The sequence below is a fragment of the Corvus cornix genome, chromosome 1 (assembly GCF_000738735.6).
Source record: "Corvus cornix cornix isolate S_Up_H32 chromosome 1, ASM73873v5, whole genome shotgun sequence".
In the NCBI taxonomy this organism is placed as follows: domain Eukaryota; kingdom Metazoa; phylum Chordata; class Aves; order Passeriformes; family Corvidae; genus Corvus; species Corvus cornix.
The window spans coordinates 71,533,830-71,605,918 of record NC_046332.1 but is presented as its reverse complement, the minus strand read 5'-3'; the positions used below and the strand labels follow the sequence as shown (position 1 = coordinate 71,605,918).

At 35.8% G+C, this 72,089-nt stretch overlaps 1 long non-coding RNA gene across 1 annotated transcript; it reads left to right on the top strand.

Moving 5' to 3' along the window:
- The first annotated feature begins 18,353 nt into the window (after nt 1–18,353).
- LOC109143913 lies at nt 18,354–60,820 on the top strand. The gene is made up of 3 exons (XR_002044324.3): nt 18,354–18,487; nt 57,754–57,884; nt 58,965–60,820. It is a non-coding gene; the product is annotated as an uncharacterized LOC109143913 (long non-coding RNA).
- The last annotated feature ends 11,269 nt before the right edge of the window (nt 60,821–72,089 follow it).

Below are 72,089 nucleotides of genomic sequence, written 5' to 3'. Positions count from 1 at the left end.
TCGATTATTTGTGTAGCAATACCCTCCAAAAGACCCTAGAGGGAAATCTTTCCTAGCTTGGAAAGCAACAGTGACTCCTAGGTCTAGTGACTGTGAGAAGATGGCCTAGTTGATCTCGATTAAGTCAGCAATAACCATTTTCATATTCAGTTCAGATTTTTGAGTTTCTTCAAGCCAGGAAAAAAGAAGCAGCACTGTCCAACTAAAATTTCTCCTACCTTAACAGAGGAAACATTTGATTTCCCTTCAAAGCAGACACTATAATCACAGTGATTTTGTAGATGTGAATTACAGCATGTATGATCATCGATAGAAGGCAAGCTTGAAAATGAAAACACTCCTCCTAAAATAAAGACACTTCCCTAGAAGTCACTTTGTTTTATGAGTAGAGTTTTATAGAAAGGACATTTTTAAAGTCTTAAAATTAATAAATCATTATAATTGAGGAGAATTTTAATGCTGGAAGCAAAACACGAACTATGTTCCTCGTTTCCTGAAAATTGCTTATTTCTTTAAAAATTAAAAAAAAAAAAATTAAAAATAACTTACTAAAGAGATTTATAGTTACCAAATAGATATTTTTATGTATGAGAGTTAAAGCAAGTTAAAATGTGTGTGTGTGGGGGGGTTATTTGTTTTAGATAACAAAAGCTGTTTCTATTTGAGGGTTTTTGGGTTTTTCCTCCCTATTATTTTTATGACAACTTAATTTGTGGTAGAATTAGTGAGAGGATTGGATTCTTCACTGCCATGATTTTTGTTGTGTAGTGAAAGGCAAAAAATCAGTATACACAAATGGCAACCCAGCCTTCCCCTTTTACACTTACTATCTCTTGGGTAAAATACAGTGCAAGTTGTCTTTCCTCAGCTTCGTTGCTGTGAATGACTTCACTATTTCCCTTAGAGATAATCTTTTTTCCTAACAGCTGTTTTAAAGCATTAATTGATTTTTTTGATTCTGAATACTGTGCTATTGATAGTTTTTGGAGTCTGACAGGTGAAATGGAGATTAAAAATAAAGTTGGTTGGACAGGTCACAAGCTCATTACTTTCCTATAAGAGCATCCAATTCCAGAAAAATTGAGGTATGCTGCTCAACCAGGGTTTGCTTTATTTTTTTTTTTTTTTGCTTTTGATCTCAAGAAAAGCGAACCAAAAAAACCAATTGACTGAAAAATACCTCAGCTCAGATCTCACAAATTAAACAGTCCTGGTAAAGTATTAAAAAAAAAAAATAAAAACACCTCTTCAAATTCTCAGGTTGCCATGCTTTTGTAAAACATTTTACTAAACAATACATTAGAAATTTGTTAAAGTCATTGGGGAAAAAGTAATAAAAACAAATCAAGTCCTAATATTTTTTTTTAACAAAAGATATTTGTTCTTCCCATCTATCTACCAGAGGCAAGCATGGTCTAGCATTTGAAAATTTTAATGTTGCCATAATTATTCCACTGCTGGCAGCTTCATTTCTTATGTTATATATGTAACATATATTCCAGACCAGTTATTTCTCCTCCCACTCTCTCTCTATAAAATCTGTTCTGCATACTAGAAAACAGATGAATAAAACATAAGATGCCGTTTTTTAATTTTTTTTTTTTTTTTTTTTTACAAAATGAGGACTTATTTCTTTAAAATTAACATATTAGAAACCACATATATTTCAACCTAGTTGAATTTAAGGAAAAGCCATAATGTAACAATTCAGTGACTTGGAAAACATTGCCTTTGTTTTAAAAAAGCAAGAACCTGATGTGCTTAATGTGGCATGACTTTTTTTCTTAAGGGTTCAAGTATTTTTTTGGATTAACATCTTATCTCTGTATTTTTTTTTGAGTATCCCAGTTCTTATCACAATGAATTAGATGGGCAGCATCTTGTCTAGTAAGTAATTTTTTAAAAATTCTATACCCTCCTATGCCTCTGCAGCCATAAGATATTACTTGAGAAAAGAGAAAGACTCATGAAACTCCCAAAAATTTTGGTGAAAAACAAATGTAGCAAAAACACTTTCTAAGCAGGTTCCTCTGATTTAGCTCTCTTATTTCTACAAGAGTTTTCTTCACCATCTTTCAAGGAAATGAATTTATTTCAATGGGTGTCACTTTCTGCTCCTATTTCTTATAATAAGCAAATTTCTTCCAAACTGCCTGGGAATTTTAATATAGTCAATGTTACCTGAGAGTGCTATCAATACATTTTTGTAAGCTAACTTGAGATAACTTGAAGGTGACTGACTCAGGTCTTAGTGTCTTATAGACACTGCCTTCACAACATTGCTCTAAGTATGGCAATCTCTCTTCCAACAAGGTAAAATAATAAAATTTGGGCATATAATTACTTAACTCCAAAGTATAATCAGTTATTTTTTCATAGGGCTTTTTTTTTCTTGTGATTTTGACTTTTTTAATATAGTATTTATAAGAATTGCCAGTTTACATGCAGATAAGGACAGTAAGACTGTTGAAGTAAAGCATAGATTAAAAAAAACTTGTACACTTTGGTAAAATAATCTGCTGTCCTGGTTCTGGCCAGGACAGGGTTAATTTTTGCAGTAGCCAGGAGTGGCTGTGGCTAGGAAATGGAGGTTGTTCTGTACCACCTCTTGTCATTACGGGGTGAGAAGAAGGGAGTCTGTACTGGGGAGAAGGGCTCCTTCTGGTCAGGTAAATATAGACAAAGCAGTCGTGTATTGTCTGTTGTCAGGGGGTTTCCTGTGTGGATCTCTTGTACCCTCTGTTTCCAGTAAATTGTTCTTCTCTCAACCTGTGATCTTTGCCTTTTGTGCCTCCAATTCTCCTCTCCCTCCTGCAGCAAGGAGGAGGGAGAGAGGAAAGTGGGGGAATGCCCAAGGGATGCATGGTTTGGAGATTCAGTGGGAGCACTAAACTGGGGAGTACCATTGCTAAGCCACGACATCTGGATACATATATATGGATATTACGGAAAGGAGAGAAAGCTGCACATACAAAAGTATGTTGGGCTTAAGGATTTTAGAAATTACTATTCAGTAATTAGAATGAAACTAAGTTCCAAAAGTCATATAGCAGGAAATTAATTAATGTTTAATTTTTGAAAATTATTTATTTTGCTCTCAGCAAATCTCTGAACAGACTTCTAAAGCAAGTTTCATCTCACCCAAGTTAAGGTACCTGCAGGGAAAATGGCAGTGTCTGAGCTTATCACCTTAAAAATCCTTTGTAATCAATAGGGGAAAAAACCAAAACAGAACAACTTTTTAGATTTCGTTCATTTGCCTGTGAAGCTACTTGCTTTAGAATAAGTTCAACCATATTCTAATGAAGATCGATTATTTCCCCTCTATAAAGGAAAATTAAAATGATGAGCTTGCATTAGTTGTATGTTGCACAAATACTTACTTTTGATCATATGAATCATGTTATATCATGTTACAATCACTGTGACATGGTTTTGCTCACAGTCCTGTCTACATCTCTAATGTATTAAAATAATTTTAAAGAATCTGTCTATTCTTAATTTTATTGTGTTCCTTTTGAATTTTTGATACTTACAAGAATGTCTCTAGATATATTTGGTAGAAGAAAATTGCAAAAGACAATCCCATGCTTAGGACACAGGCATCCCACTAATTTTTTGAAGACAAAGAGAATGATCCCATGTGAATATGGTAGTGCATAATTATCTATCATGTGGAATTTATATTTTTCTGCCAGGCATCTGTTGATAGCTGCAGGGAAATGACAAGGCCAAATAAAAATGACACTTGAACACGAGCCAGGACACTCCAGTTCTACATTTAATATCTCACTATTGTAATTTTTGCTACCTGCTGCACATTTAACCTCTCTGGCCCTAATTTCTTTTCTTGTTTTTCTTTTTTTTTTGCAGTTCTTCACAGTTTACAGCAGAAAAGAGCTCTGCTTTAGGGTTAGGTCTTTATGCACCCCAGAAATAATAACTGTATGTAATACATTGTATTAAAAACTTTTTGATAGAATATCTAGTTTATGGGATTGCCCTCTAAGATGAGTCCTCTAGCAGCTGCAACATTAGAAACATAAGCCCCAGGTGCAGAAAATGTGTTGTGCTAAATGAGACAGTGGTCTAATCAAAAGGAACTCTGGATCTATTAAAGGGAAGATCCGTTAATGACAAGTCCCTGGTGTAAATGAAGTCACTTCGCCAGCCTTTCACAGTATAAAGTAGAAATCAATTTCATTTTAGGAGTAATAGGAACCTCGTTCTTTCATTAAAATGTACTCTTAGAGATTTTTTTCTTACATTTTCTTTAAAGGTAAACTCTCACAGCAGCTGTGCATAAAAATGAAGTGCTGGAGATATTTCTAATATTTATAACATTTTAAAATTGATACCATTTATGTACAACTCATTGTTAAGACCATGTGCAAAACAAAGGTATTTCTGAACGGGAGCAGTTCAGAATAGGGAGTTTAGTTCAATTTCTCATTTCCTTTTTGTATTCATGACTTTAAATATTGCAGGGCTGTTCTTGCTGGTTCTCATTCTGCTGAATCAGCTCTTACAGAAGCATCATTGTTCTTGGAGACTGACACAGGTTACAGACTGCTTAAGAAATGTGAATTAGGTGCACTGGTGCATAGGAATGAGCAGAGGAACTTGAAAGCTTTTTTTTACTATTTTGTTCAATCAACTCTGCCTGTCTCTGTAGTGCCTATATCCAGATTAGCCCCAAGCTTCAAAGAGGTTTTAACAAAGCTTCAAAGCAGGCAATTTATGCATCATTATTACCCTATTTTGAAGGTAAACCTCTTACTTCAGGGTGCAAATATTCTTTAAACAGGGATTGAAATCCAAAACAAAATTCAAAGAAATTGAATTAAATGGTGAAAAAAATAGATAACCTCTAGTCACTTTTTTTTTTCTTTATGGCATTGGCACAGCATGCTTTGCATTTCTTTTCATGGTCATTTTGTCATATTACGTAAAGTACAGTGAGGTTTCATATTCCACATAGGCCTGCAGATGAGTTCAAGAGGTCACTGTACAGTTTCAAGTGTTCATTTCCATGCAGAAAAAATGAGACCAATTAAGATGAAAGAAGCTGACATGATACAGTTTGTACCTCTGCAGGACAAGTATTCTGCTGTGTAGATTAAGTCGGCCAATACATGATATTTCTGTGAGATTAAAAATTACTGCAGGGAAGACAGACTTGTGACACTGCTCCTCTCCTTATGGTTACATATCAGTGAAAATCAGCATTTATCCTGCATTCCCAGGACTCCTTCTTAAATGTCCATGTTTCTTCTGATACAGAAGCAAGTCGTATGAATATCCATGCTGCGTCTGCATTTCAACAGACTGAGACATGATTAATGGCTGATGTTAGACACTTTTATTCTCATGGTGCTGTTCAGTGGAATTCAGCATTCAGGTGGCAAAGAACATTTTTCTGTAATGATTAACGTCTGTGTGGTTCCAAATACACCAGTGTTTCCAAATCATAATGTGTCTGTTGCAGATGGACTCTTAGTCAAATAACTTGGCATCTGCACCAGTACAGCATAACTGTCTGAATGAGGATGTATCAATTGAGATTTTTCATCAAGTGACCAGACTGGTACAATACTGATATAACCCTTTATTGTCCACTGAGGATAGAGAGTGAGTATTAGAGGTATCTTAATGTTCTGACTAGAGAGAGCTGCAATTTTCTGAACATATGTTTATTTATTTAGATGTGATTTACCAAAATGTTGAGCACATATTTGAAATTTAAATGTAAACATATAAAAATGGAGCATGCCTACATTTTGAGAAAATAGTAGTATTTCAATTGACTGTAAGGAAATTGAATTACAGAAAATCAACTTAAGACCCTTTAAATGGTAAATGAGAGTACCCATGGAGGAGTTTGATGCAATAAAACTAGCTGATTTTAAATTTATTTCTATAAAAAATTCAGATTAATTTGACTGATGGTCCTTCATGAATCAAATACATTTTTGCATGAAAGATACAATTATAAAATGGTGTAAGAGTCTAGATTGGAAATGACCTCTAGATACTCTCTGTGGAAAGCAGGGCCTTAGTCTAGGCTAACTGTGGCCTTGTCAAACTGTCTTCAGTGCTTCCAGCAAGGGAAAGGTCTGAGCACCCTGTCTGTTGTTTAACTGTCCTCAGGAATTTTTTTTTCCTTACATCTAAATGGAATTCCCCCTGAAATGATTCATGCCTATTATCTCTTCTCTGTTCACTTTGCAGCCTTTTGAAAAGAATACCTCCATCTCCTCTATAACTACCATTCAGGTGACGGAAATCTGTGATTAGATCCCTCCTGAATCTTTTCTTCCCTTAGCTCTTCCCTCCCAGTTCCTTTAATTTTTCTTCATACATCAAATTCTCCAGTGCTTCCATCATCTTGTGGCTCCTCCTCTGATCCCTCTCTGTTCTGTCTGTGTTTTACTCAGGGGGGTTACCAAAACTGGGCACAATATTCCTCATGTGGCCTAAAAAGTGCTGTGTGGAGTGAAACAATCACATTCCTTGTGATGCAGTTGCTGGTGCCATCACTGAAATGGTTTGTCATTGCTGCAAAGGCATGCTGCTGGCTTGGGTCCAGCTCACTGTCCATCAGCAGCCCCAAATCTTTTCTATCAGAGTTCCCAACCAGTCAGTCCCCAGTCAGTACTACTGACTGAGTTATTCCATCTTGGCTGCAGGATTTCACATTTTACTTTGTTAAACCTTATGCAATTTCTTTTGGCCTGATTTTCTCAACTGTTGAGGATTCTGCATTTTACCTCTTCCATCCAGTGTTATCTACCTCCTTTCCCAATGTGGTATCAGTTGCAAAGCTGATGACAGTGTAGTCAGTGCCATCACCCAGGGTGTTCTTAAAGACCCTGAGGAATCCACTCATGACCAACTGACAGTTTGAAATATTGATGACTTTTTTGAGTTCAGCACTTAAGACACTTTTCCATCCATCTTCAGACTGATTTGTCCAGCTGTCTAATCAGCTTCAACAAGTATGTGAGAGATCATGTCAGACATCCTGCAGAAGTCAATGTAAATGGATATCCAATGCTCTCCTCAATTCACCAAGGAAGCCATTTCATCACAGATGGCAGTAAGACCGGCTCCGCACAATTTAATCTTTGTAAACCTGTGTTGGCTCTTCCTAATCTTTTTGTCTGTCATTTGTATGGACAAATTTTCCACATGGATTAGTTCTATTATTTTCCCAGGAATGACTACCTGGTCAGTATTTTTTCCTAGATTTTTTTTTTTGTTGTTGTTGCTGTTGTTGACGGACATATTTGACTATTTTTTTATCTGTGATCTTCTTCAATTTCCATTACCTTCTAAAATTGACAGAGGAGGTTTGCACTAGTATCTTCTGATGTCTTCAGATTCATCCCATCAGGTCCTAAAAACCTCTTCCAGTACAATTGCTACAGATGGTCCCTAGCTCAATCCTCCCTTGCTGTCGGTGACTCACCATTTGCTTTTCCATTTCATCTTGGAATAGAGACTTGAGAGCTGACACCAACCTTAAAGATCGAGGTGAAAACACGACTGAGTACTTCTTTTCTGTGTCATTTCTAACTAAGTTGCCAGCTCCATTCGGCAGCAGTCTGTGTCTTCCTTGTGCTTTCACTCAGTACTAACCAATCTATAGAAGTCTCTCTTTCTAGTCTGAGCTACAGCTGAAATTTCCCCTTCCTAACTTCATATCTGCAAGCTCAAATAATACATTTTTTATTCCACTTTAGGCATGTGCCCACTTTCCCATCTATCACATCTCTTTTTTGTATTTGAGCTCTCTGTTTGCTATCTACTTATCAAGAAGTCTGGTTTATTTCAATTCCACTTCTTCCCTACATTAGGGAGATGGATGGCTTTGTCTTTTTCAGGAAAGGTGCTGGAAATTTTCAGACAGCCTGCTCAGACTCCCACAGGAGTCCTTATAAGAGTTCCCTGAACAAAAACTCTCCTAGGAGCTGAAATCTGTACTCCTGAAATCTAAGGTGTTTATTTTTGCTACTCTAATTTTGAGTGAAAACTTTAAAGTGAGGAGTAGAAGGAAGATTGTATCTTGGTATTCATGTGTGTTTGTGTCTATTTGTGAGATTTAAAGTAATTTTGTTATTTGTGGTATTAATTGCACACACACTACACATACTACTCACAAGTGTTTACCATTACTTCTGAACTCAAGTGCATCAAGTGTTTATTATAAAGGAAAACTCTCTTCTCAAACTAACTGACAAGTTTCTTTGCTTCATCTGCTCAATATATATAATTTTGACTGGTTTTACATTTAGAACATAATAGATCAAAACACTTTCCTTTTAGTAACAATATCTAATTAAAGAAAAAGTAAAGAACACGTTCATGGTAAAAGCAACAAAGAAAGTTTCAACATGGAATTTTCAAAACAGTCTTTTAACATAACAGTAAAAGCTTGAGTAGTACAATGTAAATTTGAATGATTCATGGAGAAATTCAGCTCACAAAGGGACAAGTGACTGTAAATGACATCCATTCCATCTCACTCGACTCATTTTCAAGTTGGGCACGTAGTCCAAGTCAGATGTTTATACTCTCCATTTAATCAATGATAAGAAGGGAGTGAGACATCCAGAGAGTGAATTTTTAAACAGGTATCTATTAGAACCATGACAAATATATCTATGGAGACGTTTCTCTCTTTAATGTCTGTGGAGGAAATTTAGATGAATAGCAGACATGTCTAATTTTAAGGTATTTAAAATGAGGTGAAATGAATCTCATTACCCCTGTGAGCTCTTCATGCATAAATATGTTGTATGAGAGCCTTATAAACTGTTTACTAATATACCTGAGCAGTATCAATCGGCACAATGAAGGAATCCATGCAGACAACAATATGATGTCGATTCCTAGCAGATCTTTTTTTTTTTGTTCCAGAGAAAGACTGGCCATTTTCTTTAGTTGAATTAGATTGAACTGCTAAATATTTTAAATTTAGATTGTCAGAATTAGTAATCAAGACGTTCTATGCATGCACACTCCCCCAATTATTTTCAAATTCATTCCAGATTAGAAATCCTTTTTTATATCTAAATTATGTTATTCAGATCAGTATCTTATCTTTGCTTTTGATTGCTGTAATCACTCACTTGACCTTGGAATTTTCACCATGAACAATAGGAAAAAAAAAAAAAGCAGCTATTGCAACAATCACCTGTATTCACTGGCCTGTTTACATGATCCACCTTTTCATTCACTACACCAGTTCTAACCCATTTTTTTGTGCAAATACTTTTAGTCTTACAGTCCAGCATCTTTAGAATTTGATCTCTTTTCTGCCATCTCACTAAATACCCTTGCTTATCATTCACTAATTATGTTGTCATACTCCACACTCCTATGTCCCTATTTGCCAAGTTGCTGCCCTTAAGCTAATTTCCCAATTGCATAGTGACATTTTCAGAAAAAAAAAAAAAAAATAATTGCAATGCACAAAATTTAATGAAGGGGTTAATTGCTCTGGTAAAAGGAACAGATAATTTGTTTACTTCTAAAACCACTAGATGTTAGAGCTCTATATCTTCTACAAAACTATTTATGTATTTCTGTGTTTGTAATTAAAATATGCAAATAAAGTCCTAAGTAGAGCACTCGGTTACTTGTCAGTGTCCAATCAAGCAGCAGGAAGCTGTCGGAGAAAGTAGATATCTACAAAAATAAGTTCAAACACTTTCATCTGAAACAATAAATATATGTTATGAAAATCAAAAGGAGTTTTGGCTAATGCTCTTCCTAGCTGGGCTTATGTGTATTTTCAGAAAATATGTGATTTGGAACCACTCAAAGAGAGAAATAAAAATAAACAAACAAAAACTTCTTAAGTTTCATGAAAGAAAAGTGCAACATATCTAGAAATCAGATAATATCTATTAAAAAAACAAGGATCTGCTCTTGTGTTCCCTATTAAATATTGAAGGCAGAACACAAGTATTCTGCTGTATATTTGGAACTGAACAGTGGACACAATGACCTGAAATAATCTTCAAGAGATTTTTTTTCAAGCAAATGGTCGGAAAAGGATTTTCAAAAGTATACTTTAACCTCAAAAGTACACAATGTCAGAAAAGGTGTGAATCCATCAGTAAAGGCAAAAGAAAAAAAAAATGTTGCTGATGCTCAGTTTTCAAGGTTTTTCTTCTAAGAATCAGTTCAAGAAATATAACTAAAGAATCAGATTACTATTAATTTATATGGACAATTTCAGAAAGCCACACTTCTTTCTTGGGGTGACTTTATGATGCTGTATCCCCTATCGCCTGCTCTATGCCCAGACATGAAGCCTGTGCCTTCCTGTGTCTTTAAACTGGGTCCAGGAGAGGGCGGGGGAGAAGCCAGGTGAATTCTTCAGAGTGTTTTCTGCTCAAGGACACACAGGAACTTTCCTGCTTTTCCCCAGCTTTCGGCTCTCTTTTCTCAGGGGAGAGAGACGGAGAGTTAATTTTTTTTGCTTTTTAGCTAGCCTGCTAGCTGAGGCAAGAAGGTTTTTTCCCTGGGACTTTGGCTTCTTCTTCTTTTTTTCTGGACTGTTCAGCAACACCAGAACATCACCGGGAGGTCCCACACCACAGCCCGGGGGGAGCCCAAGCCGCACCCCAGCTCTGGAGAGAGCAAAGCCACACCTACAGAAAGGACTCAGGTTTTCTCCACAGCTAGAGGTTTTATTATTTAATATTATTCATTCTTTTTTTGGTGCCTGGGTGCACCCTTCTTGTAAAATAAATAGTTTTTTCGCTTTCCTCTGAGAAAATTTCTTTCCAAACCTGGTGGGGGAAGGGCTGCTGAAGTCTGTCTTCCAACAGAGGATGTTCATCTCGGACGTTTTTCTCCAATTTGTCTCAGAACGGGACAATTTCCTAATCCAAATTGCAGATCATAATAACCTTTGATTTATCTTCTTTAAAAAAATGTCAATAGAGACAGACTCTGCAAAAATCTATTTTTAGACATTAGTGACACCTTCTCATTGCCTATGAATGGTCTCAGACAGCTGAAATTTACAGTCAGATTTAATGAATTCCATTTAATGCATCACATTTTTTAACAGAAACACAGTTGCTATGCATGAAATACATTCATATTGTTCAAAGTAAATCAGGTAAATCTTTATCAGGTAATTCTTTAAGCCAAATAAAATGCAGTAACAATGGGAAAAAATCCTTCTGTCTCTTGCAAAGCAAGCAAGAGAGATGTTTATCATGTAACATTTGCTAGATTACTGAAATCTATTCTGTACAGATCTGCTACCTTGACAAAAGACAATAGTTTTTTCAGGGGTGTTAACTTTTGTAAACTTTCTTTACACCAGTTCATGTAAGTTCATGTAAGTAGTTTTTAGTACTTCCCACTTCAGTAACCCATGGATACAAGGCATACCGTTTATTTCAGATATAACCTTGGGAAATCAGGAAACATGGTGCAAAATTCCATGTCTCATTCTGGTATAAGGTACTTCTGTTCTCTCTACAGTTTGACAGGTATGACAAGTTCTGTACTTTTTTACTACCTGACCTTTTCTACAAAGTTTTGGCTGGAATCTTAACTGTCATAAATTTGTGTTCTCCAAATGATCTTAATTTGAGGGTAGCTGGTACAGCTGACATTTTAATCATTGGTGTATCCATTGATTTCTATTAACCATTAGCTTAGATGTGAATTGTTCTGCTGAGCACTTTAATTTTGTTTTTCATGTGGCTGTAGTACTGGATGGTGTGCCATATAAGGCACTGATGGATAATGGGCCATGTACCAAGGCCCTTACAGCCAGAGTTAAATGAACTAGCTTGCTATTCTTAACCTGTTGCATTTCTAACTATGAAATTCAGAAAGTGTTTTGCAGTCAACATTCATTGTCTTTATTCCTGCCCCCCCCCTCCGCCCCCCCCCCCCCCCAAATAATTTGAAATAAAAAGGAATGCCGAAGTATTGTTCAGACAAAAAGCCCTGATGGTTTCTGCTTTGGTAAAAGGGTTTTTCTGATTTCTGTTTCAGTTTTGCCTGTATTGGTTGGTTTCCAAGGCAATATTACTCTATTTTCAAACTCTGTTCACATAAATGTTCAGACAACAATAGAATTTTGACACGTGGGTGATGTTGAAAAGTATTTGATCTCACATGTCATCATCATTGCTCTCATAATTCTCGTTACCCTGTGCCTTACAACTGCATAGCTGTCTTAAAAATTAGTACATGTCACAGCTTACAGCAAAAGATACTGCTTTTGCGTGCTATTTCTTTTATCAGGATTATCATAATGTGCTCATTTATAACAGCAGATAGCATCCATTCCATTCCCTCTGCTGTTATTTAACACTCCCATTAGGGCAGCAGCTGTGGTCATTCTTGTACACAACTGTGAAGAGCACAGCCAAGCAAAAGCACATGCCCTCAAGCACTATGACTGGGAGTGTCACAATATGCAAGGACTCCTAAGGTATTAATCTTTGGATCACTGGTTACCCATTTTTCCTTGTCATGGGTTCAAATATTCATTTAGCTATCAATTTCATAAGATTCTGAAGTAAAAATATTACATCATTTACAACTGACAACTTGATCTGTTGTCTTCATTAACTTTCTTCTTTTCCCCCCTCATTATCAGCAGTTTGCCAATCAATTAATTTTCATTTAAACATGTTGGATAGTCATTCAAAGATCTTTCTAGGCTGAACATTATCACGCAAAGGGAATCAATATTGTCTTGCTTGTACAGAAGTCATTAGTGAATTATTTACTAAAAGTCACAAATAAATCCTGCATTCAGTTTTCGCTTACCAGAATAAACACCTAATGTACAAAACCATGCTGTTTTACCAGGAAAGATATAATTTCATGTTATAAAGAGTAATATCACTGCAGGTTTTGTACTTTAGTACAAAGAGAATTATGTTTTCTTTATATTGTAAAATAGCTCAAATGCCTACATCCAAGGCAGCAACAAATGGAAAATAAATTTATATATATATATATATATGAAACTTTATTTAAAAAAAAATTAAGCTTAAGTGTTACTTATTAAAACAAAACAAAACAAAACAAAAACAAACCTCCTCTAAACGAAGCTCTGATTATAACAAAAACTGCCTTAACATCTGTGCATGAATTCATTCAAAGGGATAAAAATATTTTATCCAGACTATCTATTTCAAATGAGTCCCTCAGTGTGAGATATAAACACATAGTTTATCCACAGAAATCTTGAACAGCCTCTGTAGGCTAAATCAACTGCTTGTGAATATTTTACCATATTTTAAAATTAAAGTGGTATTGCTAGTGTTATATTTGCATTAGATTAATGAAGATGGCCATTTTTCAATGGTAACAAAGTGAAAGAGTGATAGAAATAGGAGGATGTCAAGTAATTCGTGTTAAGAATATCCTGAGGAGCTGATACCTTATCAAATAAATAACGTCAAATTACATTCTGCTACTTTCTAATCTTAGAACAGTTTCAGTGTTTGACCTTGTCTCTTCTTGAAAGATGCTCTCTAGATACCTGCCTCTAGTATTCAGAATCCAGACATGTCTTCTTACAGACCATTGATGTTACCTTTCTTCCGTTCTGTTTTTACGACAACTCCAGCCAGCAGTTGCCTGATTTTAATTGATTTCTTTAGACTTAGTATCGGATTCTCTCTGAATAGTCATTCTGAAATGGCTATTTAGGGTTTAATGAATGAGCCAGTAAGCAATATAGATCATCATCAACAAATACACTGTGTAAAGAAAAACACTGTATAATACAGTACTTACAAAATGTAATAGACTCCCTCTTACCCTGCAGCCTTCATGTGTCTGAACAGCATGAGGGACTGCCTTCAAAGTCTGTGGCAGACAGCTCTGCATCTCAAACCCTTGTAGTGATAGTTCACTTTCTAGCTTATGTGGCTCAACAGCAAGACAGTCACATTTTGGATAGAGCTGTTAGTCTGCTGGGAGAACTAGGACATTTGCTAAGTTTCCCACAGCCCCAGTTTCTGGCAGCGTGGTTAAATAAATATCCCGGATAAAGAATGCCTTGGAGTCATCCAGCGACCTGAAATTACACGCTCGTCACACCAGATAAGGGTAAAACTAAAAGGTAAACTGAAACCCTTATTGATAACCTCGAAAATGGTCTTAAGAGCAGTTGTGTAAGAAATAGGTAAAGAAATAAAAACTTTGTCCTTCTGCTTACATGGTGACTGTATCAGAAAAGTCTGCCATTCTCTCATGCTTAGGCTTTCCTATCCTGACAAGAAAAGTTCTCAGGTTTTGGTTATACCTTCTCCCAGTGCTTGGGAGAACACGAGCCTTTGCAGACAGCTCCTCTTCTGAGATATTTGTGAGTATCAAGGATAGTTTCAAAACAGCTGCTGGTGAACTGCATCTAATGAATAGAAAAATAACCCTTCTGGGTTTCTTTTTTAAGAAGATGAAGAACTGTACAGAGACACATCAGTATTTAGGAGGACCATAGGGATGGACAAAGGAGTGAAAGGCAAATCCCCAAAGTATCTTTTACCAAAAAAAGAATGATGTTAGGTTTTCTGGTACACTTTATGGATTTTTTTAACATTTAATTAACTTTTTGAAAGAGGTATTTCTCACTTCAATTATTTTTTTTTTACAGTAAATAGATATAAAAGTCATAATTGATCCCAAACAAATCTCTTCTTTGGGAGGACATTAACGCTCACAAATTGGAAAGAAAGAAAGAAAGAAAGAAAGAAAGAAAGAAAGAAAGAAAGAAAGAAAGAAAGAAAGAAAGAAAGAAAAGAAAGAAAGAAGTCAGTCCTGAGCAAGTGAAAAAGAGCTCAGTTACAAAATATGTGAGCATTCTCTGAGCTGCTGGAGTTTCCTATCTCTCATTGAACATACAGATTCATATGAGAATTGAACAAAAAGGCACAAAAGAAGAATGAGGAAGAAGAACATTTTATTAAAAATAAAGTAGAAATTCAATTTTCAACTTTTCCCCTATCTTTTTTTTTTTTTTTTTTATCTTCCACAGCAGAAGGAGGTATGCATAAACCCTATTAAATTATTCACATCTACATCTTTAAATTCAAAATTAATGACTCATAATTGTGCTACAGTAATCCACTTTAGGACATGATTGACACTTAAAAGCTGTATCCTGATTAGTTATTTGGTGCTTTGGATTATATTATAGCTATTCACCAACTTTCAGCAATGTGTCTTTGTAACATAATCGTTAATAACTCCATGGCATTCCTAAAGCTGTGATGAATAAAGTAAATGGACACAGTAAGTAATAATTGCTTCTTCTGTTTGTGTCCTTGCCATCTCAGTATTTAGCTTCTAGATAAATCTTTTCAACTTCGGTTTCATTTTTTCACTTTTCTTCTCTATCCCTTGAACATTTAACTTCCCATGATCCATGCCTGGTAAAAATTAAGTTCTGTATGAATCAACAGAGTCTGACTACATAAAAATGGCATTTTTTTTCTCACATAGGCAGAGCTAAAAAAAAAAAAAATTGGAAAAGTTCTGAATGCTTGAGCTTGGAAAGAACCTTCACAGTTCATCTTGTCCAAACCCCCTACTCAAGCAAGGCCACCTAGAGCCAGAGGCCTCAGACTACATCCAGGCAGCTTTTGAAAATCTCCAAGGATGGAGACTGCACAACCTCTCCGAGCAATCTGGGCCAGTGCTCGGTGCTGAAACTCACACCAAGTCATGTGAACCTCTGATATTCTGCATACATTCCACTGCTCAAGGGTGCTACAAGGACACAGTGCTTCCCACAAGCATAGCTATTATCAGGAGTCTTATATGTTTAGCAGTACTACAGATATGAAAAATAACATGGAATCCATTTCCTATAAATGATGCAGGATGTATTAGACTAGGCTCCTGCCCTCTGAGAAGGGCATAGGATTTGTGACCTGAATGTCAGATGGTTGTAGGAACATGAGGGATAGAACTGCTTTTTATAATTGAAGAAGCGATGATTTTTAATGCCAAATTATTATACAGGTTATAAATTCTGTATATTTACAGGTGGCAATGTAAACTTTTTTTAGACTTACAGGGAACTTTTAATATGAAAAAAACAGTTCTGGTTAGACTAAGGGTTAACCAAATGAGAACTGTAAATTAAGGGAAAATGATTGGAAAAAAAATTCATTGAATTATACAATGCAGATACCTTTCTTGCTGACAATTTAGGTGGATAAGGAAATTTACTCTTGTGTTTCCCAGTGGAAATGAGGGGGACAAGCTCTTTAAATATACAAAATGTCACACCAAAGAGAGGTCATTTACTTTTTTTTTTTTTTTTTAATAAGGAGAGTGTGTGTGAATATAGAGAGGTAGAGGGCATTCAGAGCTAAATAAGTTGCTTTGAACCTCAAGTCTCCAAATCTAACACTAGCAATACAACTAAGGGAAATTATGTAGAGCAAAGAGCACTGTCTGGAAGTGAAATTTTAAGTTGAATGATTATTTGTAATTTGTCATGCTTTATTTGTAATTTTTATTTCTTAAATTTGTGACTCAGCAGGATTAATTTTCTCTTCCTCTAAATGCTTATTATGCAGTTTATCTATGACCTAGTATTTCTGACATCACTTTATAAAGTGAAAAAACATGGGGAAAAATTTAATTCATTCTACTGTAATAGTCTAAATTAGGTCAGAGGAATTCTTCACTAGAAATGTCTGTTTCTCCGGAGAATAGCAACCAGGGTAATTTTAGACTTCTACACTGCTGTCATGGTTTAGCCCCAGCCAGCAACTCATCCCCACACAGCTGCTTGCTCACTCTCCCTCCAGTGGGATGGGGAAGAGAAAGAGAAAGAGAGGGTTAAAAGTGAGAAAATTCATGGGTTGATGAGATAAAGGCAGTTCAACAGGTAAAGCAATAGTTGCATGCTCAAGGAAAGAAAAACCAGGATTTATTCACAAATTCCCACGGGCAGGCAGGTGTTCAGCCATCTCTAGGAAAGCAGGGCTCCATCACACTCAATGGGTACTTGAGAAGAAAAATGCCATCATTTCAAATGTACTCCTTTGCTTTCTCCTTCCCCCAGATTTATCTGAACATGGTGCCATATGGTACAGAATATCCATTTGGTCAGCTGGGGTCGGCTGCCCTGACTGTCTCCCTTCCCATCTTCTTTTGCACACCCAGCCTACTCTCTGCTGAGGTGGGGTGTGAAGCAGAATACCCCTTGGCTCTGGGTAAGCACTGCTCAGCTATAACAAGAATATCTCTGTATTGTCAACAGGTTTCACTGGAAAACCAAAACAACCCCATACAAGCTACTATAATGAAAACTGACTCTATCTGAACCAAATCCAGGACAATTGCTGATATCAAAATTTATGTGAGATGGATGCCACACCAAATAAAGCTTCTTTTCTGTTTCTCTATTACAAGTGTGTAGTGCCAGTAGTCAACAAAAAGGATGTCCTAAGAGACCTGATCTCATTTACGTAATTCAGAGCTGGAGTATACCTCCTGCCTGCCTGTAGTGTGCAGTCATGTTAAATCTTTCAAGATCCCACTCCATCTAAACCACAGCTTTTTTGCAAAGCTTTGAAGACAGCAGATATACTACAGAGACACTTTTGAAAAATGCTGCTATAGTATTTCATATGTAATACGGTTAGATTTCTTAACTGGTGATGTAAAATAACAGTGCAGGATCACTATTTGTCAAATCCTATAATGTTAGGAGTTACAATATAAGGAAAGGTAGACCATAATCAAAGTCATTTTATTATGTATAGATTAAAAAAAAAAACCAACCAAACAACCTGACAGAAGGTACTGATTAGTCTATGGTTTTTAGGGTTAAAACTTTCAGGTTCATTGTCATAATGTGATGTACCAATGACTGAAGCATAAACTGCCTCAGTAATTTCTTGTAGAAGCAAAAATCTTGCTAGATGAAACTTGACAAAAGTTCTCAATGATTTAATTCTTCTCTTCCTTTGATGATGCTAAATAGCCAGCTGTTCCTAACTGAAGAAGAATAGAGTGAATACAGAAAATTTCTGAAACATAGGTTTTCCTTTTCAAGTATGCTTTAGACCTTCTTTGAATTGCTTACTAGTCTGATAGCAAGAAAGAGCTGATAATCTTTAATTAATTTCTGTTTTGTCTAGTCAATGTAGAGTTATAATATCCTGGTTAATATTTTATAGTGTATATTGAAATATAATATTTTTCTGTGATTCTTATGTCTAATTATTGAAACTGTCTTGCTTTTTTGTTAATTATTCCAGTGCATTCATCCCTGAAGGCATACATCGTTGACAAACATTTTTTTTAAAACTTTGTTGTTGTTGTTAAATTACAAGCAAGCAAATATTAATCTGAAACCTAGCTCAAGCAAACATACAACGCTTCAGACCACAGCAGCTGCAAGAAGACAGCAGAAGCCAGAATCAACAAATCATACAACATTCTGCTTGCATTTCTCTTTCTTGTGGCTGTAAGTGACAATTCTGCATCATTCAGCTGGGTGGGAGGGAGAGCAGATTTGGGATGAAAAAAAGAGCTTTGTTCAGATCAGGAAATCTGTTATGGTAACTACTGTAAAATCATCACAGCAAAAAGAATCATCAGAAAACAAATTTGTTTTGTATAAAGGCCCTGTGAAGCATATGTGATGGGTTGGGTTTTGCTGTGGTTTTTCGTTGTGTTTGGTTGGGGATTTTTTTAGCATTAGATGTAATTCTCAGAGGAAATAAAAATAAAATAATTAATCTTGCCTCATCTGAAAACATGAAGTACAATCTCTAAGACACTCTAAGCTAAAGTGTGTGGTTGTACTCCACAACTTAAGTAATATTTCACATAAAGACACAGAAAAATTCTTGTCGATACTTTTAGAAATCAGGAATTTCTTGCATGCTTGACTTAAGTTAAAAGAACGTCTCAAAAAGTAAATAGTCAACAGATTCTGAATATTCATAATTTTTTTTTAAAGTGTTAACCAGTTTAGTCTCTGTAAAGGATTTTTGATCTTTAGACATTTTGATCACTTTGTCTGTATGCCTCTTGCAACTGATTCATTTCTATGGATTAATTCTTTTAGATGAGTGTCATGGTTTAACTGCAGGCATCAGCCATGGAGTTGTGTGCATTTTCACATTTTTGTAGAAATATTATGAACTGTTCTTTCATTTACCATGTCCTCATTTTCAGGGCATGGTTCCTACTCTTCTCCACTGACATATTAAATTGCTTCACTCAGGGGCAAGAAAACCAAAAGAAAAGAAACCTATGCCTACCTAAATATGATAGCACAGTATTAGTCATATAAATGAAATCATTAAACATAAAAGCCCTGAGAAAAGATAAATTATTTTCTAGTCTTGAAGCCCATGAAGGAATTTAGTAGTCTTGAAGTCTCTTCCTGTCATACACAGCATGAAATTTAAAAATACAACCAAGTCAAAGCGACAGTTCCTGCATTTTGTCAGGAATAGAGGATATGTGGAACTTTCTTATGCTGGTTAATTGTTAGATGTGCATCTTCATTTTAATGTGCTTATATATATTTGATTCTGACAAATAGCCTCGTGAGAGTAAAACAGGAGCCAATTGTTGGATGTTCTGACATAAGGAGATATGAAAAATATTCCTACATAATATACATTATTTTATGCATTAGTATCATCTTGTTTCTCAATCTTCCAAAATTACTGTTTTATTTTGTGTGAAGGAGAATTTTTCACATCAAACAAATGAAATCTAGGGGGGATTCATTCTGGAAAGAAGAAGTTGAGGAAATAAAATCAGTTCAATGGCAATAATTTTCCAGTCAAGTCAGCAATCAAAATTCAGTTATTCACATATTCCTATCTGGTTGTTCATGTCTAGCTGCTCTACTGCTGGAAGCAGGAATGATTATCTGCAGTTGCTACTAAAACTGCAAGCCTAGTACAAAGTGTTCCTTATTTTACTTTAAAACTCTATTGCCAACCTGAGTTTCAAGCACTGGGAGAAGTAAACAGCTATTTCTTTTCCAGCTTTAATTTTGTACTATTGCCCATCAGAGATGGAAGCATAAATTAAAAGAAGAATTACTGTATTTTTTATTGTTGGTTTTATCTTCAAGGGTTCAAAGACCAAACTGTTGTTTATGTATGCACTTCATCCTGCTCTTGAAAACTCATGATTCTTCTGTGAGACAATCCAAGTAAAGAAATAGGGAAGAAATATGGTGGATCACCTCTGGCATATGAAAACATGAAGTGGTTGTGTTCAGCAAAATGAATAAAGGTCTCAGAATTATTAATTGTGCCACAGATGCTACTGCTTCAGAAAGAGAATAACAAAATGGTGCATTAAGAAGAAGCGTAAGAGACTTTTTTTTTGAGATATATTTCTGAATGCAAAAGGCTGTGTATGAAAAAAAGCTCAGAAAGTGCTTGAAGAAAAACGGATTTAGGATTACAGAGGCCATTGGAAATATGGTTTTAGGGATGCATGTAATATAAGTTTAAGACAAATAATTTGAGTCAGGAAAAAAAACTATTAGGAGGAGGAAAAGTTATGAATAGAATACCTAAATGTACTTTTGTGCAAGGAGAGGGGTAGTAAGAAACCCCTGCTCGAAATATCACTACCTCATCTCAGTTAAAGGATGTTAAAAACATTGGAAATTGTTACCCAGGAAGGCTGTGTGGAATTTCCGCCCTGGTGATGTTCAAAATCAAGCCAGTGAAGACTGAACAACCCACTCTAACTTTGAAGTCAGCCTGCTTTGAGCATAAGATTGGACCAGATGACCTACAGGAGCTGTTTCCAATCTAAATTATTCTATTATACTGTGATTCAGCTTGTCACAGATTGTTCTGAAAAACTTGGCAGGATAAAAGTTTTAAGAAATTAACATAGTGTTCCCTGAGATAAATTTTTAAGAGTATTTAAGTATATAGGGAACACATGACAGTTGAATAAAGATTTCAGTTCTGTAAGAAATTTTACATTTTTTATGCTCCTCCAACCCCATACAGAAGTAAAAAGCCAAAAGAACACTTCTTTTACTATTCCAAAAAGCAAAATTCTGAAAATAGTAGCAACAAGATTGTTTATAGAGATCAAAAAGTTTCACTCTGCAGAACTTTTTTTCACAATACTGTAATGTTTTATTAAAATGTAATCCTTAATTCCTTCTTTCAAAAAACCTCTAAATACAATATTCTCATTGTAGCAGAGAATTTCTTTAAATTACATTCCATGCTTAAGTGAGGGCTATCTTAGAGAAGTCTGCGTCCTAATTTGACTGAATATCTTAGTTGTTCAGTCATCATCAGTCATGATTACTTTTCTGTTTGTTTGGCAATATGAAGTAAAATACTAAAATGTCTGTGCTAGAAAATCTGATACCCCTGTATGAATGCACAGCAGGGCATTTAGTATAAAAGTGCCAAAACTGTTACAAGTTATTGTTATACCTACTTAAAAGTTTAAATGTGTGTGTGTATATATATAATGAAACAATGCATCACAGTAGAAAATTGCTTGAATAGCTGCCTGAGACCTAGGGAAATTCAGAGTTTTAGGATCCTTGCACTGTCGGAAATGAGAGCTGAAAATCTTTATTCACATCCCCTCTCAAAGACATACCTAGAAATTTATAATTTAAGATATTACAAGACTTTTGTTTAACTTAAATGATAACTTGGAAATCACATTCAGCATAATAGATTTTATGCATTTCACCATAGTAGACTTCAGATAATTGGTATTTATTTCTCTTCCATGAGTTTTAGGCATGTGCAACTAATATACTTGTAAATTTGCAAAACTAAGTTGAAATTATATGCCTGGAAAGCACAATGGTGGACACAGGATTTTACAAAACTGTATGTATGGCTGCATGAAACTACTATTAAATAATCACAACATCAACAGCAAAACAATTCCACTTTGTGGCAATGATACTTACCATTGAATAATACAGTCTTCAGTGAAAAAGTTGGTAAATTTAAAGTGAGTACCAGCAGATCGACATACATGTAATGAATGCTTCAAACAAGCATGAAAAGTGCAATTTAATATAGGACTAATATGCTGAATTTTATTACACTGCATTATTTAGAAGATTAATAATATAATAGTTTTTTCGCTATGGTTGTAGCCTAAAAATACCAAAAAGCTAAGTGCAGGAAAACAGATATTCTCTCCTTCACTATTGACTGCTTTGTGATACAATATTTCATAATATAAACTGTCAGAGGTTAATGGCGTGTCCCTTTTTTTGAAGAAGAAAAGATGAAATTTTGCTGCTTGTAAAGTTACTTAAACAGCAAAAAAAAAAAAAAAAAAAAGGAAAAAAATCAGTTTTGTAAGAAATTACTGTGACGAATAAATTCTGCATTATATGTTCCAATCAGGGTGGAAAAATATATTCTTAGGAAAAAACTCACTGGTAGTCACAATGTGTTCTGAGTTATATATTGTGTAGAAATTGGTCTGTCTCTAGCTTGTTATTAAAAGAAAAAAAAAAAGAGAGGAAGTAAGTAAAAAGCATTTTTCAAGTGCTAGCAGCTGCAAAAACTGTGTATTATCTCAAAGAATTTTAGGCTGAAGCAAAATTTCAGCCTTTCAGGGTGTTACATTGTCAGTCTGCTTTATGTAATGATAATCTGAAATGATTAAAACCTGAAAGGCATGCATGTTAACTTTTAGATATAAGATCTCCATTAATTTACCTTGAATCTTTCCAGACAAAACTAAAGAGCAGAATAGCATAAAAGAGATATTTACCCTTAGATAGCAGCCACTTACTATCATTGAAATCTCAGTGACTGAAATCTAGGCTTATTTTTTTGTATTTGGATAACTTTTTGATATTTACAATGTGTGAGGAGTAGACATTACCCTGTGTTTTGTGTACTGTCTATGGCTGCTTCATCTAGTGCCCAGTTGTGATTCCAGCTACAAGCTGTTATGCTGGTCTAGGCCAGAGCAACATCTTCTTGAGGATAAAGTACAAACATCCAGGTTCACCAATTTTTCTGTACTCAATTTAGACAGTAGGAGGTAATGCACTCTCTTCTGTTATTCCATTCATCTTCTCTTTTTTGCAAGGCAAGATACATTAGACTTACTGTTCAATAACAGTATTCCCAAGCCAGACAAGATTATGTCTTTTAAGTTCAGTTTCTATCTACTGTTAAGTTTCCTGTTCATGTGCTCAGCTTGTGTCACTAGCAAGAACTTCATCATCTATTAACATTGATAGCTCCATCTGAATTTATCCAGAGTATTAAATTTTTAAATTAGGCCTTTGATTCCACTGTTCCCATAACTTTTACTGTAGTGAAAATGATTCATGTTTTTAGACTTCATTGTGAAAAATCTGCATATATACCTTGTGGTCTTTCTTCCTCAGTGGTTCCTTGTGTGCAAAATCATTAAGCAGATTCTTAAAATGAGTAGTAGTGTAGACAGATAATTTTTGCTTTTCTTTCCCGATGTGTATGAAGACAATGTGAGTCTGGTAGGGCTGGGACATTCATAACAACCACAGTTCCCAGTTGTTTGTTCCTGTAGGAAGGATAAGGCATTGGAACCATTGAGGAGTAGATAAGATATCTCAGTTATCTCAGGAGACAAAAACTGTGCTTTACACTCTTCTTTTTTCTCAAAGTGAAGCTGTCTGTTTTAAGAAAAAATTGAGTGAAGACAATTGGTGAAGCATGTCACCATCAAATTCTAACAAGAGAGTGAAAAAGCAGTTATCTACAAAATAAACTGAACTGCTGTTCAAAGTAGAGAACTGAGATGAGTGATAGTGATGATTTCAAAACTAGAAGGGAGGAGCTGAGGCAAATTTGAATCAGGCAGTGTAGCAATTATTTTGAATGTGGCAAGGATAAATTAGAAACATATTGCTGAGAAAGAAGCATATTGCTGAGGGAAAAGGCTGTAGTTGAGATCATCCCAGTAGTGTTTCAGGCAGACTGATATTTAAAGTCTGGGGAGGTACTTCAAGCCAAGTACTTCAAATACTGTGCAGTCAACAGTTTATTTTACCAACCAAGCCAGATGCTCTTTGATAGAAATGTTAGAGCCTGGCAAACTTGCTTGAATGTGTCCTGCAGCTGCTGGAATTTTTAAAGGGATGAACAGGCTGTAGTCAACTCAAAGACAGCTAATTTTGACCCAAAGGTGCAGTGACAGCTTAATGTGCCAGCCATGTCAATGTAGGTTTTGTAGTAAAATAAACTATTTGCTTTGAATTTTTAAAATTTGAATGGATTCAAAATGAAGATAAACTCTGGTATCTTTTTGGTTAATAGTGCCATCAAAAAACCCCAAAAAACATCCCATGGGGACACCTTTATCTACTTAATATTTCATATACATCTCAAAAATAACAATTTTTGTTGAGGGAAGTTTATAATTCCTCATATCTGATTTTTACTAGAAAGGTCAGACCACTTTTCTGAGTAAAAAGAGCCTACAGCATCAGTAGGTAATGTAAAAAGCTCTGAGCCAAGACACTGCTAAGGCAGCAAATGGTACAGGAGAACATGCCAAGGAACATGAACTTTGTAACAAAGTGCAGCCATCTTTTAAGTGATTCTGAATGTGTTAGAGTTGGCAATTCACATTACATACTACTATCCAAACTTACTTTTACCCTCGTGCCTTTCATTCAGATCAAATGCCCTGTTCTGAATGCAGTGGTGGTCTGCTACACAAGAAATGACAGACATTGTGACAAACTCAAGAAGAATTTGTACAGAAATGTTTCAAAAAGAATCTGTTAAAAGGGCAAGGTGGTATTAATTAACTGTTTAAGGAAATAAAAGAGCAAATGAAATGAAAGAATTAATGAAACTTAAATTAAGGACCAAGAAGGAACTCTATCAAATTTGGGGGAAGTTAACAATACATGAAAAATGCTCAAATGAGGATCAATACAAGCTACATGGAAAAAGAAACCAAAAATTCAGAATGACTAGAGGTAGAATTTCAGACAGCTTTCACTGGAAAAATACGGTAGCTACAGAAATGAGAGGAAAAAAATTCAGCTACTTTCTAGGATCTTATACACGATTTGTGTGCATGGGGGAACATAAGAGAAGAAGCAGAGATGAAAAAAATCAGTGGTTCTACCTTGTTGTTAACTGAATTATGACCAAGATTCATCTGATGATATCCATTAGATGTTGTTGCTTGGCACTCGCCCATTTTACTTTTAAGAAGAACTCAACTTTTCTGGTTCTCATAGTCACTTATCAGTTTATCCCATCTTCCTGTTGGCTAGAGAATAGGAAGAAAATTACAATATGTGTCTTGAATCCTTATTCTTATATGTGTCTATATTGTAAAGAATCTAACCCTGATTTTGACTATGTCCATACCTATACTGGTCTTTTTTGTTTGTTTCACTCTAATCTTTCTGTACAAGGATGAGTTCATACTCTGTTGTTATTGTTTTGTTGATTTTTTCAAAAAGGAATCCAACAATTCTCTTCTACATCATTGAAGTATTTACATCATTGATATTTTAAGGAGGTGATGTCCAGGACTTGCCTTACTGCAGAAAAGGAAAAACAGAAAAATAAGGGAAGATTTTCAGTTTACCAGTGGGAATTTGAAAAAGTTGAAAGATGAAGAAAAAGATGAAGAAAAACATTCAGAGAGATAATATATATATATTTATACACACATTAATTTTCTTAGAAAATTCTACATAAGGGTCTTTGATTAGATGGGAACAATATGTCAAAGCGGTGAGTTTTTTTTCTTCCTTTAGCTCAGTCTGTTATATATCTTTTATTTCAGATTTTTTTTTTGGATAAAAAAGGCCCACCATTTAGTACCCAACAGAACATTATGGTGATATTCTGAAATAATCTGAAATACTTAAAAGTCATGAAGATTTTAAACTTAGAATGAGATATTTTATTATCATAATTTTAAAATTAACTGAAACAAGAATAAAGAACATTTCTTTAACAGTTAATTCTATCAGTATAAAAATATTTCTTGGATTAGTGCCTTAATCACAAATTTATTCTCTCCTTTTTTATAAACTTCTTTCATCTTGATTCTGATCACATTACATTTTAGTGTTGCTGTAGACAAAGCTGAGCTTTCAAAACTGTACTCGGAAAAATAAAAATGCCATTTTCATCAAGAGTGTCAATTCTCTCCTTTTAGCAGTTTTCAGTTTAAGAGAATAGTTATTCATTATTTTCTCTTTTCTAAAAAGAGAAAACTCACAAATTGCTTCCTTGAGGCATGTTAATCATGCTTTCAATTATTGTGTTCTTGAAGTTCTTGTACTGACCTTTCACAAGTGAATTAATCTTATTTTCAGGTACATCACTCTTTTTAAGATCAGAGAGGCTCCCAAGGTTTTTAAATGCTCCTTTGAATCATATGTATTTTTAACTGTTCGTTTCTTGGTGATATTTGTGGATCATTTAGTCCTTTGACATAAAACTTAAGTATTTTGTTAAGATTTCAGCAGCTCTCTCATAGGTTGTTCAGTAGAAAATAGAAATAAGAATAAAGCGTACTACAAAAAAAAAACAAAACAAAAAAAAAAAAAAAAAAAAAAAACAAAAAAACCCAAGCAAGACAAATTGGCAAAAGGGACAAAGGAAGTAGCAAAAAAAAAAAAAAAAAAGGTGAAAGAATGATTTATTGCAATAGATCCTCTAAGTCATCAAAGCATATAAAAGCAGGAATCCCTCCCACCCCCCTAAAGGTAAAGGATACTTCAAAATTAAAAAAAAGGAGTTGGAGAAGCTTACAATTGTGTTTAGGTCCTCAGGAAGCATAAAGTATTATTGCACCATTTTACTTTTTGCAACAAAGCCTTCTAAATAATGTAAAAGACTCAGAGTAGCCTTAACTGCGAATTGCAAATGAGAGCTCAATTTCAACACGCAGATTACAAATATGACAAAATACAGTCTAGGCTTGATTTGTTACCTATGCTTGAAAATTGTAAACAAATTTTCATTTCAAAACACATTACTGGGCTGTCACGCCTTTAGGATGCAAGACTGGTTAAAAGATAAGGAACTTGGGCAGCTCTGGAAGCTGTCTTTTTATAAAGAAAAACCTGGTGAAACCATTTGAAAAGAAATTTCTGCCAGAAAGATCAAAGAACACTGGTAGAGGGGCCAGAGCAGTTGTTTGGGAATCCTTTTCAGAAACTTTGTCACCTTGCAAAGCAAAGGATGAAATTTTATATGTCCTTTTCTGAAAGATATTATTTAAATATAATGTATCTTGGCAGTGATGCAAAAGTCAAACTTCCTGTGGGACTCCTAGTCTTTACTACCCTAGAATGATACAGCTCTCTGCTCCTGCTTGCTATGGAGTGAAATGACAGCACAGTCACAGTGCAAAGAGAGCATTCTGTACTAGTGAGAAAGGATCTGAAGGACATGGTAATAAATGAGATTTATTTTACCAAATAATTTGTTTGCATAACTGTACACTTGCTAATAATATGAAGGAGAAATGAAAAAAGAAAAGCTCTATTTAATGAGAGAGGTGTAAGAAGAAAACAGTCCAAGACACTAATCAAATTATATCTATGTATTAAATGATTTAGATGAAAGTTGACATGAGCATCTACTAGAACTTCGTCGCAGGGGTTTTTTTGTTTTGGTTTGGATTTTTTTAATTTTTAGTGGAGCTTGATCAAACCTGCCAGTGGATGTGTTTTAGTTTTTCAGCAGGAGAGTTTTGAGATTTTTTTTTTTTTCCTATGAATTACTCTACCTTGAAATAAAACATCTGGTCTCACAGGAATTTCAACATGGTTTAGTTTTTCAATCAGTACAAAACATTCACCACTGTAGCACTGTTGGGCTTTTGTGTGTCAGTCTCTTAACAGAATTCACTGTGTCTCTGTAAGGCCTAAAATGCAGAGAACTCATCTGGGAGGCAAATATGGTTCTACTTCACCTTTATCTCCCACAGCTGTGAAAGCTGTCAGCTTCTAAAGCTGACGAATTGAGAATTCAGAATATCCTCAGAATAGTTCAACTGTCTCACACCAGTATTTCTTTCACTTGTTCTGACTTTCCCTTGGATTTACTTTTCTCAATACTGATAGCAAGATCAACATTGTCCCTATGTATATTAATTGGATATATCCTCTATATTTACTACAGTGATCGTTTGAATGGCTGTAAAGAGTTATCTTTAAATATTCAGTTTATGTAAGTAACTGAGTTCGGAAATATCTTAAGAAATGTTCCAGTAGCCAGTAATCATGAAAAAGCCTTTACAGACTGGAATAGTTTCAAACGCTATTTGCTCTACTGCCAAAAATCACATTTTTAAATGTCTACACTTAGCCTTTATTTCACACACAGATATCATTGGAGCTGTGCAAGATGTTACTTTTTATTTAGCTGAAACCAGTATTTCAAAATTTGTTCTTGTTCCAAATCAAATAACTATTTTTCAGATCATTTCCCATAAAAGAGGTGTTCTTTTAAATATCAACAAATTTGCAGGTTTTTGTTCTAGAAAGGCAAAATGTTTTCTTCTATTGCTAGCATAATTTGACAATTTCACAGCATAGTATTTCATAGCATAATAGGTTCCTATTATGAAATGTTAATGCTTTCTACCTACATATGCCACATAATTCATCAAATCATAGAATATCCTGAATTGGCAGGGACCCACAAGGATCATTGAATCAACTTCTGACTCCACATAGGGCAACCTAAGGGTTAAACCAAACATCTAAGAGTGTTGTCCAAATGCTTCTTGAACATCAGAAGCCTGCAGCCATGACCACCTCCTTGGGGAGCCTTTTCCAGTGCTTGAACACCATATCAGTGAAGAATTCTTTTCTGAATATCCAATCCAAACTTTCCCTGACATAGCTCTAAGACATTGCTTTGCATCCTTTCCTGGACACCAGAAAGTGGAGATCAGCACTTCCATCTCCATTCCCATGTGGAGACCTCCACTCCTCCTTATGACAAAGCTGCAGACAGCAATGCTTCCTGTCAGTCTCCTCTTCTCTAAGCTGACCAAACACAGCAGCCTCAGCCACTCCTCATACATTATTCCCTCTAGTCCCCTCACCATGCTTCCTGCCCTCCAGCTAGTCTAGTAACTTCATACCTTTCTTATATTGTGGAGCTCAAAACTGCACACAGGACTCAAGGTGAGGACACACCAGTGTTGAGTACAGTGGGACAATCTATACTAATCTATACTTACTATACTGTGCTTAATGCACCTCAGGATATAGTAATCTCCATGCTTCAATTTTAGCAGTTCACATTTTTAATTTTCACTAAAACTACTCATCGTTTACACAAAAGATAGGGTTCATCTCAACTGCATTTAGTTGCCTAAAAATTAGGCAATTAATCTAAGTCAACTAGAGTTTATAGTCAGTAGACAGAAATAGGCATCTCTAAATCAAAGTTCTTTTTAAATAGTTATCACCATCATATTATGTACCTGTGTTAACTCTCACTGCCAACAGACAAGGCCTACAGTTTGCATATTCTACCATCAGTTGTTCTTGCTAAGACACTGCTACCCCTCCTGCAATTATGTAAATATTGATATACTTTCACAGTTCACCAAGTTAAAACGTACAAGAAATAAATATAATGGTATTTCTCTTATAAATAGATCAAGAAATAGTTCTACTTGTTTTGTGTAAAGGAAACAGAAGAAAGGTAATGTTTGCACACAATTTGTGTACAACTTCATTGATTTATAAACTATAAAAATTGTACCAAATAGACCCGAAAAAGTGCATGTGAATAAATAGTTTTAATTTTCTTTTCCACAGATGCTGCAATATGAAAAAGATTTGCATAACTGCCAATATATAAATGTTATTGGCATGTTAACTTTTTCCATTCGTACTCATTTGAAGTACAATTTGGATCCAGATTTTTATAGTTCACAAGAAATTATCGCATAAATCACAAATGTGATAAAAACACTAAAACAAAATATAAATGAATTTGCATTTCATCTTAGAAACACAGGGCATTTAAAACTCTGGTAAGAAATACTGCTTAAAAAAAGAGCATTTTAGATTATGTCAATTGCAAAGAACAAGACCTGAAAACTGTGACCCTGACTCTTTAAATGTCTTACAATAACACATAAAGCATGGCTTGCCATATAAGTTCCAAAACTTTAGTTAGCCTTTAACATATTGTTTTCTTTTAAAATGTCCCTCTTAATTATTCATTTCAGTGAAGCAGACTAATTATGCTTCTTGGATAAAAGCACATTGGCTCATTAATCTTTCCTTCTCAGTGACATATAAACAGCAGCTATGATGAACAAGATAGCATTTTTTTAATTATGATTTTCTGCCTATAAAAGATAGAAAAAGTTTGGGATCCTGAGGGAATGCCAATGTTATTTAAAGATTATAGTTATGATTGTAACATTCTTATGAAATATTAAGAAAAAATTAAATTAGACACCATATGCAATCTTTTATTATTTCTGAATTTTACTGTCAATTAATTTCTGTCATTAGTATTTTTCATGTTGTTGGCTGTTACCATAAGCCATATTTGCTTAGGTTTTCCCAAAGCACTGATAATAGATGCAACTGTCCAATATTAATTAACAAACCTTTAGGACATAAGAAAAAAATACTTTTTACCATTTCTTCATTTTAAAAATTAATGAGAAAAAAAGAATGAATCATTCAGAAGACTGTATGTTTAAAAGCTTCCTCCTTCTCTCTTACTTAGGCATAAAACCACAACAGTCTTATTACCATTGCATTCTGTCTTATGGTTTCTCTTTCTGTAAAACCTTGCTGTGACACATTATTGCACTGGTTGTCAAATCTGGTCCATTGCTCTGTTTTTTACTGTAAGGTTCTGAAGAGCTCAAAAACTACTTCTGATCTGGCAAACTTAGTCAAACTGTTAAAGCCTTGTCTAGTTAATGTGCATCAATTTATTGCTTTAGCTCCTTATTGTCTCCTTGTTTTAATTTGATCTTGATGTTACTTCAAATTGTTTCAATTTGTAACATGATTTTATCCTTAAAGGGATACCTTCAGTATACTAATATACACAGGTATGTTCACTTAAAATTACTTAATTGAATGATAGAATGGTTTGAGTTGGAGGAGACCTTAAGGATCATCTAGTTGCAAACTTCATGCCATGGGCAAGGATGTCACCCACTAGACCATGTTTCTCAAAGCCCCATCCAATCTGCCCTTGACTACTTCCAGGGATAAGGTATCCACAGCTTTTCTGGGCAACTTGTTCCAGCGTCTCACCACCCTCACAGTAAAGAATCTATTCCTACTCTCTAATCTAAACCTACTTTCTTCCAATTTAAAGCCATTCCACCTTGTCATATCACTACATGCCCTAGTAAAAAGTCTCTCTGTCTTTCTTGTAGCTCCCTTTAGGTGCTGGAAGACTGCTTAAGGTCTTCCCAAAGCTTTCTCTAGACTGAACCATCTCAACTCTCTCAGCTTGTCTTCTTCGGAGAGATGCTCCAGCCCTCTTATCATTTTTGTGGTCCTTCTCTGGACTTGGTCCAGAAGGTCCACACCCTTCATATACTAGGGCCCCCAGAGCTGGATGCAGTGCTCCAGGTGGGGTCTCACCAGAGTGGAGTAGATGAACAGAGTCACCTTCCTTGACCTGCTGATCACCTTTCTTTTTGTGCAGCCCAGTATACAATTTCCTTTCAGGGCCGAAAGCAAGTATTTCTGACTTACGCCAAGCGTCACATACACCAGCATTCCCATTACCTTTTCCTTAGAGCTGCTCTCAATCCATTCTCAATCCAAAAAAAAGCAAGTATTTTTGCTTCAGGTTGCCCTGATCCATGTGCAGGGCCTTGCACTTGGCCGTGTTGAACTTCATAAAATGAAATTCATTTGCACAGGCCAACTCTCAAGCCTGTCAAGGTCCCTCTAAATGGCATCCCTTACCTCCATCGTGTTGATCACATCACACAGCTTGGTGTTGTCTGCAAACTTAGTGGTGGTACAATCAATCCCACTGTTCATGTTGCCAAGAAAGATGTTTGAGAGTGCCTGGTCCCAATACTGACCCCTAAGCAAAACCACTCATCACTGGTGTGTACATTCCCTCTTGAGCTTTCACTGCGCACCTCCAAGAAGATCTCAGCAAAACTGCTACATGTACATCATGCTCCTATCCCCAAATCATTTTAAAGACAAACTTGTTGCAGTTTCTCAGTGTATTCCTTGTAAAGGGAAGTCTAAAACTGGACACAGTACTTGAGAAGCAATTTCACACTCAATACCAAGCAGAAAGGAGTAGCATTTTTGACCAGCTGCCTACAGGCTTACTAATGCAGCACAGTATATCATTGGTCTTCTTTCCCATGAGGATTACTCTGCTGGTTTATATTTAATTTGCCACAAGGATACCCAGGTTACTATTACCTGGATACCCGCTCTCTCTCATTTGGCAATGTTGAGACTGTACAGCAGTATGGGATTATTCCCTTCCAAGGACATAACTTTGCAAATTTTGTCAAACTTCAGGAGATTTGGCTGCAAATATATTATGGCTGGCTGTGAGAATATTGCTAAAATCAAAGTAATTTACATACATGGCTCTCCCCCCACCCACACAGCCAGACATCTCACCAGTGAAGACCATCAGGCTGCTAAAGAAGCTTTGGTAAATACATGCTGCCTGTTCCCAATCTCCTTCTTCATGTAGGTGTAAATGACTTACAGCAGGATTTGCTTAAAAATCTTCCAGGGTAATGAGGTAAAGCTGATTATAATTTCATTTCCCAGGTCTTTCTTCCTTTTTTTATTGAAAATAGATGTGAAATTTCCATTTTTCCATTTTGAGAGCAGCTTCACAATGTTGTCAGCTGCTCAAGATTAGCCCTAGTAGGCTGCTAAGCCCCACACAGCTGTTTATTCATACCCCCACAGCAGGATGGGGGAGAGAATCAAAAGGATAAAAATGCAAAACCCCATAGTTGAAATAAAGACAGTTCAATGGGTAAAGCAAAACAAGGAATAAATTCACTGCTTCCCATGGGCAGGCAGGTGTTCAACGATCTCCAGGAAAGTAGGGCTCTGTCACATGTACGTTACTTGGGAAACAAACGCAACCACATCAAAGGTCACCTCCTTCCTTCTTCTTCCCCCAATATTTATTGCTGAGCCTGATGCCATGTGTTATGGAATATCCTTCTGGTCAGTTGGCTTCAGCTGTCCTGGCTCTGTCCCCTCAAAACTTCTTGTGCAACCCCAGCCTACTCAGTGGCAGGGAAGCATGAGAAGCCTGCTTTCCTTGCTGGCCTCCCCTAAGATCCTGACCCATAAATTCTCAAACAAACATCATCGACTCAGTAGCAAAACTGTGGATTTGTGCTGCTCCTTTGCATACAGCACCATCTTCCCACCTGGCTTTTCTTTGCCAGCTCTATCCAGAACTCCCATCATATTTCCCAGGTCATACGCATTCATGTACTGTCACTTGAGATGGTTACAGCTGTGACAATTGCTGCAGGGAAGTGTGAGAGCCTCTCCTAACATGTTCTCTCTAGATGTTTCAGCCCTGCACCCCATCCTCCATTTTTCTGCAGTTTGGTCTTCATCCACCAACTAGCCTACTATAAATTCTCCCTTTAAATACTTTTATTAATGAAATGAAATGTATTAATATGTTCTTTTCCCTCAAAATTTATTCTTAAAAATTTTTAGTTTTTAATTAGTATAAACTGGCACTGATGTCTACAGAGCTATGACAATTTATACTATCCACATGCTGGTACCCAGACTTATTTACGCTTTTAAACATAATTTGAATGTAGACAAGAAAATACATATTTACTTGGATATTCCAAGCTTTGGAGGTTCAAGACTCCTAAAAATAATTTTTTAAATGGATTTAGGAGCATTACTTTGTGTAAAATTTAAAAATTTTGGTTATAAATAACTCTTCATCCTTGTCTTATTGCATTTACATATAAATACATTCACAGATCTTCCCCTGTAAATGTCTTATCTTTAGGTAAACCATCTAAACGACATTTTAAACTATTGGTTGCACAGAGATTTGATTTTGTGAATAGCACTTTTAATGTCATCATTGGCTGCCAGATGAAACCTATGAATGATTCTTTCACCATTCTGATGCATTTAGTAATCCTTGTTTGAAAAGAGTTTTTGAAACACTTTAGAAAAACTTTCAATTTTTTAAGTTTTACTGAGCAGATCACAGTCCTTGTTTTTCAGATTCTTCAGTTTCTTTCCTTTCATATAACTTTCTTCACTGTACTTTGTCATTAACCAAGACAAAAACAATACTCTTGAGCAATTCATGTGACCTGTATAAGGTACCTATTTTAGGAAGAAAGAAACAATTTGTTGAAGATAATATATGCTATAAAGGGAATTGAAGGATGAAAAAAATCTTGACTAGATGCAGGTATTTATAGTGCAGATGACTAGTCTGACCAAGTCACTTTAGGCTTTCCTTCTGATTAATGAAGATAAAGAGGCAGTGGTATGCTAAAAGAAGTTTAAAGACAGTAAAAAACAGCCCTCTGGGTCAAACAGACTTAGAGGACACTATCATCAATTCCACAGCCAGTGCAGATACAACGTCTAAAAGAATCAGCTTGGTTCTTGGCCTCTGGGGCCCTTACTGTGAAATAAAGCCGTATTAGGTACTCTTGTTATGTAGGCTTTTATATGTTATGATTAGAACTGACCTTCCACTAGAATCCTTGCAAAGAAATATAGAGATCTTTGCCAATGTGTGTCTATGCTTAAGTTTCTCTTGCCTTAACTGCTGTGGGCTGAGAAATCTCCTTGGGACATCTCACACAGTTCTACCTCTTTGTGTTCAGGCAACTGAATTAAGTTGTGGAGATAAGATTCAATTCAAGAGAAAATATTGGATTTTAGGTGACTACAGGTGGTCTAGGTGATTTTTTAATCTTTTTTTTTTTTTTTTTTTTTAATTAAGAGTGATCTAAAGAATACAGTCAATGAATCTTTTAAAGGTGAAATGCAGTAACCTTAACATAGACATCAGGAGGAATTTAATATAACAAAACCATCCGTCCTGACTCCCAGATTCTTCTCAGAGAGGATATAGATTTACTGTGCATCTTCATCATAACTTCTAAGCTCATGTATATTTCTGATATACCAGAAGACCTTCAAAATCCATGTTTGGTGAGCCAAGGTCCCAATCTCTACAGAAAATAGTGCAAATCTAGATACTTAGCTTAGAATTTTAATTCTCTGTTAAATTTGTTTTAATTGTAGACTGAAACTAGTACTAAATTTTCATACTAGTATTATGAAATCCGTACACTTGTAAGCTATGCCAGTGGTCACTTCTGTACTGACACAGCCATCATGTCACAAGAGAAGCACTTCCATTCTGTCTCTAGGTGTCCACAGAATGTATTATATACTTACAGTAGGACTATCCATGACTGGGTCTATATTGCTAGAGTCTGTACGGCTATGGCACAGAAAGTATTCACTGAGGTCATCGAGCTCTTGCATTTCAGAAAGCAAATATTTCCTTCTATTCACAAGTAATTTATCATCAGAAACAGAATGCAGACAAAAAAAAGCTCTAGGTCAATATATGTTCCTCTTCTTGCAAGGCTCTTGATAACCTATTTAATGAGTGGGTCTCTATGTGATTTGCAGCTTTGTCTGGAAGTCTTTAAACAAAAAGACCTTTTCTTGTTCTAACATTCATCTAGTAAGATAAGTCTAGGTAACAGTGTAATAAGCTTAGTCTAGCAAATCTAGTAATCTTAGTAAGGCAAATATTGGCAGACTGACTGTTAGCATATCCAGTACATTAGTGCATTGTAAAGCTCAGTACATGGAGTAAATGAAAATATTTTAAGTTAACAGATATTTATTTTATACTAACTCGAATTCTAGGAATAGTGTTCCAATATGTGCAGTTCTTGATGGTTCTTCACTTCTTGTGAGGTTAAGAGACTTTTATGTAGAAGCACAGAGCCGTGTCCCTCCAGGGTCTCCTAAGTAAGGCTGTAAGCAGGTTTTCCATATACTTATTATACCTAAACTTAAGCAAACAAACAAAACCCCAAATCCCCAAACTCAAAAAACCCCACAGAACTCAATATTATCAATATAATTTTCACTTACATTTTAAGTAAAGGAGGAAGAAAAAATAAAGGACATCAAAGAACATCAGAGTCCTAAACCCAGCAACCAGTAGTACCTAAAACAAAATCTTAAACTGAGCAGCTACTTGAATTATGTAGAGACTTACTTTCCATAAATAAAACATTAGATTCCTTCTAGTCAAAGACTGATAAGAACTTCCAGAGAATGAGGGTTTTTTTCTTAAAATGGTGATGGAAAGTAAAGCTAGACATCTAGAAAATCTCTTTCATTCAGGAACAGAGATTAGAAAATCTGAAATTATGTTTTTTCCATTAAAGGCTTATTTTAGTCAGAGGAAAACTGCATTTTGAATGAATCTCTCCCTCTATTAGTTATTCAGAGAACCTAAATACTAGAGCCTTAGGACTTGATGCCTTGCTTTTCAGCTATTAGGCAGCTACTTTGCTGTCTTTGAAAAGGTAGCACTTATCCTAGACATAGTAAACTATTAATAATAGAGAAAAGAAAATGAACCATTCAGGAATTGCTTCAGAACCAAGCCATATGTAAAAGTAACAATTACCTAGCATGCTGTTAAAAACATTAATGGGAAAAAGTGTTTGTAAGCAAATTCTTTGTGTGCAGAAACCTCAATTACTCTTTGTTTCTAATCAACTGTTTTGAAACAGCTTGCTTTGTAGATTTGTAACACTCTCTAAGAAAGAAAACACAAAAAGGAAACACATCTATGCTTGTTTAAACAAAGCGCTAGTAAAAATTTCAACTATGCTTTGTGACAATCAGTTTGAGTGTGCTGGCTCTCTTGCTTGTAGTGTTGCTCAAAAATCAGGGTCATCAGCTACTTGATTCAGAAAAATAATTTTATGAAGCAGATTCCACTTTCTGTTTTACCTCAACTACACTAAGTTCCTCCATGATAATCTAAAACAGAATTTATTCCTGTCAATTAAACAACAATAGTGAAACCAGTCCAGGACATAAGGTTCTGTCCCTGTTTTTCACCTCTGCAGTGCTATGACCAATGAGGACATCTAACAATAAATATATTCAATTAAATCTGTAGAAAAATTTGAACTATTTATTGCAAAAGTTGTTATAAAGCCTGTTTTTACAGATGTTTGAGTTTTGTATGTTTTTGTACCACAAAATGGAGCACTGGCTAGAGATATCATAAGAGCTCAAATCAGTTGGTAGGTTTGCATGAGTTACCACAGAACTATTTAAGGATACTAACTCATGGCATATAAACAGTATAGTCAGGTCAGCAGGGCCGTGTTTAGCCCAGAGCTGATACATTTCCGATTTCATAACTAGCTCCTTTGTAACTAGCTGAGACATTTCTGCACAATACACAGCACTAGACTGGACATACCTGTAGGCTGTTGAACCCATGGTAAATCACATTTACTGAGTTACTGGCCTGATTTTCAGAGTGACTGAACCTCTTCAAATAACACTGGAGATTTCAAATAAAATTATAGAAATTTCAAGCATAAATGTAGTTAATTAAAAATATAATATTCCCTCTATTATTTAATCAAATAACTCTGGAGTAAATTCTAGTGGATGTGTGGATGTTCTTTGTTTTCTTTTAATTCCAAATACAATATTGTTTTTATAGCATAAACTGGCTAGCTCTACGCAAAAACTCAATTATCAATATGCCACATAAGAAATATTAAAATATGGATCAAATTAACTAGACAATTAACTTGTGCCTAAACTTCAGATGCTTAGATTGATTTTTTGCTTTTGTTTGTGTTGGTTTTTTTTAATTCAAGTGCTGTTTTCATCATATGAAAAGTAATTAATGTGGTTGTCTTTGAGTCCTCCAGAGACACATCTGCAAAACTAAGTTTAAGTACTTAAGTTAGACAGACTGGCTCTGTTCCATCCTTTCTGGGAAGAAGTAACAGACTATTCCTGTGATTTATATTCTAGCCATATGAGTAATGTGCTCTTATTATGCAGAAATATATTTTTTAGCCATTTAGTTTCCTTTCATTTAGTAATTGAAACAATTAGGACTTAAACAAGTACTTAATCAGTCACTTGCATGCTTTGGCAAATAGTTTACATCATCAGAATCAGAAAGACCATATAGATGCAAGAAAAACATTTTCAGAGACTTCAGTCCAAGGAGATGCAAGACATCTTTGAACAGAATTGGCCCTTATTTAATCATTCTTCAGACAATGCTTTTGCTCTCTCATCAAGATGTAACACAACAGAGCTTTACCCTGAAAAAGGAAATGAGAGGAAGAACAAATCAATTAATTGAAGTTGCTTTCATTCATTACTAAAACCACTCCTACCATTAGCCATTAATCACAGAAGCTTCTTAAAGCATCATCCTTGGCTCTTCCAGGGTTTACCGAGATCTTGCTCCATTGCAGATCAGTTTGCACATGGGCTGATATTTATAGGTGCTTTTAATTTCAAAATTTGTAATTACAAATTTTTCTCTTTTTTTTAAAATAGACCTTCTTAATTATATCTACTGTAATGTCAAGCACATTTTGTATTCTCCCTATGCTTTTTTTGAAACAGAACACACAGACATTCATTTACAGCTCATTTTCGAAGTTGTACCAGTTTTAAATACTTCATTGAGAACCTTTATCAACCTTATTCAAGATTCTGGCTTTGCAAAATAACTGGGACTAACAACACAAGACATGTTATATATATAGAAAATGATGGTATATGCAAATATATGTCTATTGGGTGCACACATCAAGATACAGATAAACACATACACACACACATGAATATATTTTTAATAGAAATTATTTTCATCCCAACCATTTAGGTTGATTTCTCTTTTTTTTAAAGACAAATCCCTCCTTCTTTAGAGTCTCACACAATATTCAAAGGATGAATTTATAGCATTTAGGCAAGATTTTTAAAAGTAAGGTGTAATTTTTAACATCCACATAAGAAATGTGACCCATTTTTTTCTTTTTTAACATGTATTTAGGACTACCTGAAAAGTTAAAAAAAGGTTATCTTTTTTTTCTTCAATAACTGGATTTATTCACCTGTTAAACAAGTGGTATTTTAGACTAATTTAATTGAAAAAGAGAGAACTAGAGGAAGAGTATGTCCTCAAACCCTCTTCCTTTTGACTTTTATAACCCAGCTCTTCAGCAATCTGGTGAAATTAATTTTCATTTCCCATTTAATAATACTCCATCTATAACTGGCTCAATCATTTAGGCCCACTGCCTGCTGCTGAGACCAATCCTGTTTACCATCCACTCACATCTGCCTATTTTTATGTGGCCACAAATGAATTTCATAATTTATTTTGTCGATATGAAAGCTAATTCCAGTTTTTGCAAGATTTTCCTTTACTTGGATGAGAAAGGTAATTTGACACCTTGCAGAAGCACAGGAGCAGATAATGTAATAGAAGTGTTCAGGCAGGATTTGGAAGAGAGGAGAAGAGGTTCACACTGTGTTTTCAGCTTGGTGGAATCACAGATCAGCCGGAAGTCAAATGAGGAGCTACATTTCATATCTAACAGAGACACCATAGTAAATATCCACTATAAACCGAGGTTCTTGATTTACAGTTCTTTCACAGTTGTTAGGGTGTCCATTTCATTTAAGTACAAATAAGTAACATGTTGACACAATGAGATGGCAGTATTTCTCAGTTTGTACTTTAGCGATTTCCATTAATACCTTAAATTAATCTAATAATCAATATATGCAACAGGATACTTTTCCAAAATCATTATGCAAAATGTTGCATATCTGTTAGGTGCTAACAGTTCCGTAAGCAGAAAATACAAGCATAATAAAAATAGTAAATATAACCCATTCAGCTTGACACTTCATATAATATTATTTTCTAGTTTTGTTTTGCACATAAATACAAACATAAGTCCTTTTTCTCAATGCACAAAGATAATTTTTCCCATGAGACTATTACGTGCTCTTGTATCGGGTTGGCATGGTAAGGTTTTGATAACGGGGAAGTTACATGGGTGGCTGTTGTAAGAAGCTGTCAGAAGCTTTCCCTGTATCTGATGGAACCAATTCCAGGCAGCTCCAAAAAAGACTCACCACTGGTCAAGCCTGAATCCATCAGCAATGGTGGTAGCACCTCTGGGATAACAGATTTAAGAAGGGTGAAAAGTTGCTGCATAAGAGCCAGTTGCAGAAAAAGGACTGAGAATACATGAGAGAAACAGCTATTCAGACACCAAGGTCAGTGAAGGAGGAAGGAGAGGAGATGTTTCAAGCACTGGAGCTGAGATTCCCCTGCAGCCCATGGTCAAGACCATGATGAAACAGATGTGCCACTGCTGCCCTTGGAGGTCCATGGTGGAGCAGAGATAAACCTGTAGTCTGTGAAAGACCCTACACCAGAGAAGATGGAGGCCCAAAAGAGGATGTGACCCTGTGGCAAGCAAAGGGGTAACCTTTGGACCTATGGAGAGAGGAGCCCAGGTTGGAGCAGGTTTGCTGGCAGGACTTGTGACACAGCAGGGGATCATGCTGGAGAAGTTTGTTCCTGAAGGACTGCAGCCCATGGAAGGGATCCACCCTGGGGAAGTTTGTGGAGGACTTTTTCCTGTGAATAGGAACCTCCATGGGTGGATAGGACCCCCCTAACAGAGCAGAGGAAGAGTGTGAGTGATTCTTCCCCTGAGGAGGAAGGAATGGAAGGCGCAACCTGTGATGGATTAACTGACCGCAACTCCCATTCCCTGTTCCCCTGTGATGTTGAGGGGGAGGAGGTAGAGAATTAGGGAGTAAAGTTAAGCCCAGGAAGAAGAGAAGTGTTGGGGGCAAGGTGTTTTTAAGATTTGATTTTATTTCTCATTATCCTACTCTGATTTGATCGGTAATAAATTAAACTAATTTCTCCAAGTCAAGTCTGTTTTGCTTGTGGTGGTAACTGATTGAGTGATCTCTCCTTGTCTTCACCTTGACCCACAAGCTTGTCATTATATTTTTTTCTCCCTTGTCCCACTGACAAGAGGGAGTGACAGTGCAGCTTTGGTGGGCACCTGGCATCCAACCAGGTGCAACCTACTACAACTCTGTTTCCTAGTCAAACATAAAAAATATTCCTTTACTAAGGTTATTTCACTTCTTCAAGTAGTTTTTCTTTTGGTTTTTAATCATAATTTTCAATATAGTGCCCATGTGTATAAATACTTTGTCAAGACTGAAAGGAATATTCAACTAAAATCTACATAGTTCCAGTTGCGTGTTTGAGAGACAGCAAGGGAAACACTAAAACAATGATCTGAACTTTTTTCATTGCATATGAACATTTCTTCTTGCCATTTCCAGGATGGTTGCTCCAATGCCATACAACAGTTCCTCCCACTCAGCAGATGTCACTCCCGATACTACCATTTCAGTTTTCTCTTTATTCCTGCAGCCCATTGCTGAGGAATAAGCACCATCCTGCAGTGACATGCTCAGGCTGAAACACATACAACTGGAAGAGCCTTATTAGTCTAGATTTTACGTGCAATTATCTTCCTGCCTTGGAGAGCCAGACTGCAGACACACACACACACACACACATACACATACCCTACTGATAATATTTGAAGTCAGACACTACTTACAGGTGTTAAGTGGCATAAATACATTTTGCAAATTATTTCTGTGGTAAGATACCAAATCCCATATTTTCACAATCAAGAAGTCTTTTAATTGGATGAACTTGTAAATATAGACCTGGAATTGAGCTAGGAAACCAATTCATTTTTGCTTTTTCTGATCAGTTTCTGCACATCAAAATATATTGCTGTATATCAAATAATTATTCTAATTCAATATAAGAACCAGTCACATGTGAATCTCGTACACTTTGTTATTGATATTTTTGCTGTTACTGTTCGTTTTCTTATCTCGTTGTTTCCAGTAAATTTTTCTTATCTCAACCCATGATTTACCTTTTATGCCCCCAGTTCTCCTCTCCGGCCCACCTCAGGGGAGGGGGAAGGAGAGCAGGGAGCAAAGGGTGCATGGTTTTAGTGGGAGCACTAAATTGGAGGGTACCCTTCCTAAACCACAACAGGGGGAAAGGAAACGTTCAGCTGTACAGATATTTATCATTTATTGTAAGTTATAGCTCATGGATAGCTTTTGATGGCTCAGAAGGGAATTTAGATAGTCCACAGAATATTTTGATCTGGGCTCAACAGAAACAAACAAAAAAGACTGGATGAAGAATTGCTTGATTCTGGTCATATCTGAAAGCTGAACATAGAACTATTTATTTCTTAAGCTGGTTTTTATGGACTCTATCCATGTGCAGGAGAAAGTTTGTTTTTCTCCCCACAGTTCACAAAACAGTTGTTCAAACTATGTTTAAGATTTCTACAAATGACAACTTGAAACCAAAGCGAAAATACAGCATTAGTCAAACTGTTGTCTTGAGACACCTTCCTCAAAGATATCAATCTTTCATGCTGTCTGAATGGAATCAACTTCAACTGCAAGAGTTATGGAACAACTTGTTAAGTCGTTGACACATACTAGGCAGGAAGGAAACAATCTTAAAATCATGAGTCCCTACGGTAAGTGTGAATGGGGGACTTATATTTTATGGATTTCTTGAGGTCTATTTAAAATCAAAAAACCTGGGCTTTCTAATATGAGAGATCTTACAGTCCATATTGAAATCTGTTTTAACATGAAAAGATGTAAGGAGCAGTCACTCATTCAGTTTAAGGCTAGCTATTTTCTATTGGCCAGTTTTTCACATTCATCTTCAAGATCAAGACAATTTGTTGCATAATTTTTTTTTAAATCATATATACTAGCATGTAATCAGATTTTTGATGGATACCTTTGATTAGCATATATTTGTTGCATGTACTATAAGACATAAAATTTTCTAAATAATGAATATAATCTCTTGACAGCAAGTAATAATAAATCACAAGCAAACTTAACTTTGTTTCTTTTTACAGAATTGCCTTCATTCTTACCCACACCAGTTCTTTAATATTTCTGATCCATTTATGTTGTCTAAATATGTCTTCTATCAGCAAATCGTGCTCATCTCCAAGCACCAATATAAATGAAGTTTCTGTTATCCATGTATCTGGTTTACAAGGCTGTTTAGTTATTCTCCTTGTTACCAACACCAGGGAGGACTACATGGTCCTTGGGCCAGATTGTGTGTTCAATTGTTGCAGTGCAGGTGGCAGTGACCACTGCAATAGAGCATTCAGAGAACTGGTGGACAGGCCTCCAGAACACAGACGTCTGATTCTCACCCTGTGGTTACAGCGAGTTCCCATGTTCCTAGTGGTTCTTAGTTTACATGTTTTAAGTTTATTGGTTCAGGAGTTCGCCATTCTGTTTTATGTGTAAGTTCATGTTTATGTATTTCCCCTAGTTGCTTATGTATTAGTTCTCCCTTCTTCGATGCCCCATTGGTCTACTCATGTAATTCCCTCCCCTAAGTTATCCCCATTGGTTATTCCCCTGTTATCTCCGCCTCTTCAGTCGATCCCCATTGGTTGTTTCCCTTTGTTCCACTTCCATATAAAATGCTGTGCTTTCCCCTTTTCCCTGGTCTTTGTCCCTGGATTTTCTGCCAGCAGTACACCAGATGGAACCTACACAGAGACCCCTCTCTCATCCTTTGCCTCTGCCGACGCTTTTACACCACCTTTGTTTGGGGCTCGCTCCTCGAGAAGGAGCCAACTTTCCCTGCAAGCTGCAGCTGACAGCTTTCCCTCCTTGCTGCAGCCAACCCCTGCCTGTTGCAGTTGACAGCTTTCCCTGCTATCTGAAGCTGACCCCTGCCTGCAGCAGCAGATGCCAAGGACATCTGCAGCTGGACGCTGTGCTGCCTCAGGCAGCCCCAACAGTGTCATTCAATCTTGTGTCAATATATGCATGTAGAGTACGGTAAACACTCTTGTGTGTGTTTTCAGTTTCTAACCCAAAAATCTATAGATTTTCTCCTGAACAAGCATTTAAATTAAGCTATTAGAGAGTGTAGGCCATCAGAAGTACATAAACTAAATAGAGAACAGGAACTAATATAAAATAGTTTAAAATAACATAAGTGGTCAGTTTACATCATTTATCTTTCCTTATGTTTATTTGGATTTATAAAACCAAGATATGTAAGAAATAGTGCTTAGCTCCAAAATAAAATTTGTTGAAGTCTGATAAAAAGCTCAAGCAGGCCCAAGGAGATATATTTTGCTTACTCATAAAAGAAGAGAATTAAAATTCTTAAAATTGACTCCTACAGTTTCTGATACATCTGTGAATAGTATGAAAGGAAAAGGACTGCAAACCTGGATGGTTCAGAGTTATTGTCACAGGATGAGGTTAAGGTCACTAGAGTAAGCTACAATGTGTTTAAAAGGTTCAAGGCCATAAAACAATACCTACATGGCAGTGTGCTAAACTATAGGTTGGACTTGATGATCTCAAAGGTCTTTTCCAAAGTAGTTGATTCTGTGAGTCTATGATCTATCCTTCTGACAGTGCTTGTTCTCAGATAGTTCAGCCAACTATCTGAAGTAATATTTCAGCATGGACATACTAGAGTTTTTCTTATTTATCTGGTAAGGTCAAATTTTTCTGGTGATTCACGTAAAGCCCAGGGTCTCTACAGTGACCTTCTAGTGGTCCCTATGTTCATAGGCATTAAGGTGTGGGGGAACAAAAACTGTTCAGACAAACTTAATTGTTCTGATCTCCAAAGAAAAAGTGAATCAGATTGCAAGTGTATATTCTAGGTAGTTTTCAGGCTTGTTTCTGAGGGTGCAGTTGTCAAAAACAAAGTACCTTTAAAGAATACCTGGCCTATTGGCTTATACTTATTTGTTTGTTTTGTTTTGTTTTCTTGTAATTTTGGGAAATTTTATAAGAATAAAAGAGATATTCTCACAGAATTCACTTCTCGACTAATGGCAAAAGCCATAAAAGAATGCAGGGCTTTGCTACAAAGTAAGTGAACACTATAGGAAAGCAGGGGGAGGGTAAGCATTACAATTAATATTAGGGAATAAAGTCCCAAACAGTCTATTTTAGATTGTGCAGGAGTGTGCTGCTGAGCCTGGTTTGAATTAAAGTATTTCAGAAGGAAGTGACATTGTTGACATCATCTCTGAGGCATACTTGATATTTAAACATATCACGAATTTTAACAAAATCTATAAAATTTCTGTTTTACTGTATCCTTTCAGAGTATTTTGAAACCCCAATATCTTGAATGAAAAAGAATAACTGGTATAGTCCATGGTTAATACATAATTGTTTATTATAAATTTATGAGAGTTTATTTGTTAAAGTATGAAGAAGTGGGCCTTCTTTAGATGTGATTTAGTTCTTTCATAAAGTTAAAAAAAATTATTACACTATTCTAATGCATTCATGCTGCTAAAAGCTACTTGGTTTTGTTCAGTTGGTTTTGGTTTAATTGGATTTTCATTCAATTAAAATAAAAATCCACAAAGGATTTGTGTAAAAGCTCACACCTGAACAATTAACTACCTGTCAACTGGATTGCTGTGTTGTCTACATGGTAACAATCCTAAGTAGATGGAGCAAAGATTTCAACAGACAGAAATTCAAAACATGAGATAAATGGCTAGTCATGAGGGCCTATATTTCATGTATTTGAGAGAACAGACATGAAAAAAACATTGTCCTTTTTTCAGTGATGATGTGGGAAAAATTATCTCAGTTTTTCTATTTGTAATGAAAAAAAAATTTCTGTGTCTGTCTAAGGTTAAGTACAAATTTTTGGTCTTAAATGATTTGATCATTCATACTCTGGAGTATTTACAAAATTTAGCTATAATGGTTTAGTTTCTTTATAAGTTGCTGTGTCCTATTCATTTCTGATCTTGTCAGGTTTTCAAGCATTGTGGACTTAAGAGAAGCAGAACATATGTGTAGTTGGTTCCTTATTATGGAAGTAATACTATGATTGTTACTTCATGAAAGTCTGACTAATTTTTGACCGTGTTATTTATAAAAAATATAATGCATCCTCTTTAGAGTTGGAACATTAGAATATTGAATGGAAATTATGTTTTTCTGGATATTTCCAAATGTAGCAAATCATGCAGTGACTTTAAAATAGAATCCTCACAAATTATATAACTGTGCAAAACTTTTTGTTTTGTTTTATTTTATTTACTTCCGTGAATGAATGGTTTAAACCATGGAACATTTTAGACATTTGAAAATACAATGTTGAAGCTATTTGATATGCTTAAGTCACATGCAGCAAATATATTGTAATTCAGACAGAAATTATACTTATTTTTTTATATTCATACTCTGATGTAGTCTAAAAGAATATTTAGAACCATTCTAAAGCAGTACTACTTATTGTTGACATGACTGAACTTCAGTTGGCATTTTTCTTCATTTCTGGGTATCCTGCAGTTCTACATTTTCAAATTTGTGGGTGAGTGAAAGCACATTTCCAAAGACCTCATTTTGGAGTACATGTCTTCTGAATCGTCTGAATCTTTATATATATCTTAGCATTAACCATCAGACGATGCTTCTATCTGTCATAGTTCCCATAGTACTACAGGTTAACGCTGAAGTATTTGGTTCTCCAGATTAATCCCTTCTAACTGTTCAGATTTAGATTAGTAACAAGACATCAAGACAGGTAGACTTCAATTAAGACACTGGTAAAATTCATCCTGACTTATCCATATCTTGGTCTTGTCTTTTTGTTCCTGCATTTTTCAGCAATTCCCTGTTTAAATAGCTCCCTGTTGTTCTTCCTAAACTCTCTTCAATGTTTCCATGTCAGCAGAGCTGATAACTCAAAAGATGATGAAAAAGTAGAATATAGAGTATCCTGATTTGGAAGGGTATTCACAAGGATCACCAAAATCCAATTTCTAGGCCTGTACCGGTGTCATGGTTTAGGGAATGGTATTCCCCAGTTTAGTGTTCCTATTGAAACCCATGTGCCACTCACTTACTCCCTGCTAGCCCTCCCCTTAAGGAGAATTGGAGACACAAAAGGCAAGATCACAGGCTGAGAAAAGAACAATTTACTGGAAACAGCAATGAGATAAGAAAATTAATAGTAATAGCAGCACTATAAATAACTAAGTGTACAAGATTCACATGTGATTTCTTGGAACCAGTGTTCCCTCTGCCACATTTACCCAACTCAAAGGAACCCCTTGTCCCCGGAAGGGTCTTCCTTCCCCCTGCCTCTGGCAATGACATGAGGTGGTACAGAATAACCTCCATGTCCTAGCCATGCCTCCTTCTGGCTACTGCAGAAATTAACCCTATCCTGGCCAGAACCAGGACAACAGACAGCCCCAAGAATAACACCATGTGCCTGACAGGATAGTGCAAATGTTTCTTTAACTCTGTCAGGTTTGGTGCCATGACCACTTCCCTGGAGAGCCTGTTACAGTGCCCAGCTACCCTCTGGATGATGAACTTTTTCCTAATATCAAACCTAAACCTCCTCTGACACAGCTTCATGCCTTTACCTTGGATCCTGTCGCTGGTCATAAGAGAGAAGAGATCAGTACCTTCCCCTTGTGCAGAAACTGTAGATAATGAAGTCTTTCCTCTTCTCCAGGCTGAACAGACCAAGCAACCTAAGCCACTCCTCTTATGCCTTCCCCTCTAGGCCCTTCACCATCCTTGTGGCCCTCCTTTGGACACTCTCTAATAGTTGTAAATATTTCTTATATTGTGGCACCTAAAACTACACGCAAGGATTTGAGGTGAGGCTACAGCAGCACAGAGTGGACCAGGAAAATCACCTCCCTTGACCAACTAGTGATGCTGTGCCTGATGCACCCCAGGACACAGCTGACCCTTCTGGTGGCCAAGTCACACTGTTGGCTCAGTAGAATGGAACTTAATGTTAGAAGAACCAAGATTTGCATAGTGGAGACTGGTAAGGTTATAAGAGCAGTGGTATATGGAGGCTGAAATACTACTGAGCCAAGTGGAACCCTTCCTGACAAATGATGTTTTGAGATCTTTTTTCCTCTTTTTATTCTGGCAGAATTGTCTTCTGCCATTTAAGACAGAACAGAAAGCCTTTAAACAAATGCTACAAATGCTTGTAGAAAGCCAAATTATTTAATTACCTTAACATGATGGTTTTTATGTAAAATAAAGTAACAGATGGTAAGGTGTAGGTCTAGAGACAAAGGACTTTTCCAATTACTTATGAAGAGGTGAAAAATGAACAAATCTGCATATTTTTTTTATATCATAAAAAGATAGAAAGCAATTTCCAGGCTGATGGGAATAGGATGCCATTAAAATTGCTTCTTAAGGGAATTTTTTAAGTGTCTGTTTTTCAGAATGAAGTGCCTGTAATTCATGGGCACAGATAACAGCTGTACTGGCCTCTGTGTGCAAATGCAGTCATATTTCCATGTATTTCAAAATTTTCATAAGTTATATGATTTATGTAAGAATTTATGGTTACTCAAAAGCATCAGAAATGCAATTTAAGTGTTACTATTCATAAGACTTGACAAAGGATTAACATCAGCAGATTTATTTTCTAAATTTTATTGTCGTTGTATATCATACCTCTTCTAATATCATGTCTCTGCATGACAATAATTTCATTGTTAAATAACTAAGAGAATAAAATCCAGCTGAAGAAATTATTATAAAAAAGACATAATGTAGAGATATATTTATAAAAACATTTCTATAATTAGAATTTTATTCATAGAGAAAATATAGCATTTATTTACAAGAACCTTTCACCTCTTTGTCCATATCCTGACGAAAAAAGCACCAAGAATTTTCTTATGAATTAACCTGAACCTATTTAAATTTGGTATGATTTTCCTATTATCAGTATATGTAACAAGTTTTACATAACTTGCCACAATGTAAAATATTCTGGCATTGCACCTCAAGTCATGTTGATATTCCCGACACTCATTGTATACTATGTGATACAGCAAAATTAACAAACTAGTAGAAAATACTTTTGTTTGTTTGTTTGATTTCTTATAAAATGATGTCTAGAAAAACCTTTTTGACTATCACTGGTGCTCAGTTCATTGTAATTGAAACTAACGCATCTTTGAAATATTTCAAGGAACAGTCAAATTTAATATGCACATGGCTTTATGAATGATTGCCATAAATATTCAAAGTCGTGAGGCAAAGTTTTCCCTGCAAATGCAATCTTCTCAAACTCTGCAATGTTTAATAGGCTATTGCTCTAGCATGTTGAATTTAGTCTTAGCATCTTCTGTGTTGCAAGCATAAATCTTTTCAGAGTAAACATTTCTTTAACAGTCTGCGGATCTTACAGCACAGTTCACTGCTGTCACTGATAAGTTAAAAGTGTTCAGTTCAAAATATTAAGTAATCTAATGTGGTTTGAACATTTATAACTATATGGATAAGCATACCTATAAAGGTCCTGATAAACTGTTGCAAATGGAATGATATGCTTCACTAGTAAGAGAGAAGAAACAATATACTTTAATAAAGTAGTGAGTTAATTATGAAAATTCAATAATAAATGCAACAGTGGTTTAACAAGATTGGATGGGAAGGTACATTTGGTCATTTACTGCATAGAGGACAGGGTCAGATAAAGATGTCAGGGACAACCGTCTGTTGAGTCATGAGGCTCAGAAAGAACCCACTCTTTCCTTATCAGAGAGGAGTCTAGGTGCATCTAGATTCACACTTAGTCCCAGACTTGGTCAACAGTTTGTGTCTAAAGGATTCTATATGCACAATGAATCCAACATATCACTTAGCTAAGATTTCAAATTTTGGTACACTATTAATCACTTACCAAGCATCTGTTGTAACAAGGAATTTCTCAGCCTCTAGAGTAACCCTGGGAGGCATCCCGGCTCCTAGTGAGGTGAGGTCCTAGTGCAAAGCTCACTGCTATGCAGGGGAGCTCAGCAGGCCCTGGGTGGGTCACTATTTTCAAAGTAACATGATTGACTTATTTGTGTATTACCAAGAGGTCTGAGTCACTGTTCTAGACAGCCCTAGTGCACCATGTTGCCGTCTGTCCCCCAAAGTCCCCAGCAAGCTGGATGTGGCTGTCAAAACTCCACTGGTGATTATGGCTTAAGCAAGGGGCAAGGGAGAGAGGCACACTGTGACACTCCATGCCGTGACTATAGTCAATTTCTTTTACCTTCAGAGGTTGGTGGTACTCATTCTATGCATGTGACTATGCATAAGTTATGTGTGTTTTGAACAGACAGAGTCATAAAGTGAGGCACAGATATTTCATCTAATAGGAGGAGCCTGACATGCTGCATGCACAGCTTTTACCTATTCATTAATTTTAGCCTGAGAATCTCTCTCAGATCTCATAAAAATCTTCCAGCCTTTACCTGTCAAGCTACTTCTTCCAGAACCAGCCAGGTCCCTTCATTCAAAACCTGTCATCACTTTTCAAAATGTCTCTTCTAATCCCAGTCTCAGAACAAAGAGAAATTTTTTAAAATATTTTCCTTTTTATATTCAACAGCTGCTTAGTTTAAAGCAATTCTAATATCTTGTCCTAATAAAGGACTATGAAAAAATTACTTCAGTACCCTTTGAAAGAATAGTCTTGAAATACCAAAACCTTTCTAATCTCCAAGAGAACATGGAGGTTTTTCATACATCTTTATTTTAATGTGTCTTTAATGTGTCTTGGAACTTTATACGCAATATCTTAATGAAAAGTGATAGGACAGCTTTCAGACATTTCAAATCTTGAGAGAGAAGTATGTGCTGTGTTCAGTATCTGCCTCTTCTCTGAAACTTCTATAATATCCTTTACTCAGAGCTAATTGTGAAATTGGAAGCCATAATGATTGTTTACTTTTTCTGAGCGCCCAAAATTACTTGGGAATGTTAATACCCTAGTCTTTCCATGTCTTTCTACAGCTGTCCTGGAAAAATTAGTAAAGTTTGGGATTTATCTGAAATAAGTTAAAGGACAACAACCTAATTACTGCAAATCAACATTATTTTCTGTTATATAGAGGCCTTAGTAAACAGTGAGTCTTCTAAAATAGGTTGTTCTGGGAAAGAAATGTAAGGGGAACATTTATGTATTTAGATAATTTTCAAAGGGGTAATTATAAGGCATCCTAATTCAAACCAACAAAAAATATTAGTTTCTGCTATCGGAGTGATAAATATTTAATGTATTATTTATACTGAAGAAAAATTATATGTACTACTGCAGGCATATGGATCTGGTCATCTGAATATACCAAGCATGGGGCAAATTGTAATGTAAGAAAAATTTTAAAATATTAAAAGGGTTTTAAAGAAAATTTAGGGGGTTTCTGATTACTTGATGATATATATATTTATATGTATATATATGAATATCACATGTATTTCATATAGAGTGTATGGGCTTGAATCTGTGAGAGGAATGAAATGCAAAGCATGCATCTGTCTCCACTTCAACAAAGCACTTGATAGAGTACCATGTAGAAAACTACAGGTCAGATGAGAAAAGAAAAATTACTAGAACTACAAAATGATCAAGGTTCTAATTAAAGGGGAGAAGACAGCAGAAATATTGATATTAAACATGTGATGAAAGATGAAATAATAATGTTTCTCAAGGGTTAGTTCAGCAATACTCTTACGTGAAATTAATGATTTTACATATGAATCCGGAACACCTTGAGGAATTTTACCAAAGTTGCAAAGGCAAAAATCATTGTAATCCTGGAGATAATGAAGATTCATTCCACACATATACTGCTTAAATGAGTAAAAGTAATCAGAATGAAGTCATTGAAGAAAATACAAACAAAGAAGGAAACATCTTCTTCCAAAAGTGTTTGCTCTTCTGTTCTATACAATAAAATCTGTTACTTTGACTTTCAATGCCAATTTTGGCTAAGATATTCTTTGTGTTGCAGAAAGTTACTTGTACAGATGTGTACATTTCACTAACTGGTGAGTAACTGATGAATCAGTTCTAGCTGACAGACCGGTAGCTTCACAACTTTAATCTGATTTTTTTTTTAAATTGTCTGTTCATACTCACAGGAGAAAAATTGGGTGAATTATGGTACCAAAGAGATAGACATAATAATACAATATTTGATAGTACAAAATGTTGTGGTTTGTAATGGGAAACTATTAAGAAAATCACTGACAAAACCTGAGGGCAGAAAATCAGGCTCATTGAAGGAGCTGTGTCATATTCAGTCCTATGAGGTACCGATATGTCACAGCTGTGAATAATGCAGATGGTGTCCTAGGATTTGTCAGCTGAGTTAGGACAATATTAGTTCCATTATACAAAATTCTAGTGAGATGGTCTCTGAAATATATGGTCTGGTCATTCATATTGAAAGGAGATGAATTCAAACTGACAGATGGAGAGAGCTTCTGTGATAATGTAGAAAATTGGAAGTCTATTATATGAGAAGAGATGGAAGCACTAGGCTTGGTTAGTCTGGTGACACAAAGGCAAAGAAGGGATAAGGTTGCTACCTATAAATTCAGCAAAGGTTATAGACTATGTAAGGTAAAGGAAAATATCTATAAAGGAATGAATGGATAGAATGAATGTGTTTTGCTTGAAACTGAAGAATACCTAGTAATTCTCTGCAATATATGGAAGCCTAGCTTTCACAGTGTGTAACGGGAGAAAACACAAATAGTAACAAGGGTTACTTTTAAATAGATTTTCATAATTTTTAAAGGATTAATGATTGTGATTCCTGCAATAAAAGGAATTCATTGCTATATGAATGTATTGCATGAACAATTAATTTGTCACATGCATTGAAAGACATAAATAGATACGAAATATAGACATTGAATATAGGTCTGCATGATTTAAGATATCTGGTCAAACAGCTGGAAATATGAATCTGAATAAAATTAACCAAATGATTTGCTGTGGAGTCAGCTGCAGGCCTGGGAATAAAAGGTTCTACTATCTCTACAGGGTGGAAAGAACTTTCTTTTTTAGGAATTCTTTAAGAAGAAATCTTCAATTCGCCTCTAGCTCAGCATGAACTTGCACATTACCCCGTAGCTAAAAGAATTAAACTAATTCTCACCTCTCTTCATTTGATAGAAACAGATCAGAAGATGAATCCCACCCATAAACTATAACAGGCCTGAGTAAAGAAAAATAGTTGTCAGTTGCAGAGTCTCTCAGATTACCTAGAGAAAACTGCAGTTTAATACAAAAAAGTGGAAGGGAGAGAGACTAGGGCTGTCTGGAAGAAGGGACCTGAAAATCAATGAGATTTATTAGAGACGGAAGTAAGAAGTGTGCAAAGAAGATAATAAAAGTTATCTGTTCTATGGCAGTGTGAAAATAAAGTGTTTTTAATAGTTGGAAAGTTATGGTAAGATAACTCCAGGGACATATTTTGGCAAAGAAAAATAACAACAACAAACATCTTCTATACTCACAGCTGATGATAACCAAATATAATGTAAAAACACTTGAGAAAAGTTCTGGTTGAACAACATGCATTGTGATAGACTGTTAGATTTTAGGGAGAATATATCCATGTCCAGAATTTGATTTTTGCCCAAATATGTATAATCTGCTACTAGTCCCTAGCTATCTGTTTTCTGTGACAACTCTTCAGGACTCATACAAAATTCATATTGTCTCTTTCTTCTGCTCTTTCAGCTTATATCATTGCTATTGAAGGCTCAGTTCTTGAGGTCCTTGGGGTTATTCTGGGTGGTTTTTTAGTGCAGCTATTGTTCTGACATGAATAGAAGCTAGTGAAAGTGTAGATGGTAAAAATAAAATCCGAATATTTACAAGCAGAAAAATAGAGGCCTTAGTAAAATGTGAATGCTGCTTGTGTAAGAAAGGCATCTCAAAAAATGTGATTCCAGTGCCTTAATACAGGCGTTGTGTTTCATTTTAGTGACATCCTTGGACATATATTCCAGTTCAGTGTGGATGTCTCAAATGTCTTAGGTGTCTGTGATGGATGCACTCAACCCCTTAACCAACCCAGCAGTAGTTCAGTACAGGCTTGAAAGGAGGTAAAGGCATGAGCCACAGCCAGTCCAAGAACTTCTCCAGTTCCATTCTGTTCTCTGAAAACCCACAAAGGAGCAGAGTGATGCAGTGAGCCTTGGTGCACGTGTGCTTGAGGAAGAAGTAGTGGGGATATGTCATGAACTGACTGCAACCCCCATTCCCTGTCCTTGAAGTGCTGTGGGGAGGGAGGTAGAGAACTCGGCAGAAAAGCGGAGACTGGGAAGAAGGGACAGGTGGGAGTAGGTGTTTTAGGATTTGGGGTTTATTTCTTACTATGCTACTCTGATTTTATTGGTAATAAATTAATCCAAATTCCCCAAGCTGAATCTGTTTTGCCTATGATGTTAACTGGTGAGTGATCACTCCCCATCTTTACCTTGACCCATTAGGTTTTCATTACAATTCCTTGTCCCTGTCCAGTTGAGGAGGAGAGTGACAGAGTGACTTTGGTGGACGCCTGGTGTCCAGACGGGATCAACCCATCACAATACAGAAGTCCTAATAGACCAGTGTGCATAAAGATAATACTCTACTAGCTTCTCCTTAACTTCCCAATTCTGGCAGATGCACAATTGCTTGAATTGTTTTCAGGGTTTTTCCTGAGTTTTGCTGCTGGGTAGAAAGCTGCAGATACAAATTATTTAGATCTGCTCAACATTAAGCGATTACTACTTTCTCCTAGTTAGCTAAAGCGAAGTTTAAGAATAGAATTGTAAACAAGATATTATAGCTATGCTTCAATTCCTAAAGTCCATACAGAGCCATACTAGAAAATAGATAATAACTTTTTTAATCCCACAATGACAAGTACATTTCCCAGCAGGAGATACGAGTCAAGGTACTATAATGGACTGCCCAAAATAATTTTTGAAAGCATTATGCGATTTCTGATGTGTGTACATTCATGTGATTTCTGAGAAAGTGGAATTATATCTAAAAAAAGAGTGATATAATGTAAAATGTATTAAAAACTATGAAGTAACTTTTTAAAACAAAAAATTAATTCAAAAAGATTCCAGGCTTTAAAAAGATTTTAGAACAGCAGTAGGATTTTATAAAACAAAAGACTCTTTTATGCCTCTAGAGAGATCATCATCACAGTATAAATTTATTATATATTTGCATACATCAATATCTTCAAGATCTTGTTACATGTCAGCTTGCTGTAAAAGCAGACCTAATATGATAAACTGAAGTATTTGATACAAAAGCCTAACAGCAGACAACTGTATTAAACCAGGTTCATTTAACACTGGTTAGGTCTCTCTCAAAGTGGAATGGCATCACACAAGAGCTACAGAAAACCTGCACTGGCTGCAGGTGGGCAGAATATTCTGCAACAGCTCAAACAGTATTAGATTCTCATGTGTAGGCAACAGAATCAAACCCCTGGTATGCAACCTGAGATGAGCTGAACTGGTCTCTAGGTATCCCTGACTCTCCTGATTAGATTTCCATTGACTGTAGTCTAAATTCAGACACCTGCCTCATATAAAGACACTTAGGTATAGATATGTAAAGACATTTGAGTATCAGCAGGTAAATACAGTTACTACTGAGCAGAACCCAACACCTGAAGCTCATTAGAATTAAACAGAAATTTAGAAATACAGCTCTTTTACTGTTAAACAAATGCTTTATTTTTTTAATTCATGTCTTTAAATCCGTGTTGCATGGACATTTAATTTTTATAGTCTGAAGAAAATAATTTACAAAGTATGACCAGTGTCATATATTTTAGTACTTTTTGCTGTTTATCCAGTCTGCACTTGTACCACTTCATGGCCTTAGTAAAATGTTTCCCATTAACACTTCCTGGTAAGAAGACATTCAGCTGCCACTACCGCCTTTGGAAATCACTTCTCAAACCTTTTCTGCAATGAGAGAAATTGCAGTTAGCTTGATTTCTAAAAAAAATCCTGGCAGTTATAACGATTTTTTTTTTCATGAAAGTTAAGTTTATAAGAATCAGGCAGCCCAAATCCAGGGTATAAAATAATTTGACATGTGTAGAATTTCATTCCATTTATCTATTATGGTTTTAAGGATAACATATTGTGGATATCAGCAGAAGTGTTAATATTTTGAAGTGGCATAAATATTTCAGAAGATTGCATCTCCTATCTGTGTAATCTGACAACTAAAAACAATCAGTTCAAATCAAGACAAGCCACATGTTTTACATGATGCTAAGAAAAACTTATAATCATCGAAACCCCCAGATGTTTCTGAGATATTAATGGTTCAGGTGTCCTAATTTTAATAGCTGAACTCCAGAGGGGTACGTCTTTCAAAGCATATTTTTAGGCAATATACCTTCATTTTCCAGTAGCTTGTCATATGACTCAGAATCAGAATCTTTGACATGGCAATAACAAAACAAAACAAAGCAAAAGAGCAACAACAACAAAACCCAACAAATAAGCAACAAACATTAAAAATGGGCCAAAATTAGGACTGAGCTGTGAGTTTTGAAGATGTATAATACAGCAAGATCTAACACTGGAACTATCCAGGGGATGCTTGGATAACTTTAGGTCATCTTTATCCTGTCATAAAGGAATGGTAGAGGTATACAAATTGTTCACAGAATCACAGAATCATGAAGTTTAGAAGTAACCTCCAGAGGTCATTTAGTTTGTAAATGCATCTTCTGTGCAGAGCAGTTCAAGCAGATTGCTTTGAACTGTATGCAGTACATTTTTGACTATTGAGTATAAACATCCCACAATTTCTCTTGGCAACCTGTTCCAGCATTTGACCACTCTCATATTAAGTACTGTTCACTTTCTTCTTGAAAAACTTCACAGCATGTTCCCTTTTCAGGCCCAGTAGGGGAATGATTGCTTTTTCCTCATCTGAGATGCATACAAACATTGAAAACAAGGTCACTGAAAGTTACTGATTTACTTGTCTCTCCATAACTATTGGGTGTCTTCATTCCATGCTATTAGAATCAGAATTACCTCAGGTGTATGGAGTACAATGCCTTCATGGAAAGAAAGGTGATCATTAACCTTGCAAACTCCAACAAATTTAATTATCCTCTGCAATCTGAATTTCTTAAACTTCTATGCATGGCTATCATTTTATTCTGTCTTCAGGTCAAATGTTTTGGTTCAGATCTGGGTGAATGCAAGATATGGAGACCAGCTCCAGAGAAGTGAAAGAACCAGACATGTGACAATGGCCAGCAGATGTTTTTATATACCTGATACTGCCTAATGGTTCACCTCTTCATTATACAAACGGAAACAAAACAGAACAGGAGATTAAACTCTTAGCCTACTTTTTCCCCCTCTATTTTTACCTTCAACTATTTTTTTCTTTCTCTTCTTTTCATTTTCCTTTCCATTCTTAGTCAAATATATCTATGTAATTATTATATGTTCATGTCTATTTGTTTATATATATAATAAACCAAAATAAAATTCAACCAACCTTCTATTATTAATCTGCAATGTTCTATTTTCATGCTTTAATCAAACTCAAAAATAGATGTGGGAAATGCAAGCCAAAGGTTAACACCTCTATTCTATTATAGCTGCAGTCACTCGAGACAAAGGAAGTGTATCTTTTAACACTTCGTTTTTCTTTTTTTTTTTTTCAGCTTACTGCAGTCTTTTTGCTTGGCTTTCAATAATAAATTTGTTCAAACTCTGTGGGTTCTCTAAAGATTTTTACATATGTACTTCAAATACCCATATCCACAGCTTAAACTGTGTCAGCTGGAGTTGTAAGGTAAATGTTTGGTTCCGGTTTTACAAATAATGTTTGAGTTAACAAATCTTTATTCATTTCCTAATATTTTTTCACATTCTGAAGGTACTTCTATTGTGTATTTAAATATTATCTCAGAACAGTGAAATATCTGCAGCTTCCACAGTTAAAACAGCACTGGTCTTGGTGATCTAGGTGCCAAAGAAATCTGTAATAACTCATTTGTCCAGAGATGGGCAACAAGGCTGGTGAAGGCTCTAGAGCACAAGTCTTATGAGAAGCAGCTGAGGGAGCTGAGGTTGTTTAACCTCAAGAAGAGGAGGCTCAGGGATGACCTTACCTCTCTCCTGAAAGATTGCAGCAAGGAGGGGATCAGTCTCTTCTCCCCGGCAACCAGTGACAGGACAAGAAGACAGTGTCAAGCTGTGCCAGAGGAGATTCAGGCTGGACATCAGGAGGGATTCCTTCATGGAAGGGGTTGTTAAACATGGGAATGAACTGCCCAGGGAGCTGGTGGAGTCACCATCCCTGGATAAGTCACCTTCCCTGGAAAAGTTTAGGAAAAGTCTGGGTGTGATACTTAGCACCATGGTCTAGTTGACAAAGTAGTGTCCAGTCAAGGGTTGGACTTGATGATCTTAGAGGTCTTTTTCAATCTAAATTATTCCAAGGATCTGTGATTCTCACTTTCCCAAAATGTGAAGTTATTCTTAGTAGTATTAGATAAATACACACCTGATCTGTACAATTTCAATTGTCAAATCTGTTTAAATAAAACCTGGAATGTTTTTCAGCCCTGAAAATCATTACATACAGATAGCTGTCTGTGGACAAGGGAAAGCAAATCTTACAGAAAAATAAAATGGTATCTCTTTTAAAGATTGCAAAACAGGTTCGAAACACAGTTTTTCAGAGTGTTTGCCTTGTAAAATAATTGAAATTCATCTTACCTCCTCCTTTTTCTTTTTGTACATTTAGTTTCATTTATACCTGTCCCTCCTCTGTCTTTTGTTACTTTCTCAAGTCACGTTTGTCTTAAAATCTCTTGTATCCTCCTTATTCCAAGGAGTAACAAGTTATTTTCTTTTTTTTTCTTTTCAGGAATCCCAGGTCCTGGACACCAGAGAAAAAAGTCTGGAGCAAGGAAGACTTATCCTTGGTAGCAAAGGATTAGAGTAGGGAACAACTTAGAATTCTAGAATCATAGCATGATTTGAATTGGAATAGATCTTTAAGTATCATCTAGTTCAAACCAGATTACATGGGCAGGGGTACCTTCCATGAGATTAGGGTGCTCAAAACGTTTTTCAAGCTGGCCTTGAACACTTGCAAGGATTTGGCACCCACAGCTTCTCTGGGCAGGACTTTGCACATTGCCCTGTTAATTTCATGAGGTTCGCCTGGATGCACTCCTCAAGCCTGTCAAGGTCCCTCTGGAAGGCATTTCCTCCATCTAGTGCATCAGCTGCATCCCTCAGCTTGGTGTTCTTTAGAGCAAATAAATTTTAGCTCAAAATTCCCACAACAGAGGTATTTTATTTTCATGTATAACGTAGTTTTTCATTCAAGGAAAGCAAGTTCCTTATAATGTGGAAAAGAGTTACATTACAATTCTTATACATTTAACCTCACTTTTTTGCCTTATCCCCTGCATTGATTTAATTATAGAATTTATATGCCGAAGTAGCTAGACACTGTGAAGAAAAGCAAATTCTTTTATCTCATTCTTCCACCAAACTCCTTGTTGGAGTCATAGTGTAAAACCTCAGCTCAGTAAGAAAATGTCATTCTTGCCCTTTGATGTATTTAGATTATGAGTCACATAGAGCTACCAAGTATCTGGTTTTGTTATGAAAAGAAAAAATGATTACAAATGCATTTTTAGGGAAGCTCTCATCTAGGGACTGAAACCATCACTGAGATTAAGATAGGTCCCTTTTTGTGTGTGTCTTGTGGCTTCTTTAACAGCTGAAGTCTGTGTCCCTAAGTATTACATGGCTTGAGCATATCCCTTCACAGTAACAGAGAGACTGGAAAAGGCACACGTGGATGCTTTGTGGATAACTAAAACCTTCTTTATGATATCACTTCACAAAAACTAAGGGTTTTTTTTCATTACTTGTAGAATTTATCCAAGGAATAAAACACATAATCTGTCTTCCTTTAGGCATCAAAGTTAGATATTTAAATCTGAAAAAGCCATAAAATTTTTGCAGTGAGAGGAGTGAGATGTGTACTTCCATTGTAGAGTCTTTGATGACATTCTAAGATTGACGGGTAAGAAAAGTCAGATGTACTATCATTTGTACAAGCTTATTTGTCAATTCCCATCTGGAGGATGAAATTCCTAGTGTATACCTCTGGAGCAGATGCAGATTAAATGAAGAATTCTTTTTTGAAGGCAATAAGATGTGTTGTCTTTCTCTTCATGTAAACTCTCACATTGCCAGAAAGGGTAATGCTAGTCTGTCTTTCAATAAATTAGGACTGTTTGGCCAACATGCATTTGTACATATATATGTTCTTAGTGACACTTGGTGAAAACTATTCTTTCTGATATCAGAATGACAATGACATTTTGATTTTCTCTTAAAAAATCAGAAAGAACATAAGTGGTCCTTATTCAGGTGTTGAAATGGGTTCTCCCAATGCTGCTTTGTCACTATATTTGGTGTACATGACAAAGTTTTGGTAGCAGAGATGCTGCAGCGGTGGTCTTTTGTAAGAAGAGGTTGGAGCAGCCCAATGCCAGGGACAGACAGTTCCTGATAGATCTGCAACGGAATTGAGTCTGTGAAAGAGCCCACGTTGAAGCAGGAGAAAACTGTGAGGAAGAATGAGAGGCAGAGAGGAGCTGATATGGGCTCATGACACTTAATCACCCATCCCACCTTGACCACTCTGGGGAGTTTCCCATTACTTGAACCCTTTGTTTCCCATTACCTGAATCTACTTTACTTGACAATAAATTAAATAAATGTTTCCCAAGCTGAGCTTGTTTTGTCTTTTACGGTAAATAATAAGCAGTCTGACTATGTTTATTTTGACCCCTTAGTTTTTTCTTCCAATTTTCTCATCCTGTCCTGTTGAAGAGGGCAAATAGCTAAAGTCTGGGTGTGTATCCAGCTGCAGAAATTGTTACACAACCATAATCACAAACAAGCTGTTTTTCTCAGGAAAATAGCTAGGATCAAGAGGTTATTCTGTATCATCTCACATCATTGCCAGGGGCAAGGGGGAAGGGAGTCCTTTCTGGGGAAAAGCGTTTCCTTGCGGTTGAATAAATGTGGCAAAGGGAGTGGTGGGGTAATGCCAGCTCTGACCCTGATGGAGCGTTTGGGGAATGCTGGTTCCAAGCTGGAGGGAGTGGCTGGGTAATGCTAGTTCCGAGCTGGGGTAGCAGCTGGGGTAGTGTGGCTGTGGTCAGGTTGGGCACTGTGGGAGAGCACCTTCCATGTGAATCACACTCTCTCTTTTGTACACTTTTGTTCTTAATAATTTTGCTGACACTGTTTGTCTTCTTATCCTGTTCTGTTTCCTGTAATTTTTTCTTATTTCAGCCCATGATCTTTATCTTTTCTGTCTCCAGTTCTCCTCTCCAGCCCACTCCAGGGGGAAGAGGGAGGGGGAGGTGGAGCAAGAGAGCAACGATGTGATTTGGAAAATCTCAGTGGGAGCGTTAAAATGGGAAGTACCATTTCTAACCCACAGCACTCAGTTTCCCTCCCAAAAAGTATTTGAAGCTGATTGATATTGCAAGTATGATATTTTTATATTCAAATTGTCTACAGATACACATTACAGAGATTTGAAATACATTTTTTCCAAACCCAAGATAATTAATTTAGCCATCAGATCTTAAAACTGTATTAAAATGTTATGGCCTCTTATGAAGATTTCTTAGTAAAGCTGACAAAGCTAACTTCCCAATTAAATGCAGCATATCTATAGGAATTTAGCATTGTATCAGAACTTATTATTTAGGGAGTAGTGTAATGAGACTCACAGCAGTGCCATACTCTCCAGACTACCTGTGTTTTGAATCTGAGTCAACATCATGCATCATGCTTCATTGACACACTTGATTGCTCTCTTTGCTTCTCTTGCTGAGTCTGGGCTGGACTGCTTACGTGTATCCCTTGTGCCAGAGAGAAAGCAGGACCTTGTGTGCCATTGATTCAGGCAGTTTTCTGGACACACAAAGATGAGACATATCCTCTAAATCATCATAACATACAAGATTATGTCTATCGCATTTGCTCAACTCAGTACTGTTTAGTAAAAGGCAAAATGGAAGAGCACCTACTTTAATGAAAAATCAACTGTCTCTACACTAAAAATTCCTATGAGATCTCAAGAAGATTTGCTTTGTATGGTAATTTTTGAAAGTCTGGCCTTTTCCTTTCATTATCTGCATGGAAGCTTGTGGTTGATAAACAGTATAAGGGTGTGGTTCTTCATGTCTGATGTCTAAATATGAATTTATAAGCACTTAGGCTTGACATTTTTAGCTTCAAATACAGTTCTTTACTATTCTCAGATGCCCTTTTCTCATTAGTCCTCTCACAGAGTTGTTCTTGAATATAGCTGACACTATTTAAGTTTCAAACCAGACTATTTTATCTCTTTTAAAACACTGTGACAGATATGTAAATGCTTTAACATTTACAGGTAAATATTTATATATAATGTATTTTTTGTCAGTTTTATGTTATTTAACTATTTATGTGTGTTTTGTCTGGTGGTGTTTAACGTCTAAATTTTTTTTTTTTCTGTTAAGAAAACCCACTGTGAACTATCAGCATTGAAAACAATACAGTTGGATATGTGAGTAACTGTGAACCCACCAGTAGGACTTAATGAATAGCAATGTTTGCAGCCTCTGTAATTTTTTCAAATTCAACAGGCTACTATGTCAGAAACTTTCAAATTTCATCACAAATTGTGGTTTATTTATAAGCAGTTAAATGTATAATTTTCCTTTTGGCCCAATTTGGCAGTATTTTTAGTCAAGAAAAACATAGACTTTAACTAATTTAATCTGGTTTTATGCTATAGAAATGGACAATTGATAAATATAAAATATTTCTGAATTATAACTGCTTTCATATTAACTGAAGTCATTAATATAATCGTAGTAAAAATCAATATTTATCCACTGACAATTCAAGTTGTTCCTTCTGGTGCATGTAGAGCGTGAACTAAAGTCATTCTCACAGTCCCAAAATTTGAAATATTTCAGATTTCATCTTTATTTTTGAACAAATTTTGAAGAGTAAATTCAAAGCAAATCTCTGCTCCCATTCCTCTCTATAGCAGAGTGAAACTTAAAGATTTAGCCAAGCACTGAAATAACAGGTCTTGAACAGCAGTCCTGGAGTGGGAATTGGCTTGCCATTGTACTCTTCACCTCCAGATAAAGAGATTTAAAATATTTAACATACTGGGAATTCTTCAGTCTCTTGCATGTGTCTCTTTTTGGAGTTTATTGGAAATACCAGGACAGCTTTATGTGACATGGAGATACAGGTCTTCAACAGAGTTTTTTGTGACTTCACCTAAAAGAAAACACTTTCTAAGAACTAACTCTCCTTTCTCACATTTAGAGAGTGTAGTGGGGAGTGTTCGTTGTGGTTGTGGTGTGGAATTCAAAATCCACCTAACTGGTAAGTTTATTACTGAAAACCCAGTAACATAAGACAGGAGAATTTACACTTACTTTCCCTAAACCAAAATACCAGAGATAAATTCAACTTCATATGCTAAGACTATGATTATCATTCTAGACTCTTTGAGGTACCTAAAACTGTGACAGAACCCCTAATTATTTATTACATTTTTAACCCCTGTGCAGATATCTTGTATGTCACTGAAGAAAAATGAATAATACAGTCAGGCAATGAGAGAAAGAGGCTACAATAATGTGTTTGTGCGTGTGTTTGTACCTATATGAAGGAGGCAGTGACAACTGTCTCCAGCTACAAATGCAAAAATGAATGATAGGTAGTTGTAATATGTAGTGAAAGACATTGGTAAATCACTTCAGTGGTAATGCATTCTCTGGAAATAAGCCAGTCATTGACGATAATTCACTGCAAGTATTTTCAATTCTGCTGTTTCCAGAACTTGGGTTATATATTAAAGTCAGAGTCATCATAAGGGAAAATGTAAAACGTTGTATAATTCTTACTAATTCTGAGACAAATACTTCCATCTTTTGGTTAAACAGTGTTTCTCTCAGTGGTGACTGATTCTGCAGAAGTTTAAGCCTGTGTTGTAAGACTATTTCAGTAGAATATTTTTATTGTTTTGATGCATTAGCCTTGACTAACAGCCAAACACCAACCCAGGCATTCATTCACTCCCCTCCTTTAGGGAGACTGGGACAGAAAATAGGACGAAAAATCTTCTGGGCCGAAATAAAGACTGGAGACTGTTTACCAAATACTGGGAGAAATTTATTTATTTTATTGTTATTTAAAATAGATTTGGATAGGGAGAAAGCAAGACAACCATTAAAATAAAATATTTCCTTACCACTCTCCCATTTCTTCTTTTGAAATCCTGATCTTTTTTTAAGATTTTATGAAGAAGAAATAGTGATTCTTGACCAGGCTTGGGTTTGATGGGTTTTTGTTTGTTTGCTTGGTTTTTGTGGGTTTCATCAGTTTGGGTTAGTTGGTTTAGGTTTATTTTGTTTTTTAGATGAACCATAGAGCTGAGATCTTTTTACATATATGGATATTCATTAATAATTTTTGTTCTCAGGTCCACGCAATATGGTGTACATTGGATCAGATTTCAACTACTATTTATTAGTTAATTCAGTGTTGAATTTCTAGACCAATTATGGAACGTTTAGATAAAATTGTATTCCATTTCTCATAAAATACCTTATTTCTCAGGATATAAAACTAATACTAATAAAATTCTGGTAAATTATGACTTTAAACACATAATTTACCTACATGAAATTTAATCTTTTAAAGTCATCTGCTTGTCAGCAGATTTCAATGTTGAAATAATTGACAGAAGGGGAAGAAGAAGGATATTCTCTTCTGGCTTTTTTCTTGTTTCATTTTTATCTTTCTATTTTTAAAACAAAAAGAAAATTTTGTTGCTAGAATTCCTTGAAGCTTTAATATTAGTTCCTCTGTGTAACCAACAGGGTGATAGCTTTCTGAGTGTTAATTTGATCAATAATTGCATAATTGTTCCAGTGGTAGGTGAACTATCAATCCATTAACTAAAAAAAAATTATTTATGTTAAAATTTTGTTCTCTATTTCACTGAGATATTCATTTCAGTATGAGAACAGCAGGATATTAACCTTCTCAGTTTTCAAGTGTTGAGAGGATTCTTGAGCTTGTAGGTACTAGGTTCACAATCTCATAACAAGAAACAAAACCTGTTTTCAGATGTTAGTGTAATGTTGTTCAGAATATTAGTGCATTTTACATAAAGCAATAACTGGATGAAAATAAAAATTAAAGAGGAATAAAACCCTACAAAGTAACCCTAGAGAATCTGCTGGAGAAGTCAAAGTCTTCCTCTTCCACTGGAGTGGAATAACATAACTACTAGATCATGCCTTTTATCTATTTCTTTTGTCTCTGGATTTTGCTGTACAGCAATTTAGTTTCAGTAGAAAGCATGTAGGACTTCCAGTGAGGTCCTTTTTCCCCCAAAACTAACTAGTGTGGCTATTTTATTTGACATTTTTGTTTTTCAAGGTGAGAAACAAACTGAATCACCTTATTCTATGCTCCATTCAACACATTTCTTTAGTAGACTGTTAGCTACACAATGTCAGTAAAATTCTGCCCTCCTTACCTTTATCTGTAGTTTTGTTTTAAGAGTGTACTCCATATGTCACTGTAAGCACCTGCAAAGGTCTTGTCAAGAGAAAGTTTTCAGGTTCTGGATGCTAGCCACAGGGGGCTTCCACCTAGTCTACTATCTTCCTTGAGTAAGAGTTCCAAAGAGATCCTTAGAAATAAAAAATAACCAAAGAATCAAAAATGTTTTGATTACCTTTTACTTATATTAAATTAAAACATTTCCCCCTTTCACTTTAGTAGAGTACACAAGGATAAAAATGTGCATTCTGACATGTTCTATAACTGCTAAGAATTCAGCCATAGAATGTTTATTTTGAAATATTTCTTTTTCCATACAAAGAAAACACAATGAAACAAAAATAAAAGGCAAATAGGCAAGTACACTGAATAGTTTAAGGTCCAGAAACAAGCATATAACACACACTAGGGAAAAATCTTCTTTTCTTTCAAAAATGTAGTAACATTTTTGAATATTTAATGTTCTGTTAGTGCCTTTCTACCTGCACTAGTGCTATCAGTATTAATACAAATTGCAGTTTCTGAAGCCTCAGATGTTACATTCTAAGCTCATTTTCTGATGTCATTAAAACATGGCTTTTTGGAAAAGTGATTTACTTTATTTTCTAAAATACTACTCACAAGGATGCTTTGACATAATTAAGTCAATAACATTACTTAGAACCTCCACATAAAAGTAATTATTTCTTTGTCAGATATTATGGTGATGAATGTAGACTAATGATGTAATTTGCTTCAATTACCATTGTTTTATGAAAATTGTGTTTCTGCATATAAACCTTAAAGGCTTATGATTTCTTAAAGGCAGAACTGAAGGAAAATAAGTCCATGGTTTGGTAAGAAACTGATTATCTATGCACTCCCCCCCATCTTGGGAAATTCAGGATGAGTATTTAAAAAATAAAAACACTGTCCTGGTTCCAAATGCTTTCCCTCCCTTTGCTTCACAAAATTAAGCAGAAAACAAGCTGCAAGCTCTTTTTCTGTTTCACATACTGAAATAAATAGTGTACTTTAATTGTAGGGGTATAACACACTCTGGTGGACTCAGTACCATGCCTAGGCCCTTTGCAAAATGAAGATGTTATACTTGAAATTTAATAGGAAAAGTGACAAGCTTTTGGCAAGTCTCATGTGGGATTACAACACGCCTCATGTAATGCTCTCTGAAATAAGCGTTACTAGAGGTGCTTAAAAATCCTACACTGACAAGTCCTAGGGCTGATCCAGCAGTTCAGCCTGTGTGTAGCTTCTAATTAAAACACTATGGCATTAAAATTATTCTTCTATCTTGGAGCATATTTTATGTATACAGATATGTGTGGACTTATTTTATACTGTCCCCTGTCCCTGGGAGTCCCTGGCTTCAGAACAGCCCTGGCAGAAGCAGAAGAAGCCTCTCTTAGTTGGCTGGGGCAGTCTGGCCAGTTGGAGGTGGTTGTAGATGACTAGAGTGTGTTCCCCCAGTCCTTATGTGACTGTTGCCCACCCAGATGGAGCTGCTGCTTACTCAGGGACAGTAGCTGGAGAGACTGCGGGGGAACAATAACTCTTTCTGTCATGTGGCTGGTGGGAAAACTTCCACCACTCCCACTTGACCCCCAGGGGCAGCCAGGAGTTGGTGGGGTGAGTGGGTGTGAGATGCGCCCTTGAAGGAGGTTAGTGCCAGTCAGGGACGCATAACACCTGGGAAGAAAGACTTGTGCTAGTGATGGCTTCTGTCTGGTAGCAAGAATGGTAGAAGAACCAATGAGGATGAAGAAGCAATAAAAATATTGCATGAGGACTCCTACAGTGATGTCAAAACCCACTGCTTTCTTTATACCTCTTAGAATATGATTTTACTGTTTATGAGATTTCCTGAGGTTGTGGCTGAGGCTGAGATATAAAAGCAAGCAAAATTGTTCAGAGAGACCTGCAGAGCCAGAAATCAAAAGAGAGCAATCAGAGACTTTTCCAGGTACTGCTCACAGACTATTTCAGGTAAGGCAGCAGTACAACTATGTCCAGATCCCCATTACAAAAATAAGTGGATAGAAGAGTTTTTTTCAAGAATTATATGTGCTTGCTATTTGCCTTCTGAAATGCAGCTGTCAGAAAAGAAATTGGAAAGACTGTGATGGTTCTGCTTCTTATCTTTTACCTCATATTCCCTGCTGAGGAATTAGACCATGTTTCAGTTAAACTACAATAAAAACCAAAATTCTAGACACTTTCCAACTAAAGAACTGGAAAACCTCAAACTTCTATTTCACATATTGCCATAATTCCTGGTTTGGAAGACCTTGTTGTTAAAGCTGAGAATCTAGGAAAGAAGAATTTGAAGAATCAGAAGACTTTCCAGATTTGAATCTACATTCCTTTTTTGATTAGCCCTTTTTTTCTTCTCAAAGAGTTTTTGCTTTAAACTGTCTAGTCAGCCTATCACACTTAATTTGGAATGATAGCCTGTCATTAAAAATTCCCTTGATAAATATAAGTTAGGTTTTTTTCCCAAATAATAACTGTTGCACAACATCTTTCCATTCCCAGAAGCACTGGCAATCCTATCCAGGGCTGCATCAGAAGAGTGGCCAGCAGTTTGAGGGCCTCCTCCTCTACTCCAGCCACAGGATGAGACCCCACCCACAGGACTTCATTCAGTTCAGGGGCCCCCAGTACAAAAAATATATGGGCTTGTTACAGAAGGTTGAGAGGAGGGCCATAAATATCATCAGAGGGCTGGAGCACATATCCTAGGAAGAAAGGCTGAGAGAGTTGGAGGTGTTTAACCTGGAGGAGGGTCCAGGGACACCTCACTGTGGTCTTTCAATACTGGAAGAGAATTTATAAGAAAAAATGAGAAAGAATTTTTTACTAAGGTCAATAGTGACAGGACAAGGGAATTTAAACTGAAAGAAGTTTGATTTTGATTGGTTACATGGAAGAAATTTTTTAAAGAAAGACTGTGGTGAGACAGTGGAACTGAGCAAACTGTAGATTGCCCAGAGAAGCTGTGGATGCCCCGTCACTGGATTTGTTCAAGGTCAGGTGGGATGGGGCTTTGAGCAACTTGGTCAGGTATAAGGTCTCCCTGCCCAAGGCAGAGAGGGTTTGACTAGGTGATTTTTAAAGGTCCCTTCCTACACAAGCCATGATTCTATGATTCTATGATACAACTTATTAAGCTTGTATGTTTATAACAGTTATTCTGTATAAGTGGTGACAAGAAAGACTGAGAAACATGCAAAGATGTTTTTAAGGAAAGATAAACTAAATGTTTAAACTGAATCTGAACTGAAAAACATAAATAGAAAACCAAACAAAGCAGAAAAGAAATACATTTATGCTTTGTGTCACATTTGAAGCCTCAAAGTTAGTGGCAAACTGAGATAGTACAGTGAAGAGCCACTGAAGAGCCACTAAAGAGCACTGGACATGAGGGTTGGCTGAACAGCTTGAGGAAAAGATATTTAAAGGGTGATTTAATAATAGTCTTGTACTACTTAGAGGTTACAGAAAACAGTGTTGGACTCGTTTTGGGGGTGCACAATGAAAGAACGAGGGACAAAGACCACAAGGTATACAAAGGGAAAGTGATAAAATAAAAGGGTGGGGGTAACAGAGCAAAAAAACACAATAAAAAGGTTAAGCAGTGGAACGGTTTGTCTAGAGATACTGTGGAATTTTCATCTTTGGAGGTGTTCAGCGTACAGATAGATAAGATTTTTAGTAGTCTGATTTAATCTTAATGTTAGCTGGGTTTTGAGCAGGAGGTTCAAAGAGAGGACTACCTTCAGTAGACCACTTCAAACAGTTTTTTTTCTGTGATTTTATAATTCAATATCTTTTCTGTAGGTGTAGCTTAAATTATAGATAAGGGCAGCAAAAACTATCAGTGGGGGAAAAAATTCTGTGGGCAGCAGAAGCAAGGTCAATAATCATTAATTTCTTAATATTCTTAATATATACTTCAGAAGAAGTGAAGTAGTAGGTTAGAAGGAATAAGAAAGGCATTAATACTTCAGATACACTGGACATATGCAAATAAATTTGTTATGTGGCAAAAAAATTACAGTTATCTTGATAAAAAATATTTTATATTTATATTTAGCTGGATGAGTAGTAAACATTCTGAAAGTAAAAAACAAAAACAAAACCAAGCAAACAAACAAGCAAAAAAAAAAAAAAAGTCAACAGACCACTGACCAAAAGGCTATTAAAAGAATGTATCCATGGAAAATATTGATACGAATGCCTGATATAGGATTTAGGAAACATGTTGTCTATTGAAAAGCAGATGTAATTCAGACTATGTAATTTGCCCAGAGTAACAACTGACTTGGTCATAGTCCAAGGTATGTTCATAATGAACGTGTACTTTAGCCTTTCTATAAAACAAGAATAAAAGTTGTCATAAGAAAGGGATCCACTATTTCCTGATCTATTTCACAAAAGAATCAGGAGATGGGGTTTCACTTCTTGATTTGAAGGCAAATGTGGGCCTCAAAGTATGTTTTACTTTGTCCATACACGTGATGTAAATTTGATGCTGCCAGTACAAAATAGTTTCTATTTTGTGATAGTGGTGCATATCTGAGTGAGAAAAACCCCTGAAAACTGCTGCTAGAGATGGAAGTTTGATAGAGATGGAAGTTTGATAGACTAGTGGATATGCGATAGTCAGTCTATACAGTGAAAGTTTGAAGCAGGGGGTCCTTGGATTCCCCTCTTAGAGTTCCCCTTGTTTGTTCTGCTTTCTGAAATTTGCTGTATCTCCTACTACTTGAACAAGGACAAATTGTTCATAAAATACAAAAAAGGAAAGAATTACTATGAAGCTCTGTAACACACCCATAAAAGAGTGAAGACTGTGAGCCTCATGCTAAAATATACTAAGGATATAATGAAATCTAATATTTACAATGGGAAGAATGACTGTGTAGAATTATGTGGGAAGTGAGTACATTTTGTAATGTAATGTGAAATGTGTCTCAATCAGCCCATCATTTTAAATTCAATTATGTATGATAGAAGTTTGTCAGAAATTCAGAAGGTACTTTAGTATTTACTTCAAGAGGAGGAAGCTTGTAATTAATATACAAAAATGGAAAAAAAAACTCCAGTTATTTTATTTTTTAATATATTTAAGTGACTGATCAAAATCAGCAGAAGTCTTTAATAACACTCCTAAGGATCCTTACAGATTAATTATAAGAAAGAGTGGGTCATCGTCCAGAGGAATAAAAAAAGGCTCTGTAAATGTGTATACATTGTGTCAAAATGTTGAAACAGTCAGCATTTTCAAAAAAACCACTTTGAATAGAAGTGAAAATGTCAAAAACAACACACTTGAGGAACGATCCTTTTAAAAGTTTGTGTCAAAATTCTAGGGAGCAGAAAGCAAAAAAACATTCACATGGAAATTATTGGTTTTGCAAATTTATATTGTTACTGAAATTAACAAAATGTTTGCAAGATATTTCAGTGTTTTGAGCTTTGTTTCTAGGAGACAATGTAGTAGTTTCACTAAAATAGAAGAAACTGAAAGTAATGTTATTTTTAAAATAGTGACTCTTCACTCTCGTCTCAAATGTAAACTTGGTTTTATAGTTGATGATGTTCATTGAACTATATATCGATAATTTAACCTGATGTCTTGGTTACATTGGTGACTTCATAGAAATAACAGAGGTACAAAAAATGCTGAATTTTCAATGCAAAAAAAAAAAAATAGTTAGAATACCCCCAAGAGGACTACCATTCAAAAATGTTTAAAATGCTCATGGGCAAAACCAATAATTTAAAAAGGAGAAATGGCAAAAAGTGGCTTTACTGTCATCTGAATAATGTAGTATGACTCAAGCATGCAAGAAGACTGTGTAAAGAAGATAGAACTGTATAAGTGGTACCCATTTTAAGTGTCTTCAGTGTCATAATTAATTCATTAAAAGATGTGCTACCATTGTTATAGTATGATGAACTGAAAGAAATTTTTACATTTCATTGTCCTAAGCTAGAAGTAGCGGACAGCTATCTTATGTAATAGCTTTAAATAAAATAAATGCATTGGTGTGAAAAATGAATGGAAACAAACCAAAAGTATGATTTATGAATGAAGGAGATTTTGCTGTATACTTACATTTTGTATCTGGAAAAATGGGAAGAATTATTGTGTTCCACTATAACCATGAGTCTTGGCTGGTTGTTTTCTTTGCTTGCAGGACAGTTACAGCAAATGCCCTAAGTTAAAAAAGTTGGGGGGGGTCACGTGAAAGCTATAAAAAACCTAAAATAATTTAAAAACTACTAATCTAGGTAAAATATATATGTAAATATTTTAATTCTTATGCCATTTCAGTAGTATAAAATTTTTGTCACCTACGTA